This window comes from Lepisosteus platostomus, chromosome 8, assembly GCF_059453375.1.
Source record: "Lepisosteus platostomus isolate fLepPlt1 chromosome 8, fLepPlt1.hap1, whole genome shotgun sequence".
NCBI lineage: Eukaryota > Metazoa > Chordata > Actinopteri > Semionotiformes > Lepisosteidae > Lepisosteus > Lepisosteus platostomus.
The window spans coordinates 48,779,119-48,851,207 of NC_142618.1; positions in this window are offsets into that span (position 1 = coordinate 48,779,119).

Genomic DNA, 72,089 nt, shown 5'->3' on the forward strand with positions numbered 1-72,089 from the left:
TTTAAAAAATGTTTTTTTTTTCAAAACATCAATGCTCAAATAAAGAATTCAATAGGATCTAAGTATAGTGAAGGTCAGTAAAAAATACTAAAGAGAGAAACTAAAACATACTAGATATAATGTAATCAATATTTGGTGGAAACGCCTTTAGAAACAACTACATCTTCAAGTTTTTATTGGGTAAGTTTCTATCAACTTGGTACACCAATCTGTCATCTTGTGACTAGGTGTCATTATCTTATTGTTATCCACTCCAGTTTAGCTTTGGCTTTGTGCTCTAGATCCTTTTGTGATGAAAAGTGAATTTTCGTCCCAGGTTTAAGACTTGAGCACAGGCTTTTTTCAAAGTATTATCACTGAACTTTGCTCCATTGGTTTCTTCTTCATTCCTAACACACTTTCCAGTCTATGCTGAAGAGACGTTTCCCCACATTTGATGCTGACACCACCCTGATTAAATGTAGGAATGGTGTTGACTGAAAAGGCTGTGTAGACAGTTCAGAAAAACAAGAAGTGAGCCCTATGTGGATTCCAAAAGTCAAAGAAGTCCTAATGATATCAATAAAACATGATCCTCAGATGAAGTCTGAAATGGGCCAAAGTCCAGAGCCAGGTAAGTAATCCTGGAAGACAACAATAAAACACAATCCACAACCAAAGTCTTGGGCAGGGCAAAATCCAAAACCAAGTAATCCAAGGAGGAAAAAACAAAACTCCAGGAGCAGGAAACAAAAATCAAGTCAAATCTTAGAACCTACAGTATAAGGTAACGATAAACAATGAATAACATAACTAATTAAGGAATCAGGATAAGGAAAAAAAATACTTAGAATTGGGGGGGACTCAATAAGTATGGATCTCAACACAGAGATAAACATACTGAGTACTGGATGGTCTGAGAGCAAAGATTATAAACCAGTAGACCTGATGTGGGAAGGCATGGAGGCCTAAGTACACTTGGCAATCAGGGACTGGCTATAGACGGCTGCTTGGTCTGTGCCTCTGCTGCGCAGCTGGAACAGCAACCAGAGCCCGGGGCGCCCTCTGGTGGTGAGATGTTGGAACCATTACATTGACTGACTGGTGCACTATGTTAGGTGCTTCTGTCAGATGTAACGCTTTGCACTTAGACCAGAATGTTCCAATTTTGTATTACAAAAACTTTTGCAATACATTTGCAGTATCACGTCTGTTGCAAACTCCATGTAGGATTAGAAATGGGTTTTCCATTCTGCAATACAGACCGTCTTTGTAGAGTGACTTGTTTAGTTTGAAAGGACAGCCAAATCTAGACACTCTCTTGGTGGTATGATAAACTGGACAGTATATTAGTTATTTCTTAATGATTGATTTCACAGTGTTTCTGATTTTTTTAATGTTTATCCTGAACTATACTTTTCTACAACTTGACCTTTGATTATTTCAAAGCTTGTTGCTACAGTATATGGTTGAATCCTCGCTCGAAATTAACTTGATTTATAGACTTAACAGAGACTGGTGCATTAACTGTATTATGAAATCACGTGAAGTACTAATACTGCTGTACATGGACAGAGACCACTCAACTAATTGTGTGACTCTTAAGGTAATTTTGTACACCTAAAATATTTTAGATATGCCACAGCAAAAGGATAGCATAATTATCCTGTTTTGACTTTTTAAAATTATTTTCTATGTTATTTATTTGTTTACTTCTTTCTGTATGATTTTTGCTTTGAATGTGTGGATAATTTTGTGTACACTATACAGTATAACAATTGTCAGTTGCTACTTTAAAGTGCCATGACTACAAGCTATAAAGTAAGAAAACAGAGAACAGAGAAGTGCAGAGTTCAAAATGTTGACTGTAGAAAAGCACTGAGATTGATTAAGCCACTTTTAAAGAAATATGTTTGTTTTGATTGATGTGCCATTTTTCATCTCTAGAGAATTAGAGAAACCAATAAAAAGGCAAATTAATTATTTGATTATTTGTTGATAGTGGAGAATTAAAATCATTGGATGTCATATTAAGACTGTATGATGCATTAGTGAGATGTAAATTAGAACAATTTACAAAATATGACTACAATTTTGTTCACATTGCTAATGCAGTTGCTGTTCTAGAATCAATCCAAAGAACAGTGACTGACCTGGTACATATTTTAAGAAATGTGCTTAACTGACAGGTTAAAAGTGTGGAATAGTTTAGTCCTTAACAGAGAATAATATTTGGTAACTCAAAGAGAAAATTAAATTTGTATAATGTACACAAGGTTTAAATGATTAAAAATACACATTATGAAATGTTTCAGTCAACATTCCTCCTTTGCCCATTTAGAACAAAATGTAACCTACAGTAAGTGTGATAAACTTGTCCATGTTCAAACTTTCATACTCGTTGAACTCATTCTACACATTCTACTGTATGTAGTATACTTGTATAATACGCATAGGTGTCCTAGACCAGCTATTTGGAACCATCCAAAATCAAATTCCAAATAGACAAAGGCAATCCATTGGTTTTCTTCGTGATTAACAGTGAAACACAAATCAGAGGATTTACAGTAAGTACTGTAAAAACTAGAGAGACTTGCATTTAAAACTGAGTGCAAGAGGCACATTTTCTTTTGTGGGAGTCTGGAACAAGCTATACAGCCATGTCATCAAATGTGATCGATTTACTGAGCTGGTAGAAAGGACAGAAAACAAATGAGCTAAATAAACTAAATGACTTCCTTTCATTTGTAATATTTCTTGTAGTTCCTATAGAAAAACATGCTTTGAAGTGAGGTTTTACACAACAAAAAGAAAGGTATATAGCTAACTGAGAGAACTGCAGTATAGAAAGTTCACTGGGAGAAAGAATTCTTATGAAGACTGACTTATGACTAAACGTTCCACCCATATCGAGAGAGAGACAATATAATGGATATTTATAGAAAGGGCTTTGGTTCCTTGAGATTATGAATCATGGAAAGTATACAAAATTAAGCTTAATATTGTGCTTAATATTATAACAACAACGTTTGCTAGTAACATTTAAGGTAAGTTAACATTTGTCTGTAATGCAGATGATTTTGAAGAACTTTGAAAAGTAGCCATTTTAATTCTGCCTATTGGAGAAAAACAACTTTTTCTGTAGGGCTCACCATAATTCAGTTCATTGTATCCAATCATGAATGCTTTATTAGAGTGAATATTAGAGTGGTATCCCAGCACATTCTTAAATGGTTTCATGTGTGTCACTGGTCAAGTTTAAATTATATTGTTCTGAAAGTAAGGCTATGTCTTTGTTCATTTCCTCCACATGATTTTGTTTCTAGCAAAATAGTTCAAGTCCACAATGTGTAACAATTGCATACATACCCTATTCTATACTGTTTCAAGAGCACATTCATTAGTTCCAAACACTAATGACACTTCATCTAAAGTGCCTCTTATTTTTCATCTCTAATACACTTTGACTTAATTTCTACTTGTATCTCCAACTTTCCTTTTTGATCAGGAAATAGCCCCATTAGGTTGACAGGACCATTCAGGATTTCAAACAATAATATAAAGTCTTCAATACAGTGATACTTGTTTTTCTATTTCTTTTTCCTGGTCTCACTTTGAGACTATTGTGGTTGCTCTTCTTTGAACTCCTTCCAGGGGAATCAGTCTTTTTTTGTAGTGACAGTGGTGTACCAGAGAAATTTATGTACAGACTTCATTTTCTTTGTGCTGGTGAATGTGTTACAGTGGTGAGCTGAATTTCAGGTTATAATGGTGTAAAATATAAAATTTAAAAGTAGAATTTTGCTTACATTTTTTTCATAAATGCTAATAATTCTTCCCTTGGAGTCTGTTGCAACACAAGTTAATATGTAACTAAAACTGTGTGAAAATCATTGGTATTGCAAAAAATTGGACTCAAAGGAAAATTGTTTTGTTATTGTTTTTCTTTTATTGCTAAATAAAAGCTTCAAGCTCCAAAGGGATTCATATATGGTACTGAAGGCCTTTACATTGGATGCAAATTAGTCCAGACATGGTTTTGAAAATGGAAGTTCGAATTTAGGCTATTTCATTAGCTGTAGATGTGATGGGGATTCCTCAAACCGTAGCATACAGTATGAGTGGAAGAATATCAAAGCTGACCAAGTTTTTTTTTTCTTACATTATTCATCACTGATCTTTGTGGTTAGTAAGGTGCTTTAAAGCTTTCTGGTATTATTGGTGAGGCCTTCATGAGATCTACATGCAAGACTTTTAGCTCTTCTGTTTGCTTTAATGATAAACATGGAAAAGAAGTGGTGGAACTGGAAGATAACACCTCCCATTTTAGTATGAAGTTGGTAAGTGGTAAGTTGAGTTGATTAACACTTGGTGATTTCAAAAACAGGAAGGTATAAAAATAATTGGCAAAGAAGAGAAATACTGTGCTTTATTCTTCCTTTGTCATTCTGTTTGCTTATTGACCAGGCATTCTGGTCTCATTAAACTTTTTTTGCTTCACCCCTTGCTTTTCTTTACTCTGTTGTGCTAGAATAATTCTGCCCTTCTGTCATTTTCCAACCTCAATAAATTAGTCTCATATTTTCATGCCGAGCGTATACAGCGCTGTAAAAATCAGCTAACACACAACCTTTAAAAAAAAAAAAACATTAACATAACTCAATATGGCAATTAAGATAGAAAAAAGCACCACTAAGCTGTGTGGACTATAAAGGTCCTCAGGGAGAGAGCACACTGATGCGACTTTCGTGTCCAAGCAGTTTAGTTAGTCTCCAATTAGCTGTAAAAGTCCCTTGATTAAAATGCATAACTAAACCAGCCTACATGTCCCCAACCCCTCATTATTTAAGTCCTAATTTCAGATGTTGCTTGCAGTATCTCCCAAGATGTAAGGCTGACTTTTAATTACATTGCTTGCACAGTGCTCTGAGTTGATAAGTTTGAAGGACAGGTGGCTCTAGGGCATACACAGAAAAAAAAATCACCAGCACAAACACTAAATCACAGGCAACATATTCTCTGCAAATACCTTTTTAGAAGCATTTCTGTTCTTACAAACTCTATCAGCATAAGAGTCTTTTCCTTTCTTTTAACCACCACAATGTCAGCATTTATTACATACAATGCCTTGCAAAAATATTTACAGCACATCAGAAGAAGAAGTATGAATGAGAAACATGTTTCAAAATGTAACTACTCACTTTTGGAAACATTTTATGACATCATTCATCAAATCAGGGGCTTGTATTTGCTTGAATTACTGTACAAGTAAGTGAATATTTTAATCAATACAGGAGTGATTTAACTAAATACCTTTATAGTAAAAACACAGTCACGATTGCATAAGTATTCACCCCCATTTTTTTGAATACCTAAATTAATTCAGACAAAGAATAATACATTGAAAATTCACACAGTAAGTAGAAAGGTCTCTTTCTGTGTGAAATAACAGAGGTTTACTTGACTTCAGAATAAATCCAAGTCATTAAGGTTCGGCTGTGTCTGTAAGGTTCCAGTCAGGTAGTGAATGTCAAGCAAAGAATTGAATTGACCATGAAGATCACCTTTCTAAGCAAAACTTACAATAAATTTGAAAAACAAAACTATGGGCATGAGAGTTGCATAAAAAGTGAAATAATCTAAATATCTCCTTGAACACAATGAACTTGATAATTAAAAAGTGGAAGGTGAATTGCACCACCCAGACATTGCCTAGATCAGGCAGCCACTCCAAACTGAACAGCCAGCCAAGGTTGAAAATAATTAGGAATGCCACTGAGAAGCCAACGATGATTTTGAAAAATGTAGCAAGTTCAAAGGGTGATAAGAGAGAAAATCATGAGTCAAAGCTGGTCCATCTCAAATCTCACATAGAGTTTGTACCAAAACATTTAAGTGATGACACAAAGACCAGATCAGACAAGACAAAATTGGAACTTTTTGTGTAAATGCAAAACATCAGGTGTAAACCTAATGTAAGTCATCACCCAACCAACAGAAGTCCTTATTTCATGTAATGTCATGGCAGCTAGGATTTGAGGAGATTGTCAGTATTGGGGACCGTGTAGGAAAACCTGCTTCACTTTTATACGGAGCAAGACTTGAAAATACAGTAGCTGTCCAAGTTTTCAAAAAACAGAAGTCAAAATCCGTATCATCTTGGTGTGCAATGATAGAAGAGACTTGTCCAAAGACTTTCAACTGTGATTGCTGCTAAAGTTTCTTTCACTAAATATTGACTTGGGAGAGAATACTGATCAAAAAGTAAAATCTGTTGATAGAATGATAGAATGGTGTCTAATCGAGGGTGTATCCTGCCTTGCACCCATTAGTGGTTGGGATAGGCTCTGGCTCTCCTCCAATCTCGAATTGGATAAAGTGGTTGGAAAATGAATGGGTGGATTTATCTTTGCAGTTTTTGCTAACATTAAAGTCTTAAAATTGAGCATTCAGTTTAAGAGGAAACATTCTCTTTAAAAAAGTGCACCATCTATCATTCTATAAAATGGGATATCATAAGAGTAAGAGGAGAAATACTTTGCAAGACAATGAAATTCACTCCTAGCATCATTAAAATCAAGAATAAGAGGACTTTAACAGCCTCTAGTTGGAGACTATAATTCAATTGCTATGGAATAAAGGTGTTATGGTCAAGCATTTATTATAACTTATTGTTCTATAGTTTTCGTTTATGAAGGAAGACTCTTTCATGGCACTAATTTTTCCAGTCTGCCTCTGTTCTTCATTTTAACTATCATTGTGACTGCCTCATTGGGACAAAATAAGAGAAAGGGAATATTTGCACAAATACCTCCATGGCTGTCCATGCACTGTAGTTATAACAGAATTGGATACTTTTGAAGTGGTAGTTAAATATTTGGATACCCCCAAACCCACAGCAATATGCATTTTCTTTGATTTTCATCTCAATTTCTTTGACTGGCATCTACTGGTTTAGTTTTTTTCTGGCAATATTACTGTTCTCTTTTGTTTATAGTGTGCTTGGTAGATAGGGTAACCAATAATTTCTTTGCATGTAAACAGTAGTATATAATCATTTGAGGTGGTGGTGATTTTATGAAGATTGCTCTGTTGTTTTGAGACCCAGTGCTTGTTGATTTCAACTTATCATAGAAATATTTGACTCATTGAGTAGATTTAATATCTTGTAATGTAGAAATGAATTGGTAGATATAACTGATGTAAAGGAAATTGTGCTAACATTGTGGATTGTGTGGAGTGAACTCATTATGTGCAATACATTGGTTGCTAATTGTCTTAAAGGACATAATTCTTTTTAATTAAAACTGACTAAATTGTATGGGTTCCTGCACAATAGAATAATGAGAACTATTCTCTGTTTACCTGGCCAAGCATTTCATAGACAGAATTATCCATTAGAAGCATTTCTTATTTGACTTTATTCATTTTATGTATTTGGTATGGGTTCTTTATATATAGTTCCTTGTGTCTCTTGTAGGGACAAGGCCTATTATTTCACTTGAAATTAAGCAATAGTAAAGATTTTTTAAATAATCTTTGTGTGCCTTGATCGAGCAGCCTGTTGCCTGTCACAGGAATGTACTGTAGCTAAAGAAGCCCCCCTTTGTAAACTCAGGATGATCTAGTGGTCTTTAAATGTGAGCGAGGGAGGGAGATGAGTTTATCTTATGGATAAGGATCTTTCCTAGGACAGTCCAGATCCAAAAGATTGATGTCCACTGCAACAGAGCCACGTGCCTGCCATACCTGTTGTCTAAACTTTGGGAGTTCAACTTTTTCCCAAAGCACAGAGTTAGAGAGTGAGCCCATACTGTATGTAAAGAATTCTGCCTGAGGTCTAGGCTGCAGCAGGACTTTGTGATCAATAAGCAACCATTAGCAATCAAGTGTCAACTTGATCACGGGAACAATGTGTGTTGGCTTTTGTTGACATGCCTGTACTGTATATGGCATTATTCAACACCCGCTACACCGGGAGCAAACCAGCTTTCTCCCCTTTTTGTGTGACTCGCACTAAGCAGTCACCACCATGTGCACAGACTTTGTCCCAGTTCAGCTCAACATTAAAAAGGACAACCTGACTTGAGAGACTTGACAGTGCGAGGCTACAGCAGGATCTTTCTCTCTCTCCCAAATACCTCAAGTTGTCTCAGGATTGGAGTAGAAAGCAGAGCACGGATTGGGCAGTGATCATATTTTAATTTAATCCTTAACATTAGCAGAATATGAAACGTATTATTCCTCATTCACTGCCTGAGGTTCTTGATCCACCTAATCCAGAAAATCATTTCACCATGTTAAGATTACCTGTTTGCTGCAGTACAGAGGTCTGGCTTTGATCCCAGTTTGGATAAAGTGGTTACTGTATATACCTACCCTTTGGTCTCGGTTCACTCTAATATACAATTTAAATATTACCTTCTCCAAAGGTATTTTATCTTTTGGTGTTCACATTTTATAAGTAGATGTCATGGTATTTAAAAAAATGTAACATATTTTAGATTGTTTTTATGAATATGAGGTAAAAACATTTTTATAAATGCTATTCTGGGATTTTTGTGTTTTGAAATAGAACATATTAAATTATTTTTGACAAAAACTCAGTATACATAATTGATTTAAAGTTAGTGTTTCTAATACCAAATGAGGATCTGTGGTTGCATTGTTTATTTAAAAAAGCTTCAATGCAAAATAGACTCCACTGTTATAATCAAGCTTTTTTCTGATTTATTATACAGTGAAAAATTATTATACTGATAATTTTCTGTATCTTTTGAGTCACTTGTGAGATTTACATGGTTTAGCTTTTATAATTTCTCCCAGAACATAAGGACAGTTATTGTACTTTTGAGTAGAATTCTTTGAAATTCATCCTCTGGATGAACTACAGTATCTTTTATTGATCTGACTTTTCTCAGGTTACTATTACAAAATGTTGTAATTTTATTTTTATGAAAAGTATATATTATAAATTTAATTTTTAACTCAGAATATTATTCCTACCATATATCAGGTCGTATTAAATATTTAAACAAGTTAATTAAATCTGTGATCCTCTGGTATCAGTTTTGTTTTAAGTTATTCTGACATCAAGGTTATCTTTTCACTTTGGGAGTGATGTAATGTAGGTTCAGTCTCTCTTGAGCCGCAGTTTTGCAACCATTTGAGAATAAAAATTTTGACATCAATTTTACAGACTTCATTATCATTTGCTCTATACTAATGCAAATTGTTGCAATCACAGAGAAACCTGTGAGTTTATAATCAGTATGATAGCAGTAAGTTTAGTTTTAGTGCCAGTACTGGGACAGCAGCATCAAAGGTCAGTGTTGTGTCTATAAAATGTACTGTCAGAATAATCTCTATCAGAATGTCATCTGATTGAAGTAATGCCAAGTATTCTATGTGAAAGAACAATCATTCGAATTCCAACAATCATATCAAAGCTGACATCCTAGTGAAAAAGTACTGTGAATAAATGTAGAATTTATACCAATATGATTAAATACTTACCTTGCTAGGACGAGACAAATAAGTGGTGTAAATATTCAAATACTGGGTAGTTGATAATAGTTGGGTTGATTGCTTAAACACTGAACCATTTTTTTGTAACTACAAGAAAAACTATCCTTCTGTTAGATTATGCAATTGTACTTTCTTTGGGCTTGCACAAAAGTTCATCTATAAGTTTTTCTAATTAAAATATAGTATTTTTAAAAAAATTGATATGATTCATGGTATTCGCCAAGGTCCAATTATAGTAAACAATGTCCTTAAGGTTAGAGGGCAGTTTCCATTACCAGGCCTATGAAAGGAATTCTTACAAGAGAGAAAGATAAATTATTTCAAATCATTTTCTTAATTAAAAAGATTGTAATATATAGAAAGTAACGTGGTACACATAACCCCATAAATTCAATTGGGTGTTTTTTAATCCATTTTCCACTCTATTTCTAAAACAGATGTAGTTTTCTCTGTTAGTTCGTTCTAATCATTAATCAACTGTTATCTCATTATAAAAAATACGTTAAAGATCAGATAAATAGAAATATTATACCATAAAGCTCCAACCCTGGTCCCTAATCCAGCAGGCTGTACAGGTAACGACTAAATCATCCATTTCTAAAGACTCTGAATAATTAAAATATGCTCAGTTAAGCAAGTGATTTAACAAATTAATTAATTTAGAGTTCATTTAAAACAATTCTGAATACCCTTCAGCTCCCAAGGACATGGTTTCCTTAGTTTAAAAAAATGTACTTAATTAAATAGTTAATTCTAAGTATTTTTAGTGTTTACATAGAGGTGGTTTAGGAAGACATATAATACAGTACTTAGTATATTGGAGCTTCGTAGGACCATAGGTGGAGCTCAGTGGATCAGTGGTGAACATGAGAACATTCCAGCGGAACAATACATGTTTTTTTTGCTGCTGGTGTCACACCTTTCTTGCAAGATGAGAAAAGGACATGGCTACGTTACTCATTAAACTTGTATTCCACTCACTATAAGCTTGGACAATCTATGGCATCTGGGGCTCAAAGATCAATGAACAGACAAGTGCTTCTCCCAGGTCTATAAGAGGAATGAGACAGAATACCACAAAACATAATCTGTATCCCAGTATCAAGCGTGTACAAAAATACAACTTGTATTACTTGCAATGGTGGCAACATACTACTAGCATTTTGACTTTTGCAATAGATCCCCTGGTGATGAGTATTGTTAATCAGCATAGTTAATATATCTTTATAGTTGATGTTCAATATAATGGATCTATAACAAAGATATTGGATCATTTTCCTAATAAAAAACTTTATGAATTTGTTAGGATATATATCCTATTTTTGTATAGGATGCCCTTGTGTGCAGTAGTTTAAGTACTACAATTAAAGTTCTTGGCAGAATACTATTAAAGTTTATTGATTGTGATTATTTTGCATATATAATATAAACATTTATTCAATCAGTTCTTAATTATCAATAAAGCAGTGTGCATAATGTGTTAACCCTTTACAATGACTTTATACCACAGTGTAATTGGTTAATGTTTTGCAAATACAGTAACTTATTCATTAACTATTCATTAAATGTACACATTTCCTAACATTTATAAACACATATTAATATTATCAGTATTATAAATTGTTCTGTACTCAGTTACTGAAAGTAAGCTGAATATAAGTCAGATTTCATATTTGTATACCAATTACATTAAAAAGAACACAATATATTTAAATGGCAAATGCTTAATACAATTAAAAAAGAACCTCAGAAAATGCATTTAAAATATGCAGGATCATATTATAATGTTAGAGCTAGATGGGGGGGGGGTAGACTTCAAGCTAGTGTCAACATTAAGTTCTTGATAAATCATTGATGGACATCAATAGACCAGGAACACAGGATAAGAACACAGAGATTAAGAAGGAGATGGAACAGACAGAAAGACACAAGGAGAGAAAAGACAGTGCCAGTCAGGAAGGCCTTTAATTCTATTTAGGGTTTTGAACTTGTGTTAAGAGAGCTTGCCATCCTCTTGTTTTTAACCCTAATTTCCTGTGATATAGAATCCCTAGGTTTAAAATGACTTCTCTTGATTAGTGGATTCATTTTTAAAACAGGCAGAAAGGTTTCCATTTCACTTTGTATCATCCAGATTTATATAGAGAGATTTAACTGTAGGTCATATGCTGCTTTGTTAAGAAGGCAAGTTTATCTCCCTTGTTGTCCTGGGTAAGTGTTATGTAGGATATTGGAATTCATGGTAGCTGTCTGGGTTTTTTTTGTGGGTCAGGATGTACTGTAGGTCTCTGAGACACCTTGTTTATAAATAAGTCTGTATGGTTGAGTTGTATGTTGTGTTGTTTAGTGTGTGTAATTGTTATTATTCAATAATATTTGTTTCATTGATTGTGCCTGATGTATTACTCTTTCAGTAAAGCTGTGTCAGAGAACAAAGATCTCAAGGGTCACTAATTACACCAACTACTTTGGTATATTCTTGACATTATCTTTACAATTTCGGGATTATTATTATTTTAATTATTGATTTATTGATTGGTCTATTTCTGATATTCACAATTTATGTAACCTCCTATTTGCAAAAACAGCAATAATATTTCCATTGACAAAGTTAATAATGAAAGAACACAATAATGTACACTACATGTTGCTTACATCATGAACAAAATTTCTATTAGAAAGAACAGAATTTATTTTAAGTGCCTTATGAAAGTATTCAGATCCTTCCTTATCTAAAGCACCATTGTGTGTGGTTTTCTTACAAATCCTATTAAGTAATTAATATGTTTTTTTTTCTTCAGTTTGATACAAACCACCTTTATGGCATGACCAGGATATTTCTGACCTATTATCTCCTATCACAGCCACTGAATTGTTGCCATTAAAATTGCAGCCTGATCTACATAGTGTCTTTGGTCCATTCACTTCTTAATTATTTACTTTACCATGTTCAAAGTACTATTAAGGGTCTATGAATTTTTTTATAGACCCTTTCCTGATCTGTGCATTTTTACATTTTATCCCTAAGTTGTTTTGAAAGCTCTTTAATCTTCATGGTCAAATCTTTGCTTGACATTCACTACCTTGAAGGAACTTACAGATATAAATGTATTTATCCTGAAATCATGTGAACCACTACCACTTGTGAAGCCACATGAGCTGGGTTCTTGGAAGGTGGTGCCTTTTACCTATAGTAAGTCGCTTATGACAGGAGGCTGACAGAACCTGCAGGTTGTACTGTAGCTTAATTACAGCAGGTGCTCAAATTAGGTGCAGGTGGTTCTACTTCTTTCTAACAGATATGTACCCGAGAGAACGGGAGACTGAAATAAAGAGAGTGATACACACGACGTTAGAGAAAGGGCCAAAGAAAATGAAAAAATTGGCGATGTGAAAAACGCCAGATAGAACGAAACAGATGGTGTTAGGAAAATGCTACAGAGAAACAGACAATGAGTGAAAGCAATACAAACATGAAACAGACATTGAGTGAGAGCAATATAGAAAGCACTAGAGGATGTGCCAGTGAGAGGAAAAGAGATAGAGGAAGAAACCTGAATCAGAGTAAGAGAGAGACAGAGCTGTGCACGTACGGGGATGGGCTACAAATTACACTAAAGATGGCTAAGGAGAAAACTGAGAATAAGACAGACCAGACAGAAAAAAAGGGAAATGCCAACCACTCTCTTTTAAAGAGTAGTCTGTGAAGAGAGATTCCACCAAAAATGAAAGGAAAGTGTTGTTGTTGTGTGAATAAACAGGAATATATGAGTAAAAGGTCATCTTGACAACAGACAATACTCACTTTGGAGAAAGAAGCTGAATTCAAGCACTGCCTAGTGAAGAGGCTGTAGCACTGGAATACTTTGTGATAATACAGAGAACTCTAATCTGAAAGATCGAGACTAGAGGTCCTAAAGTCTAAAACGGACAAAGGAGAGTGATAGGGTTATGTGAATAACCACCAATAACATTATAATTGAATACAGAAATGCTGGTTTGGTGTGAATGCCAGTAACCTACCCTCCTTACTAGTCAGTTGCAGTGAAGAAGTGGTTGTCACTTGCCCAGTGAAGGCCAGGATGTTCTTTTAGTTTATTTTCTTTGATGGCAGTTGTAGACTCACACTTTTAAATAAAAAGCACTAATTATCCATCTGGCTTGTGTTTGGGGTGTGTTTCTTGGACAGAGCCTCACTTATAAAGACCATCTTGTGGTGACCTGCCCCTGGTTGCATCACACTCTGCAAACATACAGTACAGGGGCCACTCAACTCATTGTGGGGGGTCTGTTAATGTACTTTTATTCACACAAACTAATATAGGTTTGCCATAACAAAGTGTTCCAATGCATTTTTTGTTTTCTACTTTAAATGCAAGAAGTCGATTATCTGTGTAGCAAATATTATTTGCTACTTCAAAGTGTCGTGACTGCAAGAGTTCAAACAACAAAATGTAAAAAAACTCAATTTAACCCAGAAGACCAAGGAGCTTTTGTAACAACTTAGAGATAAAGTTGTAAATGGTGTATAGTTGCACATAAACTTGTTTTTTCTAGTTTTAGAAAAGCACAGAGTGAAAAATCAAAGATCAGAGAGGAAACCTAATTTCAAATCCCACTTGGAGTTTGTAACGAAGTGTTTAGTTTATACAGCAAACATCTAACACAATCCCAACATACTGTAGCCCATCACACAGACAGTGAACACCATCGCTACTGTCAAGCATGGTATTGGCAACATTATGTTACAGTTCTGCTTCTCATCAGTAGAGACTGACAAACTTGTCAAGATTGATGAGAACATACTGTAGATAGAGCAGTACTGGCAAATATTAGAGGAAAACCAGCTACAGAACTAAAACTGGAAAAAAACAACTTTCAGCAAGACAGTGATCCAAAGTGCAAGGCCAAAACTGTATTGGAGTGGCCTTGAATAAAAAAGTGAATGTCCTTGGGTGGTCCAGTCAAAGTTCTGACTTGAATTTTATTGAGAGTCTGTGGAAAGACTTGAAAACTGTGTCTAAAAATAACCCCCAAGCTACTTGAGAGAACTTGAGTCAATCTGCCAAGAAGCATAGGAGCAAGTAAAGGTTTATTCCATGTTGAAAAGAGAAGAAAGGAAACACAACATTTCAGCTGTGGACCCTTCTTTGGGTGTGAGAAGGACAGCTGACATATCATAGGAGAACAAAAGCCAGGAGTGAAGAGGAGGCGGGAGCAGGGGGAGGCAGAGTGGGCACTCAGGAGGTGAGAAGTCGAGAGAAACCTGCAAATGAATAGAGAGGATTAGAAGGAAACGAGTCTGGAATTGTCCTGAGGGGCCTTGAATCAGAGTGGTGTTAGATATATATTGCACCGAGTGGTGTTAGATATATATTGCACTGCTGTAGGGGAAAGTGCCTGATGTGGATGATTGCTGGGGGCGATCAAGGGAGTTGTGAAAAGAGGATTACGCAGATTAGGTGGTCGGCGATATTAGATGACGGGGCAATCAGAAAAGAGGATACCGATGGAGGGATCATCCTGTAAAATGGAAAAGTTGTCGTTAATGGTCCTAGGGATAGAAGGTGTGAAAGGGTGGTAGGAAAGGACCAAAGGAATGTATTTGTGAAGCCGGGACTTCCTGATTGAGTTGATGATCTGGGGGCTGTTTTTGGCTCGGGTGAGGACCCTGTCAATAACATGGGTTATCACACTTGTACTTTTTCCCATTGGTCACACCTACATGATTTGCTCATCAGTACTTATGATTTTATCAAACCTTCATCATGCTTTCTCCCTGTGTCTGTCTAAAGACTCCATCTTTCCTGATCATGGTGTGCACACAACCTTTCTACAGGGAATGTTAACTAATTCCTTCAATTAATTCCTTCTTGCAGTACAGGTTAGTCAATGTGGACTTAAATGTCATATACAACAAAATTCAAAGGTTTTTGCAAGCACATTTGTGGATATTACAGTGTAACATTCTCTTCATGTTACTGAAATACACAAGGCTGAATTTCCTGATATGAAAAACAATGTAGTAAGTTTATTAAAATCTGCTCAGCTTAGCTTTCTGTACATGCTCTTTTGTAATATTTGGTTTATGAATGTGTGTGACATTTCAGCCAAAAATGTTTGACGAAACTCTTGCGAGTGTGTACTGACATACACTTTTAAGATGTTGTGGCTGATGATGGAAAAAGGCAGAACATTTCAAATGGAAATGCATATACTGTATACCCACACTTCAAACTAAACTTGCTAACAAAGCATAGCAAGGTAATAAATCACAGCTTGTAAGAAGTAAGCACTTCTAAAACATCACAATGTTAGTTTCAAATTTTGAAACTTTTTTCAAGTTTCAAGTTTCAAATTTTATTATTAACATTCAAGGGCAAATTAATTTTTCATCATGATAGGTGGTCATGAGTTCTACATTCTCTTGTTTCACCTGGTGTTCATTCTGTGAAGCATTATTAAAATGTATTACATTGGCAACTTGAGGTTAGGTGCATGTACAGAGTTTGCAATACATGACTTTTACTGTATTTTGAGAGAGTAAAAAACACATAAAACTGACTTTCTAATGACTAACAATAACAAGATTCTTAATGTAATCTTAGAAATATGACATTGATCTCACGTTTAAAACATTTATTGCATACTCTATTACCACAAATGGACAGCAATCCTTATTGGGTTCAAAGATATTACATTTATGGAAAACACTGTTTAGTGGAACAGTCAGATTGTTGTGACTTCCAAAAGACAGACCTTACAGATGCAGCCATTCAAAATGAGCAGGGTACATAGAAAATGTGACTGTTACCTTGAAGTAAGCTGACAATTTTTTAAAAAAGAGATAAAATAAAAAAATAAACCATAGATGAAGAAGCCATAAATTTAATTCAGGAGTCTTGCAATTCGTAGGAGTTTGAAAAGACTGGAACAGAGAAGAAAAAATCTGTATAAAATATCTACATTAAACAGCATAGCAAAGCAAGAAAAAAAAACTGCTGACAAAAGTCTTTGATGCAAGATAATATATCTTGCGGGGTTTAATACTTATAATGGCTAAGTAGAGAATATAATGAGGTTCCATTTTTGTAACTAAGCTTAATGATAGTCTTTCATTTTTATGATCCTGTTAGCTGTGATCATGTATAAGCTGCTGTAGCCTGAAAATATTGAGGCTATGCAGTGTAGCGCTTGTGACAAATGTTTTTAATCCAAACATTCAACAGCACATTTCCGATTCTTTTAAATGTTGAGAGAAGAAAAAAATCTGTTTTTTTTTGTGTTGTACAGGCTGAGCCAAGGCATCTCCATCCTCATATTGATATTGATACATTGTTGATGATCCAAAGCAGTACTCATGTCCTGACTGGGCTGCCTACGCTCCTCCCCAGTGGCGCTTCAGATCAACTATCACATGAAAAAAAATGCAACTTGGTTATGTGAAACATTATCCTTGCCACAAATCTCAGTTACAATGGTTAATCACATAAAATGATTGCACTCAATTTCCACCTTTGGTCCACAGATAGAAAGCATTTCCTGGATTAATGCACAGTGCACTACTATTAACATTATACAGTAATTACAGTATTGTGATTTAAGGTCAGTTTAAACTTGAGGAAGCCCTATTAAAAATTATGCCTTGAAAAGAGACCCCTAAACTGGAAGAGATCTACAGTATGTGAAGGCCACTCCCACAATGAAGCTTAAAATAATGATTTTCTTAAGAAGTTTTAAAATATTTTTATGACTTAAGTAAAAAAGCTTGTGATCACTTAGTAATTTATACTCATTCTTTTTTTTTCTTCCCTTCCTATTGTTGTAACAGAAGAAATAAGGTTCTTGATCCCGAGATGAAGTAAAACAGATGAGTTTATTGCATGCAAGGAACAATAAAGCCGAAGTCTTGTTTCCTGCAAGAAACAACAAAACCGAAGTATTGTTCCCCGTACTGTTACAAACTTTTGGGTTATATAGTGTTTTCTTCTCCGTTCATGGTTCATGGTATTTGGCCAGTTTACGATGTTCTGGGCAAATGGTCAGTTTAACATTACACCCAGGGGGGTTCCTAGCTTGCATCTGCAATCCTTATCAGTTAACCCCCTTTCCTGCCATAAACCCCAGCTTGTGACTTAGAAGTCTAAACCCCCTACAGAAAAGATTAAATTCAAACCCCCGTCTTCACATCTTTCTTCACTATGAAAGATTGAAATTGTATGCTCATTATGTGTACAAGTCTTGTTTGCTATCACCTGGATCCAACATGAGAATCACAGGTGGTTTCAACAGTTTGTAATAGTGAACAGTTTCTAGCTAACACACTATGTTCTATACAGTACTTCTGCCATTTCCAGACAGCTCCAGTTGCTAATCAGACTGACCAGATCCAGTCCTGAAAAAGGATTTGTAAGCTAAACCTTTGGTTGATAGCTTGAATGGAAGTGGTAGCTTGGGTATTGTGCTAGTTTGAAATTAATAGCTAACAGCTTGTTTATCTCTCACCCTGAATTTGGGCCAGGAATATCCAGTATGGAGAAACTTCCAAATGACTGTATTCTCCCTATGGGATACAAAGCAGGTCATGTCACTAGGAAAACACTATTGTGCACGTTACAGGCAGTAGAGATTATCCCACACATAAACACTGAATGTTAAGAGTTCACTATTGTACAAGGCTTTGCTGAAACATTTAGCACATCCACTGGTTGGAGCACATAAATCACTGCTTTGTGTGTAACAAGGATACTGAATGAAATGGTCCAAAATGTTTAATGTATTTTAAATGGTAGCAATGCATTTGCCACTTTATCATCACCAGCTATTTTTGCAATTTAATTAAAAATGTGACTTAATGTTATAAAGAATTCACACTGGTAAGGCACTACAAAATCACAATCCTGTGTTATTTTTTTCCAGTTGTCATAAACATAGAGTATGAGTATTTAATGTTATATTTTAATGGAACAATGACAATGAAAAATTCTAAATGAAATTTTTTAATTCTTGCAGTACAAGTAATTCCCTCTGCATAAGGTATCACAGCTTAATTAATTACCTTGGTATGCTCACACTGAGAATTCCCTGTTTGGAGAGCTGTTTATACAGCTGGAAAGCACCAGGAGACAGCAACCTCCTTGTGCAATGGCCCATTTCCTCTAACACAATAAAGGTGACAAAAGCATGCTGTTGAAATCAATTACAATCTCCTATGGATGCTTAGAATTTCCTCATCAACAGCAGAATAATTTGATGAATGCTGTGCTGCTGCTTTTGTCTACCTAGCTTTCAAAATGTATTTTTTTACTTAAATTTAAATTTTGATACTGTAGGTCTGCTTATAGTAACTATACTTTTCTCATATTGTGTGTAATTGTTATTGTAGAACTCTACAATGGAAAACGCAATAAATAACAATTGCTATAAATGTTGGATAATCTAAAATTAGTCATTACATTTTGCCAGTTTAATTCTGCAGGAACAGCCTTTACAGGGATGATTCTTAGTTCTGTGCACTTCAGGTGCTTCTTAAGGCATACAGAATGAGCTGTTGCTAACAGGAGGAGACCATTTGTCTCTTTTAACCTATTTGATAATGAGTAGATAATTAATCTGAGTATATCATTCTAGTTGTTCCTGAAAGATGTCTAGGTGTCAGATCAACAACAACATGTTATAGGTTCCAAGATTGGTTGGTTAACTGTTTCCTTATTCCTACAACCCTTTGCATACTGAACCTCTCTGCTTGGTTTTAAGTGCACATCCAGTACATATCACTCATGACCTCTGGTTTTTCTTATACTGTTATTCTGAAGAAATCAATTGAAATGCCCTTTTCAATGCCTGAATACTTGAATGAAGCTCCCTCATAGTTATCTCTGTTCCAGAGAAAAAAACAAGGTTCAGTTCATTCAGTTTGATAAAGTCAAGTAATATTGAAAAGTAGATGATTTGTGCAAATGCACTTCCAGGACTGCTGCTTTTTAAATGTACATTAAGAGAAGAGAAAGACAAGCAAACACTCCTGAAGAAAAAAAAATACACTAACAGTCAGTAATACAAGAAATTACTCAATTCTGAAAAAAAAATCCATAATGTAAAGTCCCAAGCAACAGTGAAATAATTCAACATGGAAAAAATCAACTAAAGTACTTTCCCAAGTTCCACAATGCTCTAAAGAGTAAAAATGTTTAAGCGTTTATTGGCAGTTAGCTCTGGTACCTCATTGCTCAGCGGGTCTGGGTTTGACCCTGCCCTTGGGAATCTTTTGTGTGGAATTGAAATCGTGTTTGTGCTTGGAGTATTACAAAAGAAAATGGATGAGATAGAAGTTGTTACATTAGCAGGTAATTAGGGTGTAATTTAAATCTCAGATAACAACTTTAACAGCGAGTGATGGTGACAAATATAATATTAATGGGTATGCAGTGTTTTGGAGAGACAGTAAAGGTGTAAGAGGGGGAGCTGTAACACTATTAATGAAATTAAACATTCAGACACAAAATCAGGATTTGACTGAGCATTTAGTCAACAAGTAAAATAATTATTTATAACCCCCAACTTGTAAGTGATTAAGTGATTTCTAGCAATTTACCTGAGCGGCTGGTATAATTAGAGGCACATGAATTCTTTGTTCTCTGGCACAGCTTTGGTGAGAGGAGTAATAATCCAGGCACACTTGGTTAAACAAATATTTATTACAATGACACAAGACACAAACTAAACTACACACAACAAAACATATGACACACAAGTTATTCTATGTACAGTATTTACAGAAGAATAGAAGGAGAAGATAACAGTACAACACGTGAAGAGTCCGTAAGAGTTGTTGAAGGCAGGTGATGTTTCACGTCATTAGGGAACAGGTTGGCTGGTGTGGAAAGAACTTAAATAGAGTTTACAGTTTTACAGGCTAGTTCTTAGGCACAGTGTTCCTACTGCCATTCCTGTTGATTTGCTGTCTGATCTTTTATTACAATCTCCTGTAACATACATGATTTCCCTTGTCCCTTGACTAGCATCAGATAGTAGGCTTATGGCCAAGGTCAAACTGTCAGCACAACATGAATGATCTGATCACATAAGCAAAAGTCTGAAAGCATAGTAAATACGTCAGAGATTTAACGTTAGATGTGAAACTGGCCAGCCAAGGTGCTAAATCAAATGGTCAATTAGTCCTCTTTGGTTAGCTGGAATAACTGCTGTAGGAGGGGCTAAAACTGTTAAAATGCTGGACTGACATACAGTATCGGTAGCTATTATTGCATGGGTTACATTTGTATGGCTTTTAATAATGCTTTTAATAAAGTTTGACAGTGTTTGAGTATTTTTGGTTGATCAAATGGAGTTTGTAGTCCAAATATTCTTGATTGCGTTCAATGGGCAGCTGTCACAGGGCTTGCTCTTCCTCCACACATAAAAAGGTCCTAATTTATTCATAATGTAACAGGTACAGGTACAACAGCAACAACAAACAACGCCCCTCCAAAAAATAACAATAAAAGGGTTTGAGAACCTTCCTCCCTGGATCACACAAGCGAAATACTCTAGCAGAGCTCAGCCTATGCCCTTTATTCTGGAAGTTCAAACTTGAAGATAACCTGCTCAACAGATATAACATTGTACCAAACACAATACATAAAACACATTTTTCTCCCCCACAAAAAATCGTTTGCCTTTAAATAATATTATAGGTTTTGGGTATTTGCTTTAAACACCAGTGTTACTAAACGGATGGGGAGACCAGCTCCCCTTCAATCCAGAAGAGGGAACTGTGGAAACAGGCCAGTGGCTGTTTCCCAGGCTTTAAATTTGGCTCTGAGTCTGAATGTTTTTTTTTACTGTTAAACCAGGTACAGTCTGCGACACCACAAACAGCAGCTTCAGCGTACAAACAATCATTCACCCAGATATCTACTGACGCCCTTTTGCCCATTATATTTTTTATCTCAGGCTTACTGCCATGATATAGACTATAAACATAAAAGGTTAGGACTACATTTTTTTTCCTTTAATTTACAAGCCTGCAGAACACAGCAGGCTGTGGGAAGGGCCCCATCAGAGCAACCATCTGAATATAAGATTAAATACAGTAGTTGAACATCAGCAGTATGAATAAAATAGTGGGTTGAGGTTGAAGTCCTTGGGCATTGGTGAATATAAAGAAGTACAGACTAGCAGTACTCTGAGTATATTGATGATGAGTGGAGAAAGTTTTCCTCTGAAACAGTACCAAGTAACTGAAAGCAGTGTAATCTCAGTGCCAGATAGCACAGTATAACAGAAGTAGTGGAAAGAGGATAGCAAGTTCAGACAACAGCACAGTGCTGAAACAACTTGCAACATAGTGGCAAAAATGTAAAGTAGGTACTAGCAGCACGTACTGATTAATATATTTTTTGTTTTTTGGGGGAAAATATATGAATTTAAAATGAGATTCAAAATTTACTGCAGAGAACTAGCAACCAATGGAATTTGTAATCTGCAGCCTAGAATTATATAGTGATTTCAAGCTCATACAGCACAGCACTGGATGACAAAAGAGTTCAAAAATGTTTTTTGACAGCAGCAAGTAGACACAGCTGCAGTAAGTGTTAGCAAATGTTAGCACAACAGTAGAATAGACTGGGCTATTGCTATGTAAGTATACTAGGTATTGGTATTGGGGAGTCAACCTTTCTCCCAAGATTTTGTTATAAACTCATTGAATGAAAGCAGTAGGTTGCCTACAGTATACTGTTGTTTCCTAATTGTGTTTGAAAACAACATCTTTAGTTCTTAGCATGGGGCTTATTAATAGAACAGAGATTAAGAGATGATAGAGTTGCTAACAGCATTGGGAATAATTTAATTTTAAAAGCATTTGCTGCTTATGTGTCCACGGCCTTAATGGAAAGTGAAGGAGTAATAATAATAACAATAATAATTGCTTACACTTATATAGCGCTTTTCTGGACACTCCACTCAAAGCGCTTTACAGGTAATGGGGACTCCCCTCCACCACCACCAATGTGCAGCATCCACCTGGATGTAGACATTGTAGATTTACTTGGAACTCTCCAGATCTTTATACTGTATCTACTGTGTCGATAAATTGTTGCTTTATTGGCTGCAGTCTGAAAAATCAAACAAACCATGGCAATGATGAAATTTTGTTGTGTGAAAAAAAAATCTTATAGAAATATATTACGTTTTGTCTGTAGCAAATCAAGTAGTATTGTTACGATCGGCATCCCCTCCTCCAGAGGGCGCTCCAATCCTCTCTTGGTAGTCCTTTTAATTATTACTTGTGTTACTTCCTGGTGTGTTTAGTTAACGTTCCCTATTTAAGTTTACTTCCTCCTGCTTTCAGGGCTCAGCTTTGGAAGATGGTTGCCTGATGGCCCGTTTACTACCAGGCTTCAGGGTATTATAGTCACGCTGACCTTCTGGGCCCGGGGCATGGAGCGAAACCCCTATATTTCCCTGTTCTTGTTCTTCATGTGTTCTTGTCCCTATTTGTCTCCTGATGGATTTCCTGTTAATGGATCTACAGACTGTTCCCCGATTCCCCTTTGGACCTGCCAGGATTTGGTTACGATCGGATACTTACCCTTCCTTACTGCACGGACTTCCCTGTTACCATTGTGAGCATTAATCAACCTTGTGTGTCTTCCCTGAAGTCCATCTCCAATTCCTGTATTCTGTATTATACTGGAGAGAGCCAATTTCTTAAGTCTGCAACTTGTCACATTATGCAACTGTGAAGATAAAAGTATTCCTTGGTTTTCCGATCCAAATAAAGACAATAGATCGAAATGATTCAATTTCAGATGCAGCTCCTAACTCCCCAAGAGTAGCTGATCTACAGTATATCTGTTATATCAGCCAATCAAAATGTATTGGTCAGTGAGCATAGTTTTTTACTGTTCATTTGTACCTGTAGTGGGTTATATACAAGCTTTGTAAAAAACTATGCTCACTGACCAATACATTTTGATAAATAACACTCCAATTTAATGCAATATTTCAAATGTATAGCAGACAAAAATATATTTATTTCTATGTATCTCCTGTTTCTGTTAGTTCTGAGTTCTTCAATTTATTTTTAGAGTACCAGAAGCCTTTTGTTGGGAAATTAATTAATGCACTTAAGTCAGCAGTAAGGTTAAATGGACATTGATTTTGCTGGAGGTTTTTAATTATAAAACTGTAAGTGGACTTCTAGACTGAGAAATGATCTGTGAAAACAATTTGTGGATTACACAATTCTTTTTTACACTGATAGTTTTGCAGGTATTTTTTGTAATGTAAATTGTCTTTATTGTTTATTGTAGTGAGCCAAATAGATTTGTGTGAAAAGAACATTCTCTCCCAAACGCAATATTCTTAAACACATGAGCATACAGTAAATACAATCTGGAATGTGTATTGGACCAAATTAAATTAAATAAAAAAGATAATTAAAGTTATAGACCACACACACACACATCTACATTTAAAAAAAATATTTATATATTTCTTTAGACGAGTTTAAAGCATTACGAGTTGCTTCTGTTTTGCAAGTTGCAGTTTCCTTTATGTACAGTATGCCACCAGCCATAGCTAAATATTCAAACTTTGCTACAACATTTTGACTGTCTGGTGATAGATTTATAAGCAGAGTTAAATAGCATTATTTTCTTTGTTATCATTATGATTTGTATTAGAGCTGCAGTTTTCAAAACCAGATCTGGATTAAACCACATCCAAATGGAAAGAAAGCCATGCCACTCCATCTGCAACAAGAATGTAGTCCAAGTGAGTTAAATAGGAGTTAAAGTCAAGAAAAGTAATGCCAGTTTAATAAAAGTCTATAATTAAAGCCATCACTCTCCCTTTTTCATTCTCTGTTTCACTATTACTCATATTAAGGACAAACCCAAACCCCATTTCTTAACATTAACAGCACATTATTGGAACAGCATATGGCAAGTCAATATATTGGCATTTATATTGGGATTAATTATACTTATATGAAGAATGTCATCAGCTGTCTATTAATTATGATAACCACAGTAATGTTAAATAATGCCAAAGTTAAGGTTGTGCATGATTTACTGTAGCATGGATTAAATGAAAAATATTTCTATTGTCTATGTTTAAAGAGGGAAATATTCATATTCAGTGTCTTTCATGATTTGGGGATCTATAGCTCTCAGTAATGTGAATTAATGATTGTTACCTTAAAAGTTATCTGATAAAAATAAAATTTGTGGAAGAAATATACAACATCATGAAAGACTTAATTTCATACAACTGCAAATTAACACTGGTTTCATTTTATTATATATATATATAACATTACTTTCCTTTAACACTAAACCTAAAGTTTTGAATTGTTTAAATAAAATTATGTATATTTTTATGCATACAGTATAGAAAAAATAAATAGGTAGATGTAACTAGTGGTTTTCCATTCCAGTCATTATGTAAAGTCTGCAGCTCTTGATTAGGAGAATAGAAATGCCAGTCAACAGAGAATGAAGGTATTACAGTTGAATATTTCTGGTATCACATCTGCTAGAAACAACACCGTAAATAAGATGTTTCTTGTGGAAAATTAAGTCAAAAGGCACTTTGAAATACATCCAACAAGTCACTTTATAATGTGGTTCACATCAATACAAATGTGAAGACAAATGGGCTCTAGGAAATCATGATGCATATTGATTTTGACAGTTGTCACTACAGAGGTGATTGATACATTTGCCTTTGCAGATGCATGTGCTAGTGAATGTGCATTAAAAAGCACTGCTCCCATATATAAGCAATACTAATACCTCTTAAATATACACTATACTAATAACTTACCAATGTTCTAGATTACTGTTTCCGGACTCCTGTTAATGTTATCAGAGTATGTGAGCACTGCCGTGATCTAGAGTTTTCATTTTTCTAAGTAACAACCCAAAGGCTTCAACCAACCAGATGTGATGTGAAGAGAGAATGTATTGTATAGAAAGATGAAACAACCAGTAGTACCAACACTTTCAATCATACAGCAGGTGAAATGACAGGTGATGTCACAAATGCACACTTTTACTTAATTAGACACATAGCACATGTTGTCTTCCTCAGAATGTGTTTTACGTGAAAAGTTTAGTTGTTTAACCTAGAAGATATGAGGAAAGTACACCCCTCTCTCTGTACAAACAAGGGTGTGTACTAGTTTCTGTTCTCAGCATAAATAAATGCAGCAGAGGAAATAAATGCTTTGAACAAAAATTTCTATTAATCCTCTCTAGCTTCAGTGCTAAACGAAAACATAAAACGTCTGTTTTGTAGTTTTTACTATGTATGACTTCTTAACTTGCAATTTGAATTTCTGTTTGAGTGAATGTACAGTGATGGAATATTAGAAGTACAATATACAAATTAGTTGATTTTGGATTATAAGGATTACTCTCTAAGCTATTTATATATTATACCAGAATATGTGTTCAACGATCTGGTAATTTTCCTTCCTCTGTAGTCATTGCATATTTTGTGTTCCTTCATAAAATTGCATTGTTTTTGGTGTTTAATAGTCCTAATACATACACCTGGCAAACTAAGAAACACAGTGTCTGAAAATAGTGATCCAGAGTATGAAAATATCAGAATAACTAGAAAAATTCATGTCACAGCAGTGACCCCAGTATCCAGGATCTCTAGCTGATTAGAATATCTAGCAAGTGTAAGGGTCTAGGACAAGATATATATTCACAAAGAGATGCAAAACACAAAGAGATACAAAACAAATAATATACCTCAGTGTATATATAGTATTCATATATTGTATATAGTATAGTATAGTAACAATTGAATTCTCGAGATGTGGTGTAGAATATTGGGTTACTTTTCCAGATATGGATTCGTATTTCCGGGGCACGGACACAAAGACCAGCTTGCAGGCTCTGTCGCAAACTCTGTCGCAGTGGCATCCAACAGGCTTTTTCTCGGTATCCTCTGGCTCCTGGCCAACCAGTCCTGGTGCAGGCCGGAGTTGCAGGAAGAATAAAGGAGAGATTTCTGCTGTCAGCGACGCGCCAGATGGTGTCTCTCTCAGGACCGTCTAGTTAGCGTTGAGCGTAACTAGAAATTCTCTGTGCACAGGAGGGTGACCATGGGTCCAAGCAAGTCACTTTTTTGGGGGAAGAAATTTGGTTTGCTTCCGTTGATCAGGCGGTTGCAGCGGGCAATGCTAGTGATTCACGAAGTCTTGCTGCGACAAAACCTTGGACAGATCTTTTAGGTCAAATTTATGCAGAAATTCAGAAAATTTCAAGGGATTCACAAACTTCCCAGCACCACTGCAGTCAATTGTCAAAAGTGCTCTCCCCACTACCCTGTATGTAGTAGCAACAAATACAGGAGAAAGGGAAGGGTGAGAGAAGATGATGCCAGATCCTTTCTCTGCTGTCCTTTGTTGAAACTCCCTCTCATCTCAGGGCCTCTCCTGTGTCCAGGGGAATAAATTATCCATCCCACAGTCTTCTTCCTGTGCCTCTTGCCAGAGACCTATATATCCCATTTCTGGCCAGAGCACTAGGACTGAAATGAAGGGCAGGAGTTTTCTGCGAATCACAGAGTGCTAGGGAGACCTAAAGAGTAGGAGCTAATTAATTAACTGACTGCGTCCGGTTGACTAATCCCTTCCTGCTTTGTTCTAGTCTCCTTCCTCTCTGTCCCCATGTCCTAGCTCCAGTTAATCATGTTCCTCAACTATGCGTCAACACTGACTGTGTGATAATTGACAGGTGTCTAGGCAAACACCTTTGTTGATTTACACCTGCCCTTCTCCAAGAAAGCTTGGAGACATTGATTAAAAAGAGAAAAATGGACAAAAAAGAACACATGAAATCCTGACAGAAAGCCTAGCCACTGTAACAAACATTGTTATAGTCATTAAAAAACAATGAATATTAAAATCAGCAAACTTAACATTCAATAAACAAAATGATTAAACAAAACAGTCTACAATTAATAGCTGAAAACCTAAATAAGGAAAACAATTATTTATAATTTTATGAGGCATTTAGTTTTGATGAAAATAAATGATGATGATAAAATAAATGGCCCTTAAAATGCTCACTGGCAGTAAAATGACTGAAAAAAGCTGCATATTTCCAATGCGACCAATAGCACGAGTCCACACCCAAATCTGAAAAACCAAGCCCAATTTAATTTATCTTCCAAGATATGATTAGTTCAAGTAAGAAGATGGCAGTTGTGCTGCAATTCAACTGCTTCTGTACATCAAGACAATATTATGCTGTCAGATAACATTTTTTAAACATAAACAGTAAATATACAATTACAAACAAATGAAAAGATCATTACATAAGTAAATACATTGGGATGTCAAAGGGTGGGCACATACAGTACCGTAGAAAGAGAAATTAATAATCATGTGTAGAATCCGATCTGTGGGTGTGATTGGGACATGCTTAATTTGCTCTTTGCAGGGGGAGAGACATCTGTTGTACAGTATGTGACATTTCAGAATGACTGAAAGGTGGGGATAACCACAGTAAAAAATACAGTAGCCATTGTTCCATGTGTGGAAAATGCAGTGATCCATTCTAACAATCATGTATGGTAACACTAGAGACTGACCAGGGCTGAACTTTATAGATACCCTTTGAGAACTTTTTAATGCAGTGCATTACAGGAAGATATGCTTTGTATGATTTTTGGGGTAATTATCCAAAAATGGTCTTCTCCATAACAAATGAAAACTCGTTTCATACAGTACCTCCCCTTAACTATTCAGTGACTTCTTATGTCCCCTATAATCGAACAAGGAAGTTCTATAAATGGGTTTTCTATCAGAAATTTTGAAGGAAGGTTAGATCCTAATCTTGTACACTTTGGCTTGCCTACATATGTCACACACTCAAGACCACTCTTCACGTAGTTGCATCCCAGATTAACGCCTATGGCATATCTAGATCAATCCTTGCCATAGTCCTGCTGTCCTCACAGCTAGACTGTTATTCCCTTAGTTAACCGAGTCACGCTAAACACTCTATACTTATCTTTCCCCTTTATTTCATTGATTAGGACCTAACCAAAGTATCAAAAAAGATATTTAAGATTCATAGCATTTTTCAATTTCTCTGGGGTTCTTGGAATACTTTTAGACGGGATGGTTAATTTTAAAATTACACTAAACTAAAAGAAAGTATTGTGTAAATTAAAGACTGTGACTTTGCTGGAATTAATATGAATGAATGTGTGTAATAAGCCTACAAGATGTTCATTATTGTTAGTTGTGGATTACTGTTTCTTATTCGCTTGAGAAAGTGTTTGCAATAAGTTTTTTTTTTAAACTAGTCATTTTATCATATTAGTAGCTACAAAAACAGAATTATATTCTAATAAACTTTGCAACCATTTTTATCATGAAAAATATTCAATTAAGTGAAGGCATAATGCTTATTTTAAACATAACATGCAATAAAGACTTTAATGTAAATTTTAGAATCTTGTCTTTTCTTAAAGTCTTTCAGATAACTTTTCGTCATATGGTCAAGTTAATGACACCAAAGCTACTGATAATTGTTGCTTGTAAAAAGCAAATATGAATTAATCACAATATAGTACCTACTTTTATCTTATGCTTTTGTACTAATTTATATTTTCATGCAAAATTAATATTAATAAAGGAGAACATAAACTGTATGTATAACATCAGTACTGTGACATTTTATATTTATAGCTTTGATGAACTGCTGAACTCGGTTAAAGAGGATATAGACTGCCCAGCTCAAATAAAAATAATCCTAATAGTAGGTTGGTGCTACTATATCCACTTCAATCTACAACTGATTCCATTAGATGCCCATGGATGTGTAACACCACTTAACCAAAATCGGATGATTCTGTTATTCATAAGATAGGGTTGGTGGTTAGTTGTAGATTCAAAGTCAATTACTTTTTAAACAGTGTAATACTTTAGAAATTGGTTTTAATTTGAACACTTTCCTTTTTATCATCATCAGACATGTATCACAATTGTTAATGAGATTATATTTTATAATGTTTAAGTTGTCTGCCCTTTTCATCATAGTGTAAATTTCTTATGTGTTGATTGCATTGAATTTAAGACACTGTCAAACTCTTCTGATATTCAATTAAATGGTTTATGGGATATTTGATGGATTTTATATTGTATTTCAGATGCTGACTCTTCTCTTGTCATATCAAATACACTAATTATCTATCTTTCCTGTACATTGTGATAACTTTGAAAATTACCATGTCTTTAATGTTCAATTGTACTGCTAATGTGGTAATTGATTTGTTAGACTTATATTAAATTGTTTTTTTTTCCCTGACTGCATTCTCTAATCTCTATTAAACAGTATTAATAAGCCAACTTACATCTTCAGATGTATGTTGATAAAAAAAAGGTCCAGCACAGTTTGATTAAAGATATCATTCCATAAGTACCATAATATTTGTTTAGCACAATCCTGTTTTCTTTTTTTAAAAACGACAAATATTACTGCATGTAAGTCTTCTTTATTCCCCTGACTTAAAGACCACATGACAGATCTCCATCTGAACAGGGGTTTAGGTATCTGAGCACATCTGAGCTCAGCACAAACAGAAAACCATAGTGCTGAAGAGATTTTATTCAGCCACATCTTCTATACCCACCACAACCTAGACTAAAACAGGTAACAAGCACTGTGAGTCCATTTGTATCCCCAACACGAGCAATTATCCTCAAGTGAAAATGTTGTATTTAAGTTCTCTCTCAGTTAACTAATTTAAAATTCATCTGATGGGAAAATATACACACAATAGAGGTCTTAATGGCTTCTAATGGTAAGCAACTGCCTTCCTCACTAAAGCTGGCTTGCCACATACCAGTTTGTTTTATTTAACCGAGGACTTTTTAGAGAAAATTCTTAATAAATTAAATAATTCAATTTTCCTGGAAGTATCAATAATTAAAATTACTGTACATAGAAGTTTGAAGAAGGCACCCTTAAGTCACATTGGACAACACATATTTATGGCTACAAATGTCCCAAGGAGTACTTTTAAATTCAAACCAACTTTTTGTAACAGAGAAATAATATACAAGGCACAGATCAATAAACCAACAATGTCCTATTGCGGAGTCACTAAAATAAACTGGTGAATAGCTGTTTGTTCTGATTAAGCTCAATGGTAATATTCTATTAAATATTGTTTGAATACTAAATTGTGTTGTGCTAGTTTTAAAATTGAAAAAAATATTTAATCTTAGTTTTATTTATCATGAGCAAAAATAAGTTTAATTGTTGTACAGAATATTTGGCCCCCCACTCAGAAATGAAGTGTCAGAAATGTTCTATTTTGGAAATTCTTTTAGTAATAAACAGATACAAGAGACATGTAATTCTTGTAATTTTCTTCATGCATTCTTTTCTACTTGTTTTCAATGTCTTTTTATGTGAAATGGCTGTCAGTTCTGTCATGAGACCAAGAAAAGAAGACCCTTCATAAAATAAAAAGCTTTGGTTTTTAAGTATTTTGTAAACTTACTTGTCAGGTTACAGTCTGTTAAACTAAATATTTGCTTGCTGAGGTGGAAGAGACTTCTGTGGTGTCTGTACTGAACTCGTTTCTTGGTGACTGCATCACTGCACAATGATTTCAGTATGTGAGTTTGATATTAAAAAAGCATCCCAGTCATACACGACATGAATTGAGAGTAAGGCAACAAAGACTAATTGAACTGACTGGAGACCTTGGGCAGTATCCTGTGTTAACTTTTATTTTATGATCAGTTTTTATATGTAATCTAGCAGTTTCTTTTTCAATCAAGGCCTGTTTTAGGTGTCAAGGAAAGAAAAGAAGTAGTGGTGTGGTAGCTGAAAAGTGGAATTAATTGAAAAGTCAATTTTTATAAGGTACTGTATAAAGTTGTACATTTTTGCTTAAACCTATTTTGTGTTTTTTGTATGTGGCAAAGCACAAATCTACACATCTATTTCTGTTTGTTGGCTGCAAAGCTTTGCAAAGCTTGCAAAGCTTTACTGATGCTAAACTGCAAAGTGTGTGCAGTATGGTAAACACTTGCAAATTAAGTTTTACTTATGCCTAAAGTAATGTTTTGTGCATTGTCAGTGAATATACTTGCAATCTTACCTTCAAGATCACACTGCAACACAACTTCTTAGAATTCTGCAGCACACAATGTTGTTACTGTATGTTGGCTGTCTAAATTAAACTAAAAGCTGCTGCTAAGATTTCTGTTCAATGAATTCCTTTAATTTTATCTCCAAATATGCAAATAATGTGCTTGATCTGCTTTGTAATAATGTAATTTCTTTCAAATGCTGGATACTTTTTGACTTAACTCTGCAATATGCAAAGATGGTTTAAAAATACAAGGTTAAATAAAAAAAACTCCAATCAGTCAGTAATCCTTAGGTGAGTAATTGTCTTGATTAGTCTCATAATCTAAACAGACCTTCAGATTATATATATGGAAACTATAATCATGGATATATCATGGAGCGGTGTGGTGGCTCTGTGGTTAAGGATCTGCGCCTGTGGCTGGGAGGTTTCCAGTTTGTATCCCGCTGCCGGCAGAGGAATCCTACTCTATTGGGCCCCTGAGCAAGGCCCTTAACCCCAACTGCTCCAGGGGCACTGTACTGTACTGTATAAATGACTGACCCTTCACTCTGCCCCCAAGCTTCTCTCCCTGTCTGTGTGTCTCATGGAAAGCAAGCTGGGGTATGTGAAAAGATAAGTTCCTAATACAAGAAATTGTGTATGGCCAATTAAGTGATCTTATCTTATATGATTATATACAGTATATGGATTTTATACTCAATTTATATACTTTCATATTCCGACAGGATTCCAGATTCCAAGTGTTTAAGTAGACTGAATACTGCTTAAACTTTTGGCTTTATGTTAAGAATAAGCACCCACATGTTTGCATACAGCACAAATGTTATTTAGTTACAATATAAGATTTGATGAAACATTCAGATTACATAATATAATATTACATAATAAGAATACATAATAATTCCTTGCATCTGTATAGAGTTTTTCATCCTAAAGGAACACAGAGTGCTTTCAAATAGCACAGAACCTACTGTACGTTATCTACAGTAGCACTAAAGTGCAGCACCCACTTAGAAGATGTACAGTACAGCAGCCCCACTATCCAGATCAGGTCAAAGTTAGTAATCACTTCACCAATGGAGAAACTATATAAAAGCCATATTGTAAAAGCCTGAAATGGAATTTAACCAGGACTCATTCAACTTCAGTATTCAGATCTGTGAAGGAAATATTTGGTGAAAGCACTCAAGTGTAGCTTTAGTCTTGCTTTTTTGGTTCATTGTGCAACTGAAAGGTGAATTTTTGCTCCAGTTTTAGGTCTGAAGTAGGATTTCCTCTAAGATGTACCAGTACTTTGCTCTATCACTGTTCCTATCAGTTGTGACGAACCTCCCAGTCCAATGATGAGTACTGTAGCTAAAATAATGCTTACACCACCATGCTTAACAGTATGGATGGCGTTGACTCTGTGATGCACTATACTGGGTTTGTGTTAGATGTCACGCTTCACATTTAGATGAAAGAGTTTGCATTTTGTCTTGTCTGATGATCACAAAATCTTTTGCCACAGCTTTGCAGGTGCTTTGCTGCAAACTCCATTCAGGATCTGAGATATTATTTTTTAGCTCCATACAAGGTCCCTTTGTGAAGTGACTGGGATATTGTTAACCAGTCTCAGCCAACTATGTCTTTCGAAATCTCTGCTGGACTCGTGGTGGCATCTGATGGGATACATCCCGTGGGCAAATTTCCTCCTTGCTGAGTTGCTCAGTTTTGAGGGACAGCCTTATTTAGGCACTGCCTGGCCTTCCAATTCATTTTTATTGACTTCACCATGTTCAAAAAGCTATCAATGGTCTTTGAAATGTATATATGCCCTTTTCCTGGAGGCCGCTCAGCTAATAGTATGACTCATTAAGGAAATTTTGTGCACCTGAAATTAGTTTTATCACAGTAAAGTGTATGAACACTTATACAATCATGACATTTCCATTCTTCTTTTATATTAATTACCTCTTCCTTTTTGTTTTTGCTTTGAATATGTTTTGGAGTAGGTTGTATATATAACAAATATTAATTGCTACTTCGAACTGCCATTATTGCAAGCATTAAAGCAACAAAATGTGAAAACTGTGCAAGGTTCTGAATATTTTATCAAGACACTGTAATTATATAAGTGACAAATAATTTCACAGTTTTTAAATTGTATGATATACTTGTATAATTTATACATGAAGTAGTTAAGGAAATTTCCCTCCTTTACTCTTTTATAAAGTACAGAAACATTCTTCTCAAGAAATTATCACAGCTACCTTGATCTATTATGTCAACAAGCTCATTATGACAGTGCAAGTTTTTTTTGACAATCTACTGTACATACTGTATAAGCAGAAAATGCACTACTGCCATTTTTAGCTTTTTAATTGATTGTATACTGCATTTCCTTCTTTTTCAACACCACACCATCAAAATGTTTCTACTCCTGCCCTTTACTTTTGCAGTCCTCTGTGATTCCCCTTAATATTGTAGCTCATATACAGTGCCTTGCGAAAGTATTCGGCCCCCTTGAACTTTTCAACCTTTTGCCACATTTCAGGCTTCAAACATAAAGATATAAATTTTTTATTTTATGTGAAGAATCACCAACAAGTGGGACACAATTGTGAAGTGGAACGAAATCTATTGGATTTTTGAAACTTTTTTAACTAATAAAAAAATGAAAAGTGGGGCGTGCAAAATTATTCGGCCCCTTTACTTTCAGTGCAGCAAACTCACTCCAGAAGTTCAGCGAGGATCTCTGAATGATCCAATGTTGTCCTAAATGACTGATGGTGATAAATAGAATCCACCTGTGTGTAATCAAGTCTCTGTATAAATGCACCTGCTCTGTGATAGTCTCAAGGTTCTGTTGAAAGCGCAGAGAGCATCATGAAGACCAAGGAACACACCAGGCAGGTCCGTAATACTGTTGTGGAGAAGTTTAAAGCCGGATTTGGATACAAAAAGATTTCCCAAGCTTCAAACATCCCAAGGAGCACTGTGCAAGCGATCATCTTGAAATGGAAGGAGTATCAGACCACTGCAAATCTACCAAGACCTGGCCGTCCCTCTAAACTTTCAGCTCAGACAAGGAGAAGACTGATCAGAGATGCAGCCAAGAGGCCCATGATCACTCTGGATGAACTGCAGAGAACTACAGCTGAGGTGGGAGAGTCTGTCCATAGGACAACAATCAGTCTTACACTGCACAAATCTGGCCTTTATGGAAGAGTGGCAAGAAGAAAGCCATTTCTCAAAGATATCCATAAAAAGTCTCGTCTAAAGTTTGCCACAAGCCACCTGGGAGACACCCCAAACATGTGGGAGAAGGTGCTCTGGTCAGATGAAACCAAAATCGAACTTTTTGGCCACAATGCAAAACGATATGTTTGGCGTAAAAGCAACACAGCTCATCACCCTCAACACACCATCCCCACTGTCAAACATGGTGGTGGCAGCATCATGGTTTGGGCCTGCTTTTCTTCAGCAGGGACAGGGAAGATGGTTAAAATTGAGGGGAAGATGGATGCAGCCAAATACAGGACCATTCTGGATGAAAACCTGTTGGAGTCTGCAAAAGACCTGAAACTGGGACGGAGATTTATCTTCCAACAAGACAATGATCCCAAACATACAGCAAAATCTACAAAGGAATGGTTCACAAATAAACGTATCCAGGTGTTTGAATGGCCAAGTCAAAGTCCAGACCTGAATCCAATCGAGAATCTGTGGAAAGAGCTGAAAACTGCTGTTCACAAACGCTCTTCATCCAACCTCACTGAGCTCGAGCTGTTTTGCAAGGAAGAATGGGCAAGAATTTCAGTCTCTCGATGTGCAAAACTGATAGAGACATACCCCAAGCGACTTGCAGCTGTAATCGCAGCAAAAGGTGGCTCTACAAAGTATTAACGCAAGGGGGCCGAATAATTTTGCACGCCCCACTTTTCATTTTTTTATTAGTTAAAAAAGTTTCAAAAATCCAATAGATTTCGTTCCACTTCACAATTGTGTCCCACTTGTTGGTGATTCTTCACATAAAATAAAAAATTTATATCTTTATGTTTGAAGCCTGAAATGTGGCAAAAGGTTGAAAAGTTCAAGGGGGCCGAATACTTTCGCAAGGCACTGTACCTCTAGTTCTTCACAAATTCTAATACTCATCTTAAAAGCACTCCTTATAAACCCCTTCAATATTCATGTTCACCACCTCCTCTTTTTCTATCAACTTTGATATGTTGTTCCTCCTTCAGTGAGTTAGTTGAACTTGCCCAGTCTGACTATGCTATTCTAGTGCGTGTACAGTATATCCACTGATCTTATTTCCTGGGTTTGAGATCCCCTCTTGCTTTAGCTCTTACTGTCTTAAAAGCAAACTCATTGCATTTGAACCTGCTCCTCATGTCATTTTGTCCTCCTTCTGTGTAGACCTTCTGACCTGAGCTGAGGTTGCAGGGCTGCTGTACAATTCTTCCTTATTAAGTAACATTGATTTGGGAGCTCCTTGGAGGATTGAGCTCTTGGAGTCAAAGACAAGCACACTTGCCCTCCTGCATACACTATGCAAAGTAAAGGATGAACAGTGTGATAAAGGTCAAACTCACTTTCATACAATGAATTTAAAGAAAAAATACACAAATGTAGAAAGAAAATAATGACTAAAAATAGTATTATGAAGAAAATCTAAATTGGAAGAAGGATTTACTACAATATACTGTATTCACACCACAAACAAATACCTGGGATGTTTTCCATTGGTTTCTATAATATTTTTGGTACCAGTAGGATATGAATATTTGTTTGTTTGTTCATCGTATTAATTATTATAAGCATACATGTACTGCTATGTTAAATTTATTTTTTAAATGGTTTTCATTAACTAGAAAGTTTGGCATTTATTTCTGTTCATCTTTTTTATTCTATTCTTTTTAGATGAGCTCTGGCAGTTCAATTGAATAACAACATTACCTTCCAAAAGCTTATCTCAATTACTGTGGAATGGTCTTTCAACCACCTTCAAAATATATCATAAGGTACATGCCTGTTTATCTTCTGCAAAGTGTAGAGATTCTCTGCAATGCCCTTTATTATTCCACAAGAGCCTCTGCAATGTTTTGCTTACTGGTCGCTTATCTCACTGCATTCTGTCAACTCATACAAACTAGTACAAAATACAGCAACCACAATTTATAATAGAACCAAGCAGCATGAAGAAACTGATTCATTAATATGTTGTTTAAATCTAAAATGAAACTTTTCCACTTACTTACGGAGCTTTCAAACCACATTACTTCTGATTACTCTGATCTACGGATCTCCAGTGCAGCTGTTAGGATCACATTACTCTGGCATGCTCGGAAAAAAATACTCAGGAGAATTTCACTCTGGGGCAGTTTTTCTACTCTGTGTTGCCGCAAAGCTACAGTATGACTCTGTATGACAGATAGTGAGTAAAGCCACCATCTTCTCTTTTTTCTACTCTAAATTGAATAGATCTATTTACTGTCTAGTTTGTCGTTGATCAAGTGACTTTACAACACTCCTCTGTGACATTTTATTCTCGCACATCTGATCTTGTTTGCAATATTACTGAACTACTATACATTTGCATAATAAATGGATTTATTCCCCTTTGTTGTGAAATAAAGACTTACTCTTTTAAACTACTGTTCACTTCTGTTTACTATGAATATGCGCAATATGCAACAATAGACGTAATTTTATTTAAAATTTCTCTTGAAGGAAGGGGACATACAGAAGCAGACGGGACCTAATGACACAATTATCAATCCAATTTGGGTGGGCACATCAAAAATAAATGGCAATCCTAAATCAAAATTAGAATGGACTGGGAACTGGAACCCATTGCCATAAACTTATGGGTCCAGAGGCCTTTCTGTTACTCTACACTGCTTTCTTTAAGTCTTCACAATGAAGTATTTTTACTTTATATTAATAACAACTCGAGGGACTTTTATTTAAAATAGCAAACTTTTCTACTTCTTTTACTTGAAGAGAGGAGATGATTAGCATCCATACAAGACAGAAACAGGAATCCCAAACCATGAATACCATTCTTTGATGTTACTTGTTTTTTCGAACTGCACCACCCAGTCATTTGAATATCACAAGAAGCTGATTCGTGCTTGGACACTTGCAGTTCCTTTGTTGCAATGATTAAAGCAGGTGTCATGACAGGATGTTTTTGTTAATGACACTTCAAATTTAAATATCTGTCACTTTCTTGTCAGGCAGATGCATTTGTTTCCAATATTAAAATATTTGAATGCATCTATTTACATAAACTTAACCTAGTGGTGCAAATTATTTGGAAGTTTTATTTTTGTTCATAATGTTGAGGACTTAAGAACTGAAAAGAAATGCAATGCAACCTGACACTTTGAAAATAAGTTTAAATATAACAGGAACAAAAGTGTAATTGTTTTATAATAAAGGTTTCACTAAATACTGAAAATAATCCAGTCTAACCTGAGTTTCACTTCTCTGTTTTCTTTATTCAGTTCTTACATTTTGGATTTAATAAACTTAGTTTGGGAAACAGAAGCATATTTGATGTCATAATAGAATAACATTTGTTTTAAATTTAAGTATATAACAGATATATTATGTGCAGGAATTTTTAGGAAAAAGAATGATATGCTAATGCTCTAACATCTAGTAAACAGTGTATAAATAGTTTGACTTAACCCTGGCACTCCTGTGTCCACTTAAAGGAAGTCAGACTTTAGGATTACCTTTTGACCCCATCAATCTATCCATTTTGTAACAGCTTTACCAATACAGAGTCATGGGTAACCCGGAGCTTGTCCAAGCAATGGGAGCAAGGCAGGTTGCTCCCCGAATAGGATGCCAGTCCATTGCAGATATTCTTGCCCCATTACTATACAAATAGTTAAATAATAACCTCACAAACTTATAGAAGACCTACATCTTCTGAGTTTCTCCTTTCTCTTTTCCAAAATGAAATGACAAAATAACTTACATTCTAACAGATATTTTTAACGAGGATGATTCCAGCCCTTGCAATTGCAATACAGGTTTCCTGACTTTTTTTTTCTTTCTGTTACTGTGTCTCCAATCTGCATGGCATGCCTATAGCATCTAATGGAATCTAAGTTGTGTAAACACAGATTATTTATGTCTTTCTATCACAGGTGTCTAAAGCATTATCATCAGTTACTATCTGGAATAAGGACTTTTAAGATGAAGCTACTGCCTGGGACAACAGGACAGTTTTCTAAAATGTTTTTCAATAGTGTAAAATTAAAAATGTCAATTACCAGGAAGTTACTTGTTTCCAATAAGGGGTTCTATAGAGCGTTTTGAGAAGCATAGGGTGCAAGAGAATGCTATGTCCTGGGCAGTTCATGGAAGGACACATACTGTACACAACCTGGAGACATCAGTTAATCTAGCCAGTATGTCTTTGGATGGTGAGAGCACCCAGAGAAAACTTGAACAAGATATGAACAAGAACAGTGTGAGGCGGCAGCAGCATTAACTGCCAAACTACTGTGCCTCGCTAGAGTGGTTTTATCCTTGAAAATAAATTAATTTCCCAGAATGACACCTGTCACACTTAGAATTCATTGGCTAAACCACTGGTGTACAACTCTAGTACTGACCATAACATTTTTGTTTTTCTTTCTGAAAGAACTGAGTATTTGATTACTTAGCTGAGCTCATTATTTTCTTGACTGGACAAGAATAAAACTTTCCGCTTTGTTAAGATGTTGGAAATTTAGAGAGAACTATAAAACCTATTGAACAAAGACCCTTGAGGTCTGGAGTTGGGTATACAGAACAATGTTTGATGAAGAACTATTTGAAATAAAGAAAAAGTCATTTTCATTCATTTCATTAAGTGGTTTGAATGTGGTGTTGAATCTGTTTGTAGGTGAGTAACTGGTATGTTTAATTTGACTAATTACTTATTTTTAAATATCATCAATTAATTTGTTCAGCCCTCTGTATTTTTACAATAAACTAGTGTCACATTCAGTCATATAAGAACAGATGAGTGTAAATATTTTTTTTATTTCCTTGAAGGATAACATTCCTTAGGGGATCCTGGTCCTGCCAGTAAAGGCTGTTAAATTGGCCCAATTAAGGAAATCATGAACTAGGTCATTAAGAGCTGTGTTGGAATGAAATTCAGCGTATATGCAGGCCCTTCAAGACCAGAATTACCCAGCTCTGCTATAGGAAATTAGGTTTCTTTTTTCTATTTCAGGTTTTCACAGGTATTCCTTATCCTGTGAATCCACACACCTCCTGGATTTCGTTCCACTTTAACCTACAGTACAGTACATAATTTAATCCGTATTTGACCTAGGGATAGAATTGATTTGAACTCTTTGTTTTCAGGTCCTTGGCATATTGGTACCTTTTAACTACTGCATTTCAGTGGTAACTTAAAATCACCCAGCATTTCAGTGGAAAACCACTTGAAAAGGTTTCAATCTCGCAGTTTGGTAGTTCAATTTTATTAAGCAGCTCAGCTGGAATAAAATCTAGCAGGAATATGGATCTCCATGTCCAGGGATGAGACCCCTTGGTCTATTGATTTGCAGGCAGGAAAAGGAAAAGGCTGTATTATGATTATTTTAATTATGTATAAGTGAAAACCATGGTTCTTTAATTTCATGCTGCTTATTTGAATGGCTGGAACAATATAAATGTATGCTATGATTTTGTGAATGACTCATTGTTTTTTGTTTAGTGGGGAGTAATATGACCTCTTCTATTGAATGCCCTTTCCTTCCTCTGTACTAGCATTAATTCTTCGTGTTAGTGTCTGTGACCTGTCTGAGAGTAAATGCACTAATGATTTTGCCTGGTAGAGGATAAATGCATGAGCATTTACAATGTGTAGTTATATATTTAATTGAGATGAACTGATGTGAGCAGTTGCACTTTGACCACACCTGAGAATTTATACTATTCCCCCATGTGTGAACATGCATTGCAATTGTCACAGAATGTCAATTGTAATTAATTGAGTTTGTGTGTAATGGCCAGCGATTCTGTCAGTATCGGCGTGTATTCTCAAACAATGCTTATTGAATTAAAGTTTGAATTAAAATTAATCAGATTTCAAAAGTACAATACATTGAATGGAATGAACTGGGTTTTAAAAGCCAGCAGAATGTCCTGATTTGGGGCACAGGGCAAACAGACTCATATTGAGTAGCCAGGAAGTGGAAGGGAGAACAAGCACAACATACAGTATGAATTCCACACAGACACTGAATTCTAGGGAATAACCAAGTGTTTGTTACTATTAGTTTTGTTTTCAATTGCAGCTCATATTAATGAAAACAAACAGGTTCGTATTCGGTTTCTTATATGACATAAAATGTGGCTACTTCCCTGGGGCATTTTCTGTCCACTGTTTCTAGATGTACCCCCTCCTGTTTGGTAACTGTGAGAAGCACTTCACACTGGTTGGCTGAATTTTTAAATCCAGTTCATTAAATGCAATGCATTGTAGATATCTGATTAATTGTAATACAAAGTGCTATTCTCAGTTTAATATCTACTACATCTTCAAAACAAATGCATGACCTAAAAAGCCATAGAAAACTGTGGGTGTGAGAAAAAATGGGTGTTTGCTTCCCCTTACCACTAGGCATTTTCTTGCAGCATTTTTTTCTTTCTGTCCACATCTATCATCTTTCTCTAGCTGTGCTTCAGACACTAAAGGATTAAAAATGGTACAACTCCTTTTCTATTTTTAAGAAAAAAATACAGCAGGATGTACAGTAGTTCACGCCATGTAGTTGTTAATGTGGTTAAACACGTTAGCCTATTACATGAACAAAAAATCTACATTTCCCGATGTGAAACACACGTTTAAGAATTCCATGAAGTAATATACACAGATATACATACAGTCCATCAACTAAATTATCGTCATTCTTGCAGACTACCTTCATTTAGATGCTGTGATTTACACCACTGTGTCAGAAGTGGAGCTGTGGTAGCTCAGATTGTAAGGGTGTCTTGCTCCTGGCTGGAAGGTCCCAGGTTCAATCCCAGGTAGGGGCAAGCAATATAGCTTGCTCTAGTTCCTTCCTTTTACTCAGCCTGCTTTCCAAATGAGTACCCAGGGTTAATTCTTCTGGGGGTAATAGGCCAGCTGGCGCGTGATGCTGACCACATCACCTCCACCTCCAGTGTTCAGTGTTGAACAATCAAGAAAAATGGTGGCCCTTGCACCCCATTCCCCATGAGCCTTTATGGCCTGAAAAGGGATCTACCTACTCTTTTGCAAGCAATCATCAAAATTATTAATTAAAATGCAATATGAACAATTTAAATATACTGATAGTAAATATAGTATAAACCTTTATCAGCTACAATGCATCTTACAATATGTGATAAAGTTATCACAATCACTACACAATTTTGATGTACTGTATGTATATTTGTGTATTGTATATTCATGGAATTCTTAAATGTGTGTGACACATTGGGAAATGTAGATGTGTTGTTCACAAACTGTTGCATTTGTTTTAATCTGGCCTCTTTTTTTCATTTAATTTATTTTTATTTATGATATGGAACAAGTAAAGGTGCATTACATGCTGAAAAGAGAAAAAAATAAACAATGTTTCAGCTGTGGAGCCTTCTTCAGATGTTATATATGATATGTTTAGTTACTAATTTTCTCATAATTAAAATCTGAAATAAATTATGCTTTCTAATTACTTTTTAGACACAATTACAACAAATTCTGTATACTGTATATAATTAATATATATATTAGTGTTCTACAGTATTGTGGCGTACAGTATCTCATTTGTAATTGAGGTAGCAATGTGGTAACAAAATCCTGTCTGTGCAATGTAATTAAAACCATTTGTCTCTGGTTAGCATATGTATGATTAGCATTAATTGGTTAAAAATCTAATACTTTACCAATTTTCTGACAATCATATGCAGCTGCAGTACTTTAAGGATTCACTATGCTACCTGGCAGTTTTACAGAGTAGTGCAGGCCTGTATCAAATATAAAATAAAATAACGCTAAGCTGTCCTGGAAACAGGTCCAGTGCCTACAGCGGTATCCCAACTTACATATTGAGCATTCTAGATGTCTGCATCTGTATATGTACTTGTATTAATTACTGTCTATGGCATGAATTTGATGAGCTTGATGTGGAGTCCCCATTCTGTCAGACATTTAACTTATACAGCAGTACAGCATCTTCATAGGTTCTGAATGAAGTCATCTGAACTCACCTAAAATAATTAAAGCATTCAATGCCAGTTTTAATTTACAAGAAAACATGATTTCCCATTAAGTGCAATGTTAATTAAACATTTTCTGAAAACTGCAGAAGATTAGCTTTTTGCTCTGAAGACCAGAATCAATAACAGTTTCACCTCCCAAGAATTTCCAGTGAGAAGCTTCCATAAACAAACAAGTCAAAGTGGAAAAAAAAACTTGAGTGCAATTGAAAGTGCCAAAAAAAACCTTTCTATAGGTCAATCATCACAGATATACCACTGAATTAATTTCTTTTGTTGAAGTGTCTTTTTCATCTTCCATTCGTAGATAATTATAATAATTTGCAGCTGATGGTAGACAAGATATTTTCCAGAAAGATTATACTGAATAATGGTTATTTGTAGTTAATTGATACAAAGATGGCCCAGGCTTGCATACCATGACTGGGTAACTTAAATGAACATGTACAATTAATTTATAGTATATGGAATCATGAAAAATTGTGCATCTGTTTTCAGCTATATAAGGAAAACAAAATGTTATTTTTAAATAACCTTTGTTCTAATTTCCCCAGCTGTGAAATAATTTTCTATGAAGAATGGGATGACCCTCTATAAAACAAAATCTGTTCCAATGTTCAAAAATGCCACTACTTCTACTACAATTAGTTATTAAACAAGAACTGAAACATTTCAAACAAGCTATAGTGAGCAACCATGGTTTTTAGCGTGCATGAAGCTTCCTTTCCAAGGTTCAGTGGTTTTATTTCTCTCAGTCATAATACAAAACGATGTGTGCTGAAAGTCAACAGCATTTTCAAATACTCCCTAGCAACCTGGGACAGCAAATGAAACTTAGGTAAGTATCTTTCTGTTTTCCCAAGACTATGTTTACATTTGTAGAAAAAGGAAAAATAAATGCCTAAAGGCAGTTTCAGCATCAATAAATTCATGACAAGTTGCATGGCACCAAAGAAAATAGATTCAGTCTGCAGTAAAAACAAAACTCTTCTGATGAAGAAAAAATACATATCGTATACAGTTATGAGAGGGATTAAAAACTGCCTAAAATAAAAGGGAAAAAAACACAGACCAGTAGTATAGTAGCTGCTTGAAGTCCATGCTGGGTAAACTACAATGGACATGTAACTGCTTTGTTTCGGGGCAGTCTTTTGTTAGTACTGTACACCATAAGAGATGCTAATGTCATCACAATGATGTCACCAAAGACCACTGAACCAAAGATTTGAAAATGCAAAAAACAAGTATGTGTTCTTTTAGTTTTTATTTCTACCCTGCTTTTCAAGGAAGCTTATTATTCTATTATATCCAATACATTATAGAGGCCAAATATAAAATACAACAGCATACAGTTCATGACACAGAACTGTCAAGAATAGCCATATTTGCATATAACAAGTCCACCCCTGTAGAATTGCATAATATACTACAGTGTATAGTATTTATGGTTTAAAGACATACTGTATAAAACCCTCACTTATTTAATGCATTGGCTTTAAGTTAATTTTAATAAAACTGATTAACAAAAAGAAACAACATAATCACAGACTTACAGTAATGACTTAAAATAAATAATGTATTTAATAATTGGCATTCAGCCTGCATTTTCTCTTTCTGCCTCTGTGTTCCACTGTAATGAAAGATAGGCAAGGCAATACAACTGTTGTATAAGCCTGTAAAGTCATTTCCAACCTGTACAGTAGCTCCCCACACTGCTGACAAAGAACCTGGAGTGCTCGTTACAATATGAAAACAAGCCCCCGCTGAGATGCAGATTCTCGGTAGTGAGTACTTGGGCATGCAACAAGGAGAGGCTCACTCACTATCTAGACTTGTTTCATGATCCTAGTCTGCGGTGCATTCATTTGAAAGTTGCGCTTAACAGCCTTTGGCTCAGTTTCATCTAACATACGTCTAACATACAAAACCCCATTGGCCGGACCGAATCGCAAATAAGCAAAGTTGTGAATGTTAAATTCACAGATTTCAAAAGCCTACTGTATTCTGTGAAGACTATTACACAAAGATAATGACAAAGCTGCATGAAGTCAGAGACATCCCTACAAAATAGAAAGCACTACAACATGCTTGATGGTTTTCAAGGAATATACAGTATTTTACAGTATTAGTCGAGAGAATAAGCTCATTGGGAATTGGAATGAGCTAATGGAATAAGCTCATTTCAAAAGCTAATCTAATACAAGGAACTTTCAAACTCTAAACTGTACAGAAACATGGCAAATGTAAATGAGATTGTGTGGGGAGATTGAGTGGAAAAATCACATTTTGGAAAACCAGCATATATATTTGAGGAAATGTTAAATCAAGAATTTAATGTGATTTGAGTCACATTGTTTTTCAGTGTGATAGTATACTTCAACTAAACATCACTAAATTTTCAACAGAATAGCTACTGTATGTCCAGGTACAGTAGCAAAAAGTATATTTTGGGAGGAAAACAGTCAACTCAAAGATAGCAAAACATGTCCTTTGTTGCTTTTTCTTTTGAGGTTTTCAGGTGGATTGGCAGTTTATGGTGATTATTCCAGTCTTCTATAAGTTCTATTTTAATATAATGTATATATTAACAATGTATTTATTCTATGAAACATAGTAGAAATCCCCAAAACCTTTAATAAGGTCAAAATATGTATTTATATATACAGTATGTTATTTGTTCCCTCTAATTCTAAATGTGGGAACAGAATATGCTTACTAATGCTCACTAAATTGATTCTATACTGTATTCACCACTGTGACATGTGACACCTTATCAACTGCTAATTAGACTCCAATGTGTTTTGTGGTTGCCTAGCAACCGCTATAGACTCATTTAAGTAAATTACCAGTTTGCTGAAGGTTTTTACACCCTGATTCAAAACTAAAAAATACAGGGGACTCAACAATTCTAATTCAGCATGATTAATATATACATAGAGAGCTGCATCAGACCCACTACTGTAAATGTGAGACATTTTAATTTGTGCCTCAAGTAATAATTACAGGTGTTTAAAAAAATACAAATAAATTGTAAAAGAATCCCTAAGCTCAGTACCACCAAATGTAAAATATTTAAGGGTTCATCATTACTTTACTGTGGCTTTTAAAAAAAATGTAAATTGTTCTTTTCATTTACAGGTTACTTTAATTAGAATCTCAACTGACTTTACTCTACTTTAAACATTACAGCTAAAATTTACTCATATTTAAAACACTTTGTTATTTTTCATTTGTTAATAAAATATTTCAAACCAAATAATTTACAAACAGTTTGTGAAGTGGTACTGTGATAAAGTATAAGACATTAGATAAAGCATAGCTTGTCTGTGCAATATTTTAAACTTAGTACTGTATGTGCACTTTCAGGAGGTCTGTTTTTGTTAATCTGCATGTGGATAGGACACAAATAGCTAAAAAAATTATTTATTTTAACTACTAATGGATGTAGGAAGGGACGAACCGTGGAAGGAGAGCGAAAAAAGACCCTATGCATAGTGGCGAGACGGGGGTTAGCCTGAGCTCAGCTGTTCAGGAAATGCCGTATAGAAACCTAAGCCTTTAGGCCACAGACGTGCGGCGATCTGGTGCAAGGTGGGTCTCAGGACATCCGAACCTCACTACTGAGCGAAGAGGAAAGAGTGACCCGGAGATATATAGCCCCAGACAGAGACACACTGGAAGGACAAGCAAAGCACAGGAAACTAGGGACTAGCTGTAGAGGGCGGCTCCTGACGCCCAACAAATAAATGAGCTGCACAGCACTGGTGGGAGGAAAAAACTCATTTAACTGTATGGAAACCTCCGGGAGTCCATGGCTGAGCTGCACCCTCCTACAGGGTAGAAACCTTTATTGGGTAGAGGAAGGGGGGGCGGGTTAGAGCTCCGGAAAGTAAAACATAAAATATGTACAAAAGCACAAACAACAAAAATAAACCTGGGAGACCAGGGTAACAAACCACACAAAACAGGTAGGAACCAGAAGTTCCACAACACAGGTGTCAGGGGGACCAGAGAGAGGGGAAACCAGGAAGTGAAAAATCAAAACACCAAGAAAAAACAAAGTAACAACGCAAAACTCGGGAATAAAAAATAGAAAAACATTGCAAACTGGGCAAAAAACATGTTCAACATTCTATCACTGATATTGGAGTAGACAAACCAAGGAGAGCCAGGCACAAGACCCGCTCACAGGCACGTATGTCCGAAGTAGCATCCCACAATTAGAATAGAAGAACTGAAAAAAAAAGCCCAAAACACTTCTGAAAGACAAAAAGCGACGCTCGTGGGGTCAGGAGATGGCTCAGCATTCTGTCACGGATGTTGGAAGGGACAAACCGTGGAATGGCAGGAGAGTGGAAAAAGACTCTATGCGTAGAGGCGGGACGGGGGTTAGCCCGGGCTCAGCTGTTCAGGAAATGCCATATAGAATCCTATGCCATCAGGCCAGAAACAGGAGCACCCAGTGAAAACCCACATGAACGCAGTGAGAACATACTACTTTGCGAAGATACTGTAGCACGCCATGTACAAAATTTAACCCAGGGTCCCAGCTCAATAAGATTTAAGAGAATGCAAAGATTCCTGAACAAATATTATTTATATGTAGGATTGTTATCCAGTTTCTGGGGCACCCTTAATTTTGGATGCTTCTTTGATTTAGGTCACTATATTGCGTTTTTAATTGCTTCACTTTAAGTATGCACATACTGTATGGGAAATGTAAGAAGTTTATACCTAAAATTCAAACGCTTTCTAATTTAAAGGGTAGAGTTTAGTTAAAACTATTTTTTCATGTTTAAATGTTGCCTATTTGTAGTAAAGATCGTTATTTAGGAGGACCAAAGTAGAAATGCTTGACATTTTGAGAAGTTTGGCATTTCTTATGATTATCTTCATATAATTTCTTCCTTCCATTCTTGATAGAGTAACACAAAGGTTTGGTCATAGTCACAATTAATTTATAGAAGGGATTCAAAAAGTTGCAGATGAAAGCCACAGTTTTGTACAAACCAACTGCCTTCTTACAGTTACTGCCATCTTACAGTTACAGTCTGCATCTTCTTACATCTTACAGTCAAGAAATACATTTAATTTTAATCAATTACATTCTCAAAAATAATCATGTTTTTTTATTGATAACATTATATCAAGTAACGTTAAAACAATTACAAAACAATTGAGGCAATAAGGCATTATTATTAAGAAAGTATGGTAACCATATCGGTCAACGCCACTAGCTCTTCTGCTGAACCTGACACAGACAGCACTGCTAATGTTAGCAAGTGTTGGAAAATGGCTACGATCCAAATTAAGTGCTCAATACTACGTTTATTATATGTGTGCACACACTCATGTTGGTCATTGAGATTTTCTGTGGTTCCTATGAGATGACTTGTAGGTGGTACTTGGATGCTTTGGTTTGATCAGGGGTGGTACTTGGTCCTAAAAGTTTGAAAACCACAGATGTACAGTATTGTTTTTCTCAGTATATTCTTATCATTTAAGTTTTGTTTAAGGTGTATTTTCATATGCTTGGACAACATTTTAATTCCACAAATCTCTTCCGCAGACTTATCTAACAGGGAAATAAAGTGTTTTAGCCATTTCCAACACTACATTCGAACAAATTCAAATATGCAAGTGGTTGGTTGTAGTACACAAAAAATAAGACAGTACAATATTAGGGGGATGGAAAATTTATATTTTAGATATACAGTATATCTGAAGCTCTGTTTTACCAAAGTGTCTCATAATTAAAACATGTTTCTTTAAACCATCTGCAAGTTAATTGATTCAAAAACTGTATTGAGGATTTGTCATTTTTTACCAGGGCCACTCTCTGAAAACATATTAAAATGTTAATGTGCACCAATAATTCTTGACCTTTAATGACAAGTAAAAACTTCAACAAAAGGCCTGAGAGATGCCCAGATAGTCAACTATGTGCAACCAAATGTACTGAATAAATTATCAGTACTGGGGCAAGTTTAGCAAATGACTGTAAAGGACCAGGACAAGATGCACACATTTAACATTCCTTAATTTTCCACTTAGGTATAAAACTGGAATTCTAATGAGAGGTCTATCTGTCATTTCCTTGACCGTAATTAAAGGAAAGTGGCATGGACTACCCTAAGGCTAGTCAATTACAGGACCCAGAATAGGATCAGTTGGAGGAATGTTATCTAAGAAATCGCCCATAACAAAGTCAATGTAAAATGCCAGAATAAAATGCATCCCACCAGACTATTTTTCTTTTTTTTTGCTTTTAAACACACAGTGAAGGTAAAAGTGAAGCATTCAATTCTTAGTCTAGAATTTGTTAATATTAAAATTCTTCAAGACATTTTGGTTCAGAAAAACTTGTTTCACATGTTTTAAATTAATTATTGTAATTATTTTAAGGGCAGCACAATGGCTCAGTGGTTAGCATTGTTGCCTTACAGCTGGATCAATTTCTGGGGAGCCTGCCAAGTCCTCTGTATGGAGTTTTATATGTTCTCCCAGTATTAGTGTGGGTATTCTTTGGGTGCTCCAGTTTCCTCTCACAATCCAAATATATACTGGTAGGTTAATTGGTTTCTGGAAAAACGTTCCTGGTGTGATTCTGTGTATGTTTGTGTCTGTGTGTTCCCTGGAATGGACTGGCATCCAGTCCAGGGTGTATCTTGCCTTGTGCCCATTGCTTGCTGGGATAGGCTCCAGCTCCTCTGCAACCCCCTTGAAACTTGTTTTTTAATTACATACAATGTTAAATATATAAATAATTATTTTCTTTTAAATACAGTTCCCTCCAAATGTATTCATACCCCTAATGAAGTGGGAACAAAACAGGAAACATCATTAGCAGAATGACTGGATAATATGTCTCACTTTGAATATTAAATTATGTTGTATTCTATTATAGTATTGCAGAGAGCAGAGTCATATTTTTCATAAATTATTTGTTGCATTCCAGAAAACAAGATGGTCACAATTATTAACACTTTAAGAATTACTTTAAATAAACTTTTAACAAATGTAAAAAGAAATGGCATTTTGAAGTTTGGGAGTACAACCGAAGTCTCTGAAACTTTATAGAGGCTTTCAATGGTTTCCTGTTTCACTAGGATATAAAAGATAATACAAGAAAAAATACAGTGACAGCTTGTATCAGAATTAAGGTAAGAGATCTCTTCATAGTACAATATTACTATGCAAAAAGGTTGTTGACCACCACAAAGGGGGTATGGCTATAAAAAGCTGAATCTACCTTTTCCTACTGTAGTGTGCATTTCAAATAAATTAAGGCTACTGGTATACTTTCATCCCTGCAAGGAACAGGAGGCAACACAGGCTATGATACTAGTGGTTTGGGAAGCAACCATAAATACAAATGCAACAGTGGGAGACTTCCAATACACACTGGCATATTTAGGATATAATTTGTCAAGAACTACCATTCACCTGAATGAATGTTACATTCATAGAAAGGTTGCAAGGAAGAATCCTCTTCTTAGTCCAAACCACAAATGTGGGTGACCCAGACTTGCAAAACATAATTTAAATGACAAATGAAAGAAGCTCCAGCTTGGCTGAAAATTAACATTCAAGCACAACAATGATCCATAGCAAATGTCCAAAAAGTCAAAGGAACATTTAAATGTATACAAATCATTCTTGACTAGGCTTCACAACCCGTAGACCTCAATTCAATCAAACATTTGGGATTCTAACTCAAGATGGCAGTTCACAAACAGAATCTAAAATGTCTGAAGGACATAGAGGAACGATCATATATTTCCCCTCTGAAGTGCAAGAACCTCAAAGAACAGTCAGAGTATTACCTGCTAGCTTTACAAAATATTAATCACAGAATAAATGGGCCCTGTGTGTTTTCCGAAATGTCATAATGTATTTAGGACAAATACAGTATGACCTTGCTCTATACAATGGTATTATAATTACTATATAAGATTTTTGGATTTATTAAGCAAATATGCAATATGTTAATTTTACTGTTATGTGTTGTTTACTGTTTCCATCTAGAATGAAAAGACTGAAGAGAAATCTAGACTTTCTTGGATTTTGCAATTAAGTCACTGCAAATGATTGAACATGCTTTTGAATCAAAAGCTAGAATTGTAACTCCCACTTTTAAAATGAATTAATGTATCTCCTTAAAACCCAACACAATGTTAAATTTATTTTATAGTAATTATTTTTGTTTCATTTGACTTGACATTGAAGATGAATTCACATTTAATTTAAAATAAAACCAAACAGAATGTATTAGCAAATGAAAAAATGGCACAGCATAGATATCTTTCATCACATTATATAATAATTTTATGTCAAATATTAGAGAAAGATGAAATTCTAAAAAAATGTATTTTAGTTAGATTTCCTATTTGTGTGAGTTCATTAAAGTATATGCTTGCAAATAAAGTATCAGTGCTATATAATTAATCATTGAACTATTATGCTTACACAATTAGACTTAAATCTAATAAACAGATCAAGAAAGATGTTTCTGGCTTTATGTAAAGAACTCAGTGTGAATTGTGATACATGTATAACTTCCCCTTCAATATGAAAGTAATAATGAAAATATTGTGACATTTTTAATTTTCAAATTTAAGATGTTCTTAGTGGAAGGGATACTAGTATACTTTTTAGATAATGAGAGAATTCATGAAAATATTGTTATAAATGACAATTCAAGACCTTTATGAATCTGGCTGCTTCTAATCATTTAATGTATGCAGACATGTGAATGATCAACATCTGTATTTTGAAGCTGTTTACTTCATTCAGTTATAATGCATTTACATGTTTTTATTTTGCAGAACAATAGTTTTCAAATATTGACATTGTGGAAAAAAAGAGGAATATTCTGTTTCAGACCAGAGCAAATGAAAAAATACCAAACCACCTAGCATGACTGATGTAGCTTCAAAAGCCTTTAACAGGAAAATAGTAGATGGCTTGTTCTTTTTTTCAAGGTGAGATACACAACCCAGCAGTTTGTAAATCACAAACTCCATTTTTAGAGCAAAAAATGGTAGATGAATTTAAGTAGTGTGTAACCTCTTCAATCAAGTAAGGGGAAGGCAAGGTAGAACATCACTTGAAGCACTTCAACCACTCCAAGGCATACAAAAAACATATTCAGTCTGTAGTTCTCTGAATTTCTATCTAAGAATTGATTTCTTGCTACTATTGCAGTCACTGTCTTTTGCTATTTGCATTCTGCTTCATTGGCCGTGGTTTGGTAGAATGAAACCCAGGCTTATTTTCACTCATCTGTTGATCACAAAACTCTACTTTTTTGTAATCTGCACTTCTGTGTGACAAGTGACTTTTTTAAACAAGCTCCAAAGAAGTGTAGTGTGTTGTATATTATATTTTATATTTTTATTGCACTCTCTCTGTATATGGTCTTGCTTTCATTTTACTAAACGTAAAATTTTAAAATTTGAAGTCATTTTGAAAAGGTTCTAAGCATATCTCTACCTACTGTATGTAAGTGAAATACAAATAAACTAAGAGAAAACTTAAATCATAACTATGAAGTTTGAGGCTTGTTGGCCCAACAATTTGTGAAGACGAGCCATTTTACTATGATGAAACCTGCCCAGTTTCAACCCATTCAGTGTAGTGCTTCCTAAAACAGTGATGTTAGACATTTTGTCAGGATTCCTACTGTGACACGTTAATTGTGCTATCCCTAGAATTATATTTACCAAATGCAGAATTAATTAGCTGAACATTTTTTTCACAAGGGCAGTATGCAGTATGGGATTATCTAAAATAGAGCAAAAATAAAAGTCAATAGGATTTCCTTTTTTGCACAATAACACTTATTTCATATTTTCATATAAGTAGTTGATCTGAACAGGGAAATTATCACAGCATCTTGTGATTTTAAAAATAGAATTATTAATTAGAAATTAGAAATATGCCTTTCAGCTTGGAGTTAATTGGCCAAACACATTTTGAGTAGAAGCAGTTTATATGATGGGCAGCGTGTTTCTCAAAAATGTTTTTTATGACACTTTAAGGGTGTAAAAATCAGTGTAGCAGCTTTTATGTTTTTAGCTGTTGATGAAACCTGCCAAATTTCAATTGAATTAATGGAGCAGTTCATAAGAAGGTTTTGAAAGGGTTTTCAAATAGTCAGGTTAGACAGCTAATTTGGTTGAATTGCATTTTTGAAAATTTGAGATTTCCCACATGTTCTATAAGATGTAAATGCAAACTTGTTTTTCTTCTAAAAATAAAATAATAATTGATCAAGTTTGGGTAAATATACAGTAGCATACAGCTCTACTCAATACTTTTAAGTAGATGATGATTTAAATGAAAACTTGTTCTACCTGCTTCAATCATACCCTTATTAATTACATCATTGACATTCTTTACCAGGTCAGATATCTGGTTTAATTTGCATTATATTATTGATCCACATTTTCCTAAGCCTTTTTATGCCAATCAGTTCAGTTAGATATTAATAAATGTGATAGACACTCCAAATACATTATACATATTTCATTTCTCTATCTACATCTTTCTTAAGCTTTTTTATTTTGAATGTGGAGTAGGTTATAAATATAAGAAACATTAATTGCTACTGTAGTTTAATGTGCTTGTCACGGTTAACATCCCTCCTCTAGAGGGAACTCCACTACTCTTGTCATTAGTTCTGTATGATTGTTTGTATGTTCTCCTGGTGTGCCTTGTTTGTCTCCCCCTATTTAATCCCATTGCCTCCAGTGCTCAGGGCTCAGCTTTGGAAGATTGCCAGATGCATGATGGCCCGCCTACTACATCGAGTCATATAGTCTAACCTAATACCAGAGACGGAATGTGGAGCCTATCCGTAACAGTGCTATAACTACTCATTTTAAGGCAATAAAATTTTAAGAATATGCAAAGTCTGAATACTTTTGGAGACACAGTATTTTACGTCTGGTGCTAATGCTGTGAATTTTGCATTGTGAATAAACCGATTGCTATAACCATACACATTCTGGAAAAAAGTCAGTGCAATCCATATCCTTTCTGTGCAGGATCAAAGAAGGCGGCAAAGAAGCCAACTTGATTAACTAAAATGGAAATTACAAATAATAGAAAGAAAATGATCTATTAGGGAAATGTTGCATTATTGTGTTGTTTGATCTATGAATTTAAGATAAAATAATCAATCCATCCATTTTCTAAGTGTTGCTTCCAATTCAGGGTCATGGAGACTTCAAACAAAATAATATATTGCTGGAATCAATTGATCTAATTTTGGTCTCTCTTAATGTACAGTGCCTTATGAGGTTTGTTCTTCTTAAAAAGTATATAGAAATAGTCTGATGTAATGATTGTTTTAAAACTGGATAGGTGTTGGCCACATACAGAATGGGTAAAAACGATTACAATGATTTTTGGAAATTATTTAGAAATAAAATCACTGATTAGATTTTGGACAGAAATTATCCCTTAAAATATATGGAACCAACAGTACTCTTGTATTTTGAAATTTCTGCAATCTAAGACAGCTAATAACACCACAATCCAGAACATAAAATTAATTAAGGGATACCGATGGTGGGCACAGCAACAGAAAAACAGCCTTTTAATATATACTTTATTTGTTGTTCTTAACATTTATTGTTTTGTCATGAAACGTTATCTTGTAGCCTCATCTTGTCAGATCTCAGAAGATAAGCTAGTTCTAAGATTGGAGAGCATGTAAAGCATGTTGGGATCATTTTGAATATCATGAGTAGATAATATAGTGACCAATAATTTTAGGAATACTTCTTAGCCTGTAGCTGACTGTGCCACCTAAAAATTTGAAAGGCACTAGAATCCATTTTTCTATGCAACAAAGTCTTTGTATCTTTTGGAACCAGTAGTGCACCCACAAACCAGGCAAGACAGTTATCCCACACAAATGTAATTTAATTCCTCTATTAACTACAAGCTAATATCTCTTTATAAAAGAACACACAAAAAAGTGTCCACAAGGGATACACTCACAGACCATCACAACAACCACATGGATCCCAGTTATCAAAGGAAAACTCCAGTTGAGTTATTCTCCACATACAGCTTTAGTTGACAACCTTGAATGCATACTTCCGCCACAGCAAAGAAAGACTGAATCTCTTGTAGTCCTTTGATGGCCAAAGCATTCTCTCCATTCACAACGTTCCTGTCACAGAAGCCGGGTTCTAGCTGTGGAGAGAGACTGGCAAGACGGTAGGACCCCAAGCGTAGCGGTAGGAACGGAGCAAACGAGAGGGTTCGTCCAGGCTCAAGGTATTAGGTGGAGTTGGAGTGAAACATAAGCCCTCAGGTAGCGGACGTGGGGGGACCTGGTGAGGCAAGCCTCTCGACAACCGATCCTAATGCCAAGTAACGAGGAAGTCCAACATGGGAAAGGAGGAGGTTTCCAGGAGTGCAACTTGCATCCCCCAAATGCTTCTCTTGCTGAATCCTTCTGCCTGAGATTTCTAAAGTCCCTTTCTGGCCAGGGCTCTGGACTCTGGATGCATTGTCTATTGTTTTCCTCTCTCAGTCTCAGACCTAGTTAAGTTGGTCTCACTACCCTACTATACATCATCAGCTCTGAACTATGTGGTAATTGATGAGTGTCTATGAAACACTCTTTGTCAAATGGTACCGGCCCTACAGTTTGTGCTAACATTATTGATAGAAGGGAAGCTCAAACAACGAGAAGCAAGACGACACAAAAACTCCAAAAGCAGTGCTAGCTATTATATGCAAATGTAAAGTCAAAATATTGGATTCCCCAAGCTACTGCGCTGCCCCTTCTCTTTGTTACCACATAAGAAAAAAACATTATACAAATTGTATTATTATTTTGCTGTTGTTGTGCTTGTATTTCAGCAACTAATAGAAAGAGAAGCTCCACCTGACCTTGCTAACCATTATGTTGTGACATTGTCCTTTTCTTAACTTCCAACTTTTAAAACTGTATCCAACCATAATTAAGCTGTCTAAATTCCAAACATACTGTTGTCTATTAACAATTTAAGGAGCTGATGTATTTGTACTTTGCTTAAACTAGGCAAAATTACCTCATTAATACATCATCATTACTAAAATTTCCTTACTGACTGTTTAAAATAGATAATTTATTTGTAAGGGTTAAGTAATTCAAGTACATAACTACTGTACCTGAAAAATAAAACAAGTTGAGATTTGTCATTGATATGAGAAATTTCTATCCATCTATCCATTATCAGTAAGCTGCTTATCCTGGTGCTTCTCTGCCAGCCATCCGGAGCCATCAGAGAAGTAGAGGGCACAAAATGCTTCTGAAAGCACAAATTACTCTTCCTATGGATGGGACAACAGTTCATACAAGGCTAATAGGAGAAAGGATAAATTTGGAATAGTCTAAAAATACTGTTTTTGTAGGAAAAAACACCCAGTAAATCCCACACATCCACAGAGAGAATATGCAAGGTGTAAACAAACAGACAATTATGGGTCATGAAAAATTTAAGTTGTAATCTATTTTTTTTTACATTGATGTGATAAGTATCAAAATTAAATGAAGATATCTCATTTTTGCCACCATTTTTCGGTGCTATGTAAATGAGCTGTTTGAGACTTTATTTTCACATAAGAATTCTATATCCCAAATCCAAATAACTGATAACACTTCATGCATTATTTGAAAAACTGAAAAAATTATTTTAAATGCTAATGCTTTGCATGGAGGAAAATTTTACTATAATGCATGTCACTGATAAGCAATTATCTGAATATTTGCTTTAAGATTATCAAACAGAATACAGTACATTCAGGAACTACAGGCTACAGGGCATAGGTTTTTGTATGGATTAAAAATAAAATTCTGCAGACTGCATGAAGAAAGCAAAGTGGGACATAATTTATTACATTTGTTTACATCAGACCACTACACAGGTTTATTACACAAAACTTTAGTTTGGAGAAATTTGACAAAAGGATAAGGAAGACTAATAAAAACACTTGTGAAGAAGGCTTTTTATACCAAAGGTCCAAATGTGTTTTTCATGAATATGGATCATTCGGAGAACTCTTGAGCTGAAAGTGCACCTGCACTTCTGAAACGATTCTTAGGGGAAAGGATGTCTCTTAGAAAAAATCCTGTTAATAGTTTGCACACCTACACATTCTAAATGAATGTTATTCACTGAGTATTCGACACATCAAATACCAGAATCTGTGGAATTATCTCAAGGCTAGGCTTTTATCCTAATAAAAATATGCAAGTGCTAATTCTTGTCAAATACAGTTCAAATCACCAAATTTCAAATTCTCCTTCAGACTACTGACTGTTAGTCACAGCTGCTATGCGGCATCACCTTCCTCAAAGTGACTCCAAAGGTACTCAAAAACTCAGAAAATGCCTGGAGCACCTAACCTATGCACAGTCATTGATGCATGCATGGTAATGTAGTGAAAAATATTTTTATTTTAACTGGATGGCATTACTTAAATATAAGTTAACAAAACTAGAATAAAAAAAATGCATTTAAGTATGAAAATATAAATTACATAAATTAAATTATATCACAGTGCACTTTCTCCTGACCGGACTGCTTGAACCCAAAATAAGCACAATAACTGCAGACACAGAACAAGGAGTAAATTAAGGAATTGGCTTTCCAATTCCCTCAACAAAAAAACAGCAAATGAATCACAGCATCTAAATTCTGCAAGAAAACCAGCTACTGTAATTGGCTTGAGAGACTTGTTTTTATTTTGGTAGCCTGTACACCCTTGTTGACTTTTAAAGAGAAATCTTGGTGACCTTTAAACAGAAACCTCCCTTTTTTAACCAACAGTAACATTACAAATAACATTTATCTTCTGCACTAAAAATAAATAATAACTTTTTTGTGTTTTATATTTGCTTTAAAAATAGGTTAGGCACAGGTGTATTTAGTTGGAAGTTGGGACAACCTCTCATCCAGACCACAAGAAGACACTGTGGAAACTGGCCTGAGGCCATCTGATTATGGCTACCCAGGTTATAACATAAGTAATGACCTTGTGCTTGTGAATTAAAAAGTCAACTAAACAATTATCTCTTTACAATTTTAAAACTTCATTACTTTTCTCTTTCCTGCTAGGCACTGCTGCTGCTGGAAATCCTGCAGAACATTGATCTGGCAGTAACAGGTACAGTAAGAGCATTTTATATCTTTTGTGCCCATGCACCAGTCCCCATCACAAAAAAAAATGTAAGTCAAACTATTTGAATTTGAATGTTAAGTCCATAGGTGAATGCTACCATAACAACTTTACTGAGATAATATGGGTTCAGTAATCAGACATTTGTTATACTTGTCAGGGTGGGTCTTGAATTGATGTTATTCCAAAACAGCTGTTAACAGACACTTCATACAGGAGCATAGATGGCTTTGTCTTCTTCTTCCAACATTGTGCTAATCTTTTACAGTTTATTACACAGCACATCTGTGGCCACTGAACTAAGTCAATGTCTTCTCTTGAAATACATTTCAAGAAGCAGAAGGGAGTGAAAAGTAAGATTTTTGCTTGAAGTGATTTCACAAAGTGTGCCCCTTTGTGATATAGCAGTATAGTATTTTTTTTCTACAGTACAATGAGTCTTTTTGGTAGGAAAATCATCCCAAGGGATACATTGTCAAGGTAGGCATGAGAGTGCATGAGGAGCTTTTAAAAGCTTAAATTATATGTGGTTCAATAACTGCCTTCTAGTTATTGCAAATACATAACAATAGCAATAGGGAGGTTAGTTCAGACCTATGCACAATTAACTGCAAACTGTAAAAAATAAAATGAGACGAAGTGAATATACACAAAGAACACGTCACAGATCATAAATAATTCAAAGGATGTTTATTTTTTAATTCTTTTCACTTCACAATGACATTTACATACTGTCACCAATTTATGGATATAAAAAAGTAAATATAATCCTGGCAGCAGGAAAACTAATGATAATTATAGCAAAGATCTCTTCACTCGGGGCAATAATGTCACTAACAGAAGGTAAAGTGGGTTCAAAGAAAATAAATCTTTATTGAAAATTAAAGCAGATATACTAAAGAAGATGAAAACTGTTGACTGTTCATTTAGTTATATCCCAACAAACTGTACCCCAAGGCTCTCAGCTATCTGCTATTTATTCACTTTTCTATAGACTAAGAAAACAAATGACAAACTGTTGACAGATTTTACAATCATAACAGCGAGAGCCCAAACAGTAATTAAAATAGACAGTCATGGGGTGTCTGCCAAGACAATTAGCCCACTTTCCATCTATCAAACATCTCAAAACCAAACACAACTTGGAGCCTAGTAAGAAGGCAGCCAGAAAAACACTTCACTGCAAAATTCATAAACGTTTTACTTGCAGAGCAATATCGAGGTGGTGAATGCTATTTAGGCAGGTTGTGTATCAATATTTGAATGGTCTGAACCCACAATCTGAGAGAAGCTTTCCAGCCATTAGAAAGAAAACGCTATTGCCTGTAATGGACTGCAGAAAAAAATCTCTCTGTAATTTCCACAGTTAGATTTTTTCCCTTAAATATAAATTGTCATAATGATGGCATCCTTGAATTAATTTAGATGTAATTCTTCATTCCACATCTGTTTGGGAACTCCATTGCCTTCTGCTGCTTTGTTGTTGTATGCTAAGGCTTTCACCATGTCATTAAGTGTTACCAGGACTTTTTCTATGATTGATGGGCAGTAAAAGTCATGTCAGAAGCACCTCTTGAAATTCTGAACCCACACTATAATTAGAGGAATAACTCTTCAACAAGAGGAATTTGATGGATCGGAAGTGTAGTGAACCCCCCACATTCCTTCCATAGTCATATTTGATACCTTTCTTGGGGATTGTCGAAATAATCAAATATTCATTTTTTTTCTCTTCCACATTTGTTAGGGAATTCCATCACCTTGTGCAGTCATGTTGTTTTTCTTTCAAACGATGACTGTCATCACCTCATTAAGTGCTGGTAGAGCTCCAAGCTTCTTTGGTGTTGTGGGATGGATTTGAATAAAGTATCATTATTGTTAGTGGGTTATATGATTAAACAAACCTTCAAACTACACATTCAAATTATTGGTCTGGTAACAAGGGTATCTGTGAGAACATTTGTATATAGTCCTTTTTGTAGTGTCTATTATTGCTTTGGTATTTTCATATAATTATTGTTGTATAAATATAATGTTTTGTTGTATTTTGTTGTGTGTTTCCTGTTGTGGATGCTTAACACTGTCTTGTGTCTGTCTGTTCCTCCATCATGTTTCAGGTTACAGAGCCTGTTAACTCACTCCTTGAAATGGAGATTCACCATTTGGTTTGGTTTCCTTTATTAAACCTGCACCTATTCTGTTCCATTTATTAAAAGGATCTTTTATGCATTTTTCTTTTACTTAACTGACAGCTCATGCTTGGTAGTTAGTCACATTATCTTTATGATTCTATGCATGGACAGGGATCTAGTTCATAGTTGGACTTTAAATGTTGTCCATTGTATTTGATGAAGAGAAAAATACCACAAATGCCACTGGAATTGATATAACTTCTTTATTGCCAATTGTTCAATTGAAGAAATTGCCATCTCTTCCAAATCTGGTGTTGAAGTCAGTAAGTAAGATAAATATGTCATCCTTCTGGAGTCCTCAAAAATGTAATGGAGTTTGGCATAGAAAGTGTCTTTGTTTTATCTAGAGCTGGGGTATTTGTGGAAATCACATTGGCATATTGGATCCCTGCTAATTTGAGACAAAGAATCAAGAGTTGCTCATTGATTCCCAAATTGAACTTATCAAAGTATTTAATGGTTTCATTCACAATCGTCCTTTAATTTGCTCTTCTAAAAGAAAACAGATACAGTACCTTCAAGGCCCTTCAGTTGCCTTTCTGCAGCTTAATGTGTTTTACTCAGGGCAGAGATGTTGATGATTTGTTTCTTAACCCTATCTGCACTATTATAAATTAATAAGCTAGCTTTTAAATTTATCTTTAGGGGATGTCAAAAGTCACAGTCAAATGGGCATGCTCTCCCATTTGTGCTTTACAGCAAACATGACCCAGTTCACAACTACTGTGGACACATAAACAAAGTTTGAATTTGACCAGAAAGAAAGGTTACAGGTCTTATATGGCTGCGAGGTCACATAACCAACCCTCATTCAGTTGTTACATTAACTCCCCCAGACTGTTATACTTTAACTATAGCTTTGACAAGTATAAAACCTACTATTACAGATACATACTGCAGTATGATATCTGCATGTAAACCACAGGTACAAAATGTGATTGTAGTAGGCTTGTAGTAGGTTGTTCTGAATGCTCTCAAATCACTTATCACATTAGCAGAGCCGTCTCAAAGAGGGGGCGAAGGGGGCGACACACAAAACTCTGATTTTAACTCAAGATGAAATCTAAATTTAGGAGAGCAGATGCTTTACTCAGAACTGGAGGTGTGTCCCGCACTAACTACGTCATAGGCCACAGTTGCAAGCTAAAGGTTATTGCTGCATAACTAAACTAGCTTGGAAAAACGGTGAGCACAAGCAGACATAGGGACAAATTTAGAAAATACAACAGTGGGTGTGAGAAAAGAAAAAGGAAGCAGTAGAGGGAGAATAGAAATGTGGCACTTAAACGGTCTTTGGAAAGGTTTGTTGTAAAAACCAGAAGCGAAGAAGGTACGGTCAGTTAGGTAGCTATTTCATCACCTTAACGCTTCTCTCTGCCACCACCACTACACACAAGAACCCCCCCTCTCCCGGCCCTGTGACACCAATCCCACCCCGGGATTAGTCATTAGTCATTAGAATAAACATAAATACACTGTGTCATGCAAAAATATTCACCCCTGCTAATGTCCCATTTTGAAGACTTATATATATTACTTTGCACTTCCATTCATCCATTTTCTAACAGCTTTATCCATAGGGTCCAAGGAATGCTGGGAAGTGCAGTGTAGTCTACACCCTAATTGTGCTGCCTGTCCTTTGCAAGACACACACAGACACAAACACACACACATTCCATGGCCAATATTTCCCAGAAACCAATTAACCTACCAGTATTTCAAGTAGGTAGGTGCATCAGCATCCATAGGTTGCAAAGGAGCAAGTAAATGTTTATTCTATGCTGAAAAGGGACAACATTTCAGCTGTGGAGCCTTCTTCGAGTGTGACACAGCAATGCTAACCACTGTCACCTTTCCACCCCAATGTTGGTATTTGTTTTTTTTTAATCTATGTTTTTAAAGACTTTCTTTTTGTCACTTAACCATTTACACCTGCTATGTAGGGAGCAGGACATATAAAAGTAAGTCCTATTTCAGACACAGAACTTTGCAAATTCTTTGTTGCCTTTCTAGTAAAATCCCTAAACCATTTTCTGTTTGACTGTTTTCAGTTTGAAAGAGCAGCTTGATCTCGGTAGTGTCTTGGTGGCAGTATGCACATTTCACCTTTTATTGATGAACATCACTGTACTCAAAAGAATAATTAACCATTTCCTGATCATTACCTCTCGATCACCTTATTCATGATTTATTTCAAAAGTTCTTTGGTCTTCATGGTCAATTTCTCACTATTGTGGGTTATGGCTTGAAATTCAATATCTCTCTGATAGAACTTAATGATGCAGAGACATTTATTCTGAAGTCAAGTTAAACCACTTTGGCAGAGACATTTATTCCGAAATCAAGTTAAATCACTAAATCACTTTTTCCTGCGGCGACTGAGGAGGGCAAACCTTCCCCCGTCCATTCTTACCACTTTCTACAGAAGCACCATTGAGAGCACCTTGACCAGCTGTATCACTGTTTGGTTTGGGAATTGCAATGCTTCAGACCGCAAGAACCTGCAACAAATTGTGGAAATAGCTCAAAAGATCATTGGAGCCTCCCTCCCTTCCATTTCTGTCACCTATCACAAACGCTGTTTACACAGGACAGTATAGTAAATGATCAACTTTTTGCCCTCCTACCACCTGGGAAAAGATATTGCAGTGTACGGTGCTAGCTCCACTAGACTCTGTAACAGCTTCTTCCCGCAAGCTGTCAGGCTTCTCAACACCCTAGAATTCCAGAAACAGAGTTTAAATCCCCCAGTGTTTTGTGTATATTGTATTATGTATTGCCTTGTAATTTGCACTATCTGCACTTTGCACTATGTGTATCCTGTCTACAATATCTATGTCAGTGTCCTGTCTGTCCTGTCTGTATTTGCACCGTGGACCAGGAGGAACGATATTTCATTCCACTGTATACTTATATATGGCTGGAATGACAAATAAATGTGAACTTGAACATGATTACACACAAATAGAAACCATTATAATCATTTTGACACCGTTTTTCCCATCTGGACTTTGTTAGGGTTGCTGTAGCAAATTGTTGCGATTATGCACATTTATGCAATTGAGAATGATAATTTTCTTTCAAAAACTTAAATTTAATTGCTTAATTTTAGCCATTTCAGGGTTGGAGTAGATTTTAAAATGTCAAAGTCACAAGCTTAGAAAATAATAAAATGTAAATGCTACTGGAGGACAAATACTTTTGCAAATTACTATACGGTGCACATGTACAGTACATACCCTCTTGAAATTTGATATCACTAATATCAAATGTTGATATTACTTTTATTCCAAGTATATTGTCTGTACTTAAATTGGTTTGGAAAAAAAATCGAATTTATGATTAATACACAGAATGATGCAGACAAATGGAGCCTGTCAGCTTCATTTTTCAATGTCTACATTTGTGTTTTATAGGCATTGACAATTCAGGCAAAAAAAGTAAGAGTACTTGAAATACTTATTCAAAAACTTTGTTGTTTGGCCCCCTTCATAATAATCATGCCACAAACTAAATTACTATTGTAAATTCATATCCAAACATTGGAAAGTATTGGCCAGCACACAAAATTATAAGAGCATGAAAAATTAAGCAAAAAATAACGCAATTGTGTCAGAATTCCTTGATGCAATTCTATGTAGGTTTTGCTCACTGGCAGTCTTTTTAGCCCGTTCAGTGCTACTTCACAACTCAGGATCAGTCTGTTGGCTGATAAGTGCGGTCTCTAAGTTATTATTTTTTACCTGGTGCGTGAGCTAACTTTATCACCTAAGCAGAAGCTATTCTTCACTATTTTAATGTATACTGCTGCCACTCATTCATGCTGTACTGTCTCTTATATGGTAATGTGTTATCTTTATTGCTTTTATCGTGGCCTTGCAGCTATACGAAATAATGAGTTATCTCATCCATGGCACTCAATGTGTTAAGATCATGTCTTTTAAAATGGCTGTTTATGCCAATTCAGAATTGACTCATTTTGGCAATTTGAACTCCAATACAGAGCACTAAGCGTGACATTTTTATTAAATCAGCTGACTTGACTTTGGGATTGTGTTATCCCAAGGACCAAATACTACTCAAATAATCAATTAAACTATTTGTTCAATGTTTAGCTTGTGAATAGCACTAGGTGTGAACCAAATGATGTGAAACCTTGCATTTTGTAAAATATCAGTGTAGTGCATGCCTAAAATCCAGGTGCTGAGTAATATGTGTACCAAGATATGGCATCAATCATACTCTATTAAAACATAAAAAATATAATTTAGTGAAAATATACTGTAACTAAGAGAATAATACTGACAATCACTTTGCATTTTTATGTTCCATATCCTCAGTGTTGCTCATTGGATTATCTTAATAGAAACGCATACTTTTGTTCTATAAGCATATACTGTAATTTTATTTTTCAGGTGGGTAGCTGCGTCAGCATGCGTAGGCTGCAAAGGAACAAGTAATAGGTTTATTCCATGCTGAAAAAAAGAAGAAAGAGAACACAACGTTTCGGCCTTGGAGCCTTCTTCAGGTGTGTCAATTTTATAATAAAAATAATTTTCTTTTTAACATTTAATGGATATAAAGTACTCCATCTTGAAATATGTTATGTGAACAGATATCTATACAGATTGAGACCAATTTTATAAGACATTTTACTTTTCTAATAGGAAGTATTATTCATGGGCAACAGATGTATTTATTCCTTGCATGAGAACCCTAGATTTAGACAGTTTCAATGTTTTTAAAATGTTGTGTTATTTTCAGGCTTAAGCATTGTAATACAATTTTCAATTAAGATCACATTGCAAACAGTATCTGTAACCAGTAATGATATAACAGTTTAGATTACATAAAATAAACTACTCTACTTTACATTAAACTACTCTAACCTGTAGCTGTGGACATCAAATTAAAAAAAAAACCTTCACTTCAGATTTATAACTTAGTAGGAGTGCCACTTTGCATCAAAACCTTGCCTTTCATTCTGCAAATCAGAAGACTGAAGAATCCAAGGAACCAAATAATCATTTGAATTTCTGTTCAATCAAAATTCCAGTTTTCTGCTATCAAAATCTATCCAAGAGTAGCCATCCAGCAGTATTCCCTTTAACATATCTGAACATTCAGTTTTTACCACTGAGGAATTTGAGAATAATTAAATTTAGGTAATCTAAAAGTACAGTATAACCTTCTCTTATTTTGAGTTATAATGAATTTTTGCATGTGTAACACCGAGTGACCATTATTTTTGAAGGAGACTTTCACATATAGTAATCTTTGTCTAATATTTTATTGAAGATAATAACTATAACAGAGCAGGACTATACCAAATTTCAAGCCATTAAATTCATGGAACAACAGGAAGTTTATATACAATAGAAGTTTCATAAGGAACCCACTCAAACATTGTTTTCAGACAAATTATACCAGAATATTTAATGACTGACCAATAATAAGAGAAGTTAGTTTGAGAATATTGATTTTGAGACTAACCTTCATCCTAATTTATTACATTGTCAGCTACAGTATATGGTGTTTGGGTCCATGAATGTCTTTTTTAATTTAATTACTGTGTTTTATTATCACCAATATATTGTTATTTCAAACTTAAACAATGTGTTTATGTTCAAAATATTCTTATAAAGTATAGTCTTAAAATAGGACTCTACTTGCATTTCCATTAACTGCACATGTTACTACCTATCTAAACACTACAGTTATTCTAAAAATGGCTCTTTAAAAAAAAAGATTTGAAACATAAAATAAATAAAAGTTTGTCCTGTGGTTTTAAAGATAAATTGTAAGACACAGAGAAATATTAATCAAGAAAATGTGTGCTCATTTTTATAATTCATCAGTTTGACTTTTACATTAGCTCTGGATTAAAAGATATTAATAAATTTGACCTGAGAATCAGAACTGGCTTTTTTCCTACACTGAAGCAGGTAAACACATTGAAATTGCCAGTAATTAATTCAAGTAAACAATGAAAACATTTTATAATAGTTCTGAAGAACTCCGTATTTCTTGCAGTTGGACAGTGACACTTTTACTGTACATTTGTTTAGTTTTCAATAGATTTGCTACTTATTTTCTCCATTTTATATTTGTAATAGATGTGTAACTGCAGTCTTTGAGGCTTATAGCTGTTTTTCATTACCAACTGCTTAAAGTCTAGAAAATAAGGTTACGTAATGTATCTAAGCAATTTAAGTTAACTTAAATTAGTGATACAGTAATGAAGTCACTGAAATTGAACTTATTTAAGTAATTTTGTTCAGAGGTGGAATGAAATCCACAGAGCCCGCGGCCACTATAAATGTTCTTTTACTAGAACGTATGGGAGGAGATATTGGTCACTGACAGATTATACTAGACACAAAACCAGCTAGTGTTAGTGTGAAATTCTCCTGAATAACCAGCTTGCAGTGTTAATTGCAGTAGACTCTTTTATTAGATATCCACATTTTAATTAAATTTTAAAAATTGTTCAGTCATTTGCCGTGATCTCTTTGAGTATAGGACATTTGAATAATTTACTTTAGCTTGAAGCAGTCATGCACTTGATAAATTCTAATTATGTTTGGATTGGTATTGACCAGTGTTTGATTGGTGTCTGCCCATCAGTTCAATAGCCTGAATCTTAAATTTAGTATTATAATAAACGTAGGGGTGAATAATTTAATAAAGGTGTTAACATTACAAAATAGAAATATCAGGTCTATAATTATATAATTATGCACCCCCTTGTAGTCAGGAAATACAAAGCAGTAGAACTTAAAGGAACACATTTCTTTTATTCTTTGGTACAGCATGGTGACAGACTAATGAATTGGACAGCAAACAAAAAAAAACATATATTTGTTTACAAAAATATATAAATGCAAAACATGTATTACTATTCTTTACTATTTCTTATGAAATAAAATATCCTTTTCTGGACTTTTTGCCTAAAATGAATTCTAAATGAATGGGAACTTCGTCACTTCTCCAAATATTGCATCAATAACATGCAATTACAGTGTAAGGAAACTGCCCCAAGACCTAGAGTCAGTCTCTTTAGTGCTCAAATTACATATTCTACCAAAGGATGAGTCATCTCATGATGCTAATGATTCTCTTGTTTTTCTCAGTCTTGAGGTCCAGTTTTCCTCTGTACAATCACCAGGAAGTTTACATTGATGACCTCACTAAGAATGATCTGGTCACCAGGTCACTATTAAATATTAGCAAAATTGCTTAGCCATCTTTATTTTGGCTGCTGTCAGTGATAGCTGAGCATGTGCTCAAATAATTCCCATTATGTTAACCTTAATGAATGAGGTACAGTGAAAGTTATCATTTTCATACCAGTGACATGTAACAGTATAAAAAGGGAATCACCACTGTAAATAAGTCATATTCATTTTAATAACTGCATTCAGAATTATAATGTGTACCAACTATACTGTACATGACAACTAATTTGTAAATGCCCCCACAAGACATACATTTTGGAGGTTTCAAACTAAATCAGTATAAAATATGTTAACATGGGGAAACATTGGGTATGTGATCAAAACATACTGTTTTTTCCAAGGCAAAATAACATCTTATAAAATATACTGTAGGTTTAAATATGTTGAACTTAAGAAAATCTTACTTTGGAGAAAATCAAGGAACGGGAATATGTGTTTTTAAGACTTTTGGCTTGGGGTAAGTTACTAAATAAGTGTCAGTCAATAGTGTAAGTTCTAATGTATAATGTGTGTTGTGCAGAACAAGTTAAGCATATGTATAAAAACCAATAGGTGAAATAAAGAGTACAATCTAATATACAAAAGTGTCCAAAACCAACATAAAATCTGTACATTGCAGTAAGCCAAAAGAGGATAACAGAATATAAATATACAGTAGGATATTTTCAAGAACCACTGCAACAAAGGAAAACCACAATAAAGAAAAAAAAACTTAATAATTTAATTAGCTATAAAGGAGATATATTCATTTAAACTTCAATTATGCGGTATGTCATACATGTGTTTACTAACAAATAACCATATTAGAAACTCTCTTTTTGGATAGTAAATCAGCATGCTTTGGCTGCAAAGGTACATGTTAATTCCACGCTGAAAAGTAGAAAGTAGAAATAATATTTCAGCTATTGAGTCTTTTTCAGGTGTAATGTGTGATGGTGAGACTTTAAGGTAGTAGGGTTATAAGGCATAGGAAAAAATATTTTCATTGACATGTTTGAACTGTATGGAAAGTTTAGATACTGTGTTTAATATTATTTTGTGCTTTCACCAGAATTGTTACTAATTTCAGTGTTCTTGTAATGTCTATTAATATTATGGAAGAGATACTGGTATATACTGTACTATATCTTTGTATATTTTCTTCTTTGTAATTTTTTCATAAACACTCTGTCATTGACTCCACAGTTTCTCAGTGACTAATTTAATCTTGTGCTTTGGAGACCATACTATGGAATTGAAAGGACCTAATCCTTTACTATATTAGGTGGAATAGTCTGAATAAATCCTGCGTTTTCATTATGTAAGCCATAGCATAACCACAACAATTACAGTACATCTTTAATTGATAATGGCACACAAAACTGCAATAAATAATGATGAGAGGAAGGTGTTTTGCCACATAAATATCCATCCGTCCATTTCCTAGTGGAGCCCACCATGGGAAAATAATCGGTGCATGGCAGGAAGCATCCTGGATGGGAAGCCAACCCATTGCAGGGCACAGACTCACATCAGGGCCAATTTTACAGAAACTGTAAAACCTACCAGCATACTGTAATTGTGGACTGTGGAAGGAAGCCCACAGAAAAAGAGAACATACAAACTCCATACAAATAGTGCCTAAAACATTGAATCCTGTAAATTAATTGAACGCAGTGAATTGAATGTCTAATAGTTTGTAACTACTTGTATTTACGGAGTGCTTTTTAAACCAAAGGATTTATAACATTCACCTGGATTTATAAAACCACCTTTATGTATCAGTAGCCCCACAACACAGCATGAAAAAGCGAGAAACTGCTTTACCAATTGAATCTAGGAGAAACTTTAGGAAGGCCAAACTGTATAAACCCAAAGAGGACTTTAGTCAAGGTACCCATGTTAACACAACCCCTCTTTAGAAAATGGCAAAATGAAAAAAAAAACTGTTAAAAACTGATAACACCTCTGCCTAGATTACAGAAATGGCAAACAAATCTAAGAAGAAAGGTTATGATGTTGAGTGTACAAAGATAGCTCCAATGATAACATTTCTCAAGAACAGCTTTAGAGGCTACTCTGTGAACAACATGATCATTGGAAGTATAGACATTACAAAATATAGTACTAAGTTTAAAATAATACTTTAACATGTAGTTTATAATATGACAGTTGACAGGAAGCCTGTTGAATTATAAAACTAAGCTGCAAATTGGTCATTACTACTGACAAAGATGGTCCACTTTACTATAAGAAGGTATTACTGGTATAGACATGGATATGAGAGTATTTTGTTGACTAAGCAATGTTGTTAATGTAGATGGAAAAAGTAAAGCCCTGGACAGAACATTTTGAGAATACCTTAGTAACTGTAAGAGGTTGTGAAATCCATCACACTTTGACCACTGTATACAGTTTTGCATGAGATGTCAAATCTGTGCAAGGAGGTCCATCTAAAATATCTTCTTCAGAATGATCCAAGCATTAAAATGATTATATAAATTCATAAAGACAGCTGTGCTGAGTTTTGACAAGACCTTTTAATATTGTTGAGAACTTTTGAGGCTGTTGTAACATTCATGCCCAAACAAAACCACACTATATATGAAATAAAATATAATTGCTGTCTAAAAAGAGCATTAGTGCTTGTTAACATTTTTTCAAGACTAAACAGATGTAGGTCTATAGCAGTTAGGGTCAGACTTAACACCTTATCACTGCTTTCAAAAAGACAAAACAAGGATGGGCATCCTGTCTAGAATTACTGAGATTTCAGTTTTGTTTTTAAATAGACACTGACATTAAATGAGTATCAATGTTTTATTGCTTCAATACTATTGTGGACAGTGGATACTACTGTCAATTTTACAAAGCTTACACAATACCTTTAATTCAGTAATGGGCTTTATTGTAGAACCAAATGGACACAGTAATTTCACCACACAAAATTAATTGAATCAGTATTATTTATAAATCTATCAAACACATAATTAACATTAATGAAAAGTTAATTGTATGAATTAACTATTTATCTGTCACCTTCACATTTTTGTACATAAATTAAATTGGGGGTAGAGAGGGTAATGATTTGTTCTCCATAAATCTCCATAAATATGTAATAGCAAATTTTGGAGCTTTTAATGGCTTGTACGAATTAAATTTTATTCATCTGAAGGAAAGCCAATAAGTAAGACACTTAATGGCCCTAGCAGGTTGCCAAGCTAAATTATTTTGCTTCAATAAAGTTGACAACATGGGGCTAAACTAAAGACTATTGTGATATTTAACTCTTCAGCTATGAATGGTGCATGCTTGTTTACAATATTGATAAAACAATCTTGAAAATGATCCAAATTATCTTCAACTGATGGGAGGAGAAAACTCTCTTCTGAATTATTTAAAATAACAGATAGAATAATAATTCAAATGTATTAAATTTATTTTAGATAAAAACAGAGGGGGGACTATATTTCGGTATTGGTAACTGTCAGGATTCAATCTGCTCACCACATTTTGGGAGAAAATAAATGTCCAAAGAACTCTCCTTTATGCATTTGTAAAAAGGAGAGAGCATCACAATTTGGGACCTAAAGTTTCAAACCTTCATGGATTGTTAATAATTGACAATTACTAAATTACCAAACTCCAGAAGTCTAACATCAACATTGCTGTACTGAGTGAAAAAGAATGACCTGGAGAAGGACAGTTCACATAAGTGGCTATACTTTCATAGGGAATGTAAAATCAGAGAAAGAAAGTAACATACAGTACATGGATTCAAGAAACTGGATTTGCCTTCAATAATGAAATCATGAAATCATCTTCTAAAGATCCCTGTTGTATCAATTAGTGCTTTGGGACTCTTTGTCTCCAGTTAACAGGGAACCAATATGCATATAGTTCTTTATATGATTTGAATAAATACTCATATTATAGATTCAGATTGAAATAACAAAACTAAGGAAGACCTCTACACCAAGCTTAATCAACAGTCTTTGGGAAACCTGAAGGAGAACTGATTTTCCTTCTAATATTATTTCATTTCAGTGTGAGAGATGGAAGAAATTCCAGTCTCTGCAATGGAACCATTGGCCAGAAAGGGAATGGAAATGTCCTATACAGTGGCATTCTTCCCCTTGCCAAATTCACAAATATGATTTTTTCCAAATATTGTCAAAGTTTTAATTCTAGAGGAGAAAAACCTAAACTGAAAATGTAAGCAAACATATTTAACAATTGTTAATCTAATCCCAGTGATACCCTTTTTTTCTGAAAAATCCTCCCAAATTCTTAATAAACACTGTTTTACAGATTTTTCTACTTGAATTATATCAGCAATAACATTATTTTTATATTATTAAGAATTAAATAAAAAGGTTTTTTTGGGTTAACTTTTTCATACAGTACTGTATATTGTCTTTCTTCGCAAACCAATTTTGCAGATATAGTACACATTTGGTATTTCTCCAATACAAGGTTGCTTTCAGCATTAATTACATTTTCAATAACATTTTTTTAATTATTATATTGTGTTACTTTGCAGAACAATATTGCATATACAATTAAAATTATACCCATCAAAAGCAAT